We start from the raw sequence: 67,352 nt of genomic DNA on the forward strand, positions 1-67,352 counted from the left end.
AAGTCATGGACATGGGGATGTCAAACTAATAATGTGGGCTCATGTGAGACATGAGACTGAATTGACCCAACACGAGATGATGACTTCTCATTACACAATATGTACGCTGTGTCCTAAGACCTGAGATCGTCGTATGTACTCAAGATGTGAACCGACTTACTTAGGAGCCATCAAACGCTGCACCGTAACAGGGTAGTCATAAAGGTGGTTGTCGGGTCTGTCAAGAAGCATGCTGTGAGACATAGTCGGTCAAGATGGGATTTACCCCTCTCTACAAGAGAGAGATATCTCTGGGCCCCTCGAGTGATTCGGATCAGGAAATGCATGGCCAAGCAGGGGTTAAGAGTTAACCAAGGATTTCGAATCACAGGATCGAGAAAGAGTGGTCGGCTTTAAGCTAGACCAAATATCGTGAGGCAAAGGAAACAGCATGCATATGATATTGTGGCGGCTCGTCTGATATGATCTTTGTGTGCGTATAGGAGTTGACATGTCTTGCTAGAGGTCACAGTCTACTATTGGGCCGAGTAAGAGTATTCGGGCCATGTCTATTCGCATGTGAGCCCATAGGGTCACACACTTAAGGAAAGAAGCCTGATAAGGATGAGATCCGAATTAGACTGGGCTTAGGTGCACTAATGGGCCATTTAGGCCCAAAAGGGGGCACCCAAGGTGGGGCCCAAGGCAGCCCACCTAAGGGGCTATATAAATAGAGGAGGAGACGCCTAAAAACCCTAACCCTGACTACTATTCACATGGATGAACAGTATCATGAACAATTATGGCGCGCTACAGTAACACCCCCCTCCCTGTTCCTCTTCCTCGTGCATCTAGCCCTAGTTCGTTCTCGCGGATCTAGTAATCTGGAGTGCGAAGCTTCTTCCCGTACGTGTGGACTTCGTGGAGGTGCTGCGTTTGCTGCACAAGGACGAGACATTTGTGAGGTGGTTCACGCAACTGCACTGCCAGCTTCCATCTACACTACACCGACGCGCTACAGAAGTTCCGCAACCGCGCGTCTAGTGGTAACCCCGTGATCTATAACTGCAGTAATCCTGGTTTATGTGGTAGAAAATTTTTATTTTTGCTACCCCCATATTCCTACAGGCGCTTCGTTTGTGCAAATCACCCTCCGAGAACACAAAAGGAGGGGTTGGCGCTTCGAAAATGAAAAAGCATCCTCGAAGGGACAATCGAGCCACGTTTGGCTTCGCACATAACAAAAAATCACCTCAATAAGGGTTTTCGCGCAGCCGGAGACCCACATACACAAATCGGAAAGTATCACCCTCCGATCACAACGAGGGGGGGGGTGACGCTTCGCTTACAAATTCAATATTGTCCTCGAAGGGACTCACTTTCCAATCGAACAACAAAATTAGACATTTACAGACATTTACAAAAAGGGACTTCGCCCACAAATAAATTACATAGTCACACTCGACATCTCTTCTTCGAAAATAGTGTGTTCCACATCTTCGATGACCATGCGGACCGCACGATCAATTATTTCTTCGGCCGCCCTCCGCAAATATGCTTCGAATTCAGGGCCTGAAAATGATCGGAGCCCGTTGTAAGTCTCATTCGGACATAATGTCCCCTCCAAGACGATATGCAAAACACCCAACGTCAGAGGCTTCATCGACGGGCTCCAGCTTAGGCTCAAGGAGACCGCTCACGGGCGTATAAGGACGCTCTGTATCTAAAATACGCTTCGTCTTGCGATGAAGTGACCTATCAGCAAGAATCTTCGATTGTTTTTCCAGATCACGCAAAAATTCAGCCCAAAATTGTTTGGACTCCGCGTTATCCCTATCATATCTTCGTTCCAACCGCTCCAACCATTCCGCAAAAGAACCCCAGGGATGCTCATAATGATACTTAGCCCAGGCCTGACTGGCAATATGAAAAGAACCAAATCGCATCCACAAAGGCAGGGTACCTTCGGTGATCCACGCAGGTTCCAGCACAGGGTCCTGCGCAGACACCGAAGGCATTAGTTTCTTACAAAAATATTTGTTCTCCAAAACAAAATTACATCCACAAATCACTCTTCAACGGCATTTACTTCATCTGCGGGGTGATCATCATGTCCACCTTCGCCTTCGCCAGTCGCTGCAGCGCCACTAGCCGAAGCACCACGAAGATTCCCAGCATTGGCAGGTCCTAGGAAGGCGTGTGCGAAGGCTTCTGTGTTGTCTTGAAGCTGAGGTAGAAACCAAAATGAACGACAAATCGAAACAAAACGACACTTCGCAAAAAAGCTGCAAACTAACTTGTTTCCGAAGTCATTCTGCTTCACCCCAGACAAGGTCCCTCCCGCGTGTCTTGAAAAAGCTTGAAGTAAAGTTCTTCGCAATATTCTTGGGAAGAGGAGGCAGAGCTTCGGGTCGAACTTCATCTGGCGAAGGCCACACAAAGGTTGGATCGCGCATTGTGCACATCTGGGTCTTCATCACAGAAGCTTCGGTGCCGCTGCCTTCGGGGAGCAATTTGCAAATGGCAGCGCAAAGTGATCGCACTGCCACCGCGGCGCTCAAGTCGCCCATCGCGCGATTGCCACACGTAGCCATGGAAACACAGGCTTGAAGCCACCGGAACAGCTCAGATATCGAAATAGAATTGGCTGTCGGAGAGAGATCAGGGGGTGACAGGCCCATAGTCTCAAGGAAGGCGACAATGTTGCGTTGCAGGGGCTCGGCACCAGCACGAACAGCTTCGCGATAGGCGTTAACCGCCTGTGTAGCAGCCTACTCACAACACTCCGCGTCCTTTAGCTCATTGGCCTTCACCTCCAGCGAAAGGCGAAGCTCTGCTGCCTCAGCTTTGGCGGTCTCAACTTCGAGGCGAGCGGCCTGCAGCTCCGTCTCTGCGCTGGAGCGGGCACTTGTAAGTTTAGCTTCAAGCGAAGTCTTCTCCTCCTCCAGGCCACGAGTTTTCTGCTCCAGACTAGCAATGCGGAGAGGCTAATCACGCTCTGCATCCAACAGACGGCTGGCGCACCTTGCTGCAACATACGACTTTAGAGCGAGGTCCTCGGCACACTGCAAAGCATTCCTGGCACCGGTCAGTATAAGCCTTCGCTCCATGAGCGGGAAGCAAAACGAGCCACTAGCTTCGGCAAGGTAGTCCCGCTCGTGCTGCCCGCTCTCGAAGCGAATTTTTCCAACAACTTGGCCTCCAATCAACTTCGCATGTCTCATCCCAAGGGCCTCCGCAATCTCATAGGGGATAGACTGACTGATCAAATAGGCGCTACTGTCCGAGGAGTCAGAGTCCTCTGAGTTACCCTCGGTGGCAACCCGCTTCCCCTTCGCAGCCACGTCAGATTCCACAACATTAACAGCCTCCTCCTCCTCTTCTCCGCCCGAAGAGGACGACGCCGTCTTCTTGGCATGTTTCTCAACTTCTGAAACCAAGCCGGTAGCATCATGAGTCTTTGGGAAAACATCATCATCGCTCTCCGGCTCTGGCTCGCTGAATTGAAGGGAAAAGGCGGGCATTGCCCGCTCCAGAGCAACATTAGCCGGAGCGACGGAACTTCGCATCGCCGGCGCGCTGCCACCACTCGACTCCACCTTGCCCACCTAATCCCCCTTGCTACGAAAAGGGGACGGCGCGAGGATAGCATCGATGAGGCGGGAACGCTTCTTCAGAAGCGCCCCCTCGCCAGCAGTCTTGCGTTTTTTCTTCTCCAGGGCCCCGGTGTTGCCGTCGCTCTTGGACATCTTCTTGCTCTTTCCTCCAGCAACACGCGAAGGCTCCGCTTTCACCTTTTTTTCTCCTCGGCCGCAGCCAATCGAACGTCAGCGGCGCGCAGAGGGGTCTCGATCCCAAAAAATGCAAACACACGGTTGTTCCGAGTGCCCCCAAGCCAGGACTCAATGAGAGACCGCTCCTTCGCGGCTTCCACCCCAATGGCTTCGTCCGCAAGAATCTCTATGGCAGCGGGATCAACACCTGTGCAAAATATGCGAAGGATAAGTTAAAAAAGGCAAGGGGCTTACCGTCCTTCGTGATCCCAAAAGACGTGGGGAAGTTGGACATCGGAAGACCGCCCACATGTTTCTCCCTTCCCGCCCAAGAAGTTATAGACCACCCTTCGCGAGCAGGAAAACACTTGCAAGCAACATATTCTTCCACAATATCTCGTGTCGAAAACAACTTCGATACCTCACGGAGCATTGCAACATGAGTCTTCGCTTCCTCCGTCCCTTCGTCCACCTCCACGGACGGAGGCTGCTCCGGGAGTGGTCCAATCTCTTTCACCACCAAAGGATGGGTCCGCGAGGATCCATCTAGAGGAACCTTGTGGTAAAACCACATCGTTGTCCACGCGCCCCGCTTGTTGCGATAAGCAACGACCGGGCTTGGAACATGGGTGTGGAAAGCGAAGGTGTACACACCGAATTGAGGGTCCACCTCCGAAGCTTCAGCGTCTTTGCTCGTCTTCACAAACACCGTCTTCGGCTGAAAGTGGACCTTGAAGAGGTGGGCAAAGCCAGTAGCGGTAGGCTTCAGTTTATAGGTCTTCGACAGCCACATGTACAGGTTCAGCTGAACGAAGCTTGTCGGCGTCATCTGATGAATGTAGATGTCGAAGAGTTTGAAAATCTTGACCACCACCGGATCCAGTGGGAAGCGAAGGCCCGCAATAAAGAAGTCATGAAAGACAACGACTTCGTTAGGTTGAGGCTTCGCTTCAATCTCTCTATCTGGAGGAGGCCGTGCCATACCAACTCCAAGGACACCTCGCTTCTCCATGTCTTCGATCATGTCTTGAGTCATATAGCTTTTGCCGAGAATCTTTGTTGGAGGAAAACGAGCTCTGTCGCGGGACGCCATGTCCTCAGAAGAATCTGTCGCGCCCGAAGATCAGGAAGCTGAAGCAAATCAGTCAAGCAGTACCTCACGAAGGTCTCGGAGAGCAGAAGCAAGAGAGAAGCCAGGGGCTGGGGGCTAAAAACAGTGGGAGGTGAGCTCTCGCCCCCCGGGGGGTCAGGTTATATAGTGCCGGCCCCCCAGCAGTGGCGCATAGGAAAACGCGCCGCCAGCGTGAAAAGTCGATTTTGCCCACAAACTAAGCAGAGAGAATCCGAAGAGCCGCGGGGCAGTGGCATCCTTTGTCGAAAAATTTATCCACATCTTTTTTCTAGTTTAATTAATCTAATCGATTTGTGCAAAGGACCTAACCGGTACCTGACTGCGCCACCACACTTTTCTTTTTACCATGTCTATTGACTCCACAGGTTCAGGACGTCCTCGCACGCTCGCTCGCCCGAAGGGTGGCGCTTGAGGCTGCGTTTCACGTGCCGGGTGATCGAGCCTTCGGGTGCCCCGAGGAACAGCTGAAGCCTCGAGGGGCTGCTGTTGGGGAAGCCACCTTCGGCGCAGTGCGAAGATGCTGGTTCGCGACAAGGCACCGGCGATCGAGAGGAAGACTTCGAAGCGAAGGCTTTAGAGTGAAGTATCCTCGACGAAGGTCCCGCCCATCGTCGAGACTGTCAACCTCCGTCCTGCTCGATCGCGAAGGGTCCGAAGCGAAGGTTCAAGGACGGGTGGAAACCAGGCGGAAGAAGAGTGGCGGACTCTCTCGGCAAAGGTCCAGAGCCAAAGCCAAGGTCGAGGGCATCTGGTGGCGAAGGATCGGGAACAAGACTAGGACCCACATGTCGGGCCAGCTGTAATCCACTGAGAGTTTGTAGATTCGATATTACCTAAGAGCCCACAGAATATTCTGTATTTGGGGCAGTTAGGGGGCATCAAGGGAATTTTACCAAGTGGGTAGGTGAGCCGTAGGGCTATAAATACCACCCTTGTAACTGTACAAATTATTTTATGGAATACAGAGCAAACTTGCTGTTGCTTTGATTTTCGTGTCATTATTGCATTTGCTGCCATTTCGCATACGGCTTCGCCTTCTGCCATCCGAGCTGTTGTGACCTCTTTGCTCCGGAGAGTGTCCTACACCAATAAGGACCTGTGAAAATTATCCCGTACCTAGCGGTGGCCAGAATAAAGAATAAAATCACACTTATTTGAGACAATTGACTTTCCCATCACAATGGTCTTTGAATAATCATGTCTTAGCATTATAAAGTTGCTCTTAAACTAACTTAGTAATTATATACAATGAAATGCAAATAACCGCATGATAATAACCCTACGTTGGTCTGATTATAATCACGCAATCAGTAACAACTTGCATCACCGGTGCGGAAAATAAGCGAAACTTAGCTGAAACTCATAATTAAAATAACGGTGGTCAGATTTAATTACAAGTTTACTCTAAATAAATTTTCCTATTAGTTCCATTTATTTAGAGGCATCTCATAGCACATTGGTGTATAAGCACAAGCTAGTATTTTATACTTAAAACTTTATACTTAATTTTGCCCATGAGCTTATGAACAATGAAATATTACGGAGAGATTTATAATAAATATATCTTACAAGAGCAATTGTTTACTAGCTTTATTAATTGGAGCATATTACGAATTGATGAGACATTCCACTCTCCCTTTCGAATTTGTGGTCCAAACGTTAGTGTGCCACATATTCGACAAGGTCTCATCACTTAACTTATCTTATTTAATTCTTACGTGTTAAAATATTCATGATAAAATTATGAAAAATTCTCTTGTAGAGAAACAATAATAATAACTTAAAACTCGATGATATAAAAGATAATCACTTAACTTAGAGAAATATACTCATTAATGCAGAAACAAAAGTTTCATCAATAAGTACATTGATATCATCAAACTAAATGTTGAATCTACTAACTAATTCTAAATGAAGCTCTCTACTGTATGAACTTCAACTTATTTCTATTAACTAATTCTAAGAAAAACTCCCCTGACCTCATGGATCTCTTATAGATTGATTAATATAATGCTCCACACATGAGTCGGAGAGATCAATTCCAAAAACCTTAATCTCATAAGCTATGTTCAACATATAATGTATGTGCTTTGTCAATCCATCATGCCCATTATAACGTGAGGTGGTTAATCTTTTGATGAGGTGACTTACGCAGACTTGCCTATGACTCATCTCAATTAAATAGAGGAAACCACAAGCAGTCTTGTCCTCATCATCATCAAAAACTCCCCTTATGCCATCAGGGATTGAACGCTTAATGATTCTTTTGGCAAGCTTATTGTCCTTCTCCCATTGCTCTAATTTGAAGTGATACTCATACATCTTCTTATCATAGTCCTCAATGCCAAAAGTAGGAGGAAATGGCTTGACTATATAGAGCACATAATCAAGCTCCAGAAACTCGAGAATGCCTTCTATCATCTTCTTTCATAAAGGAAAGTCAATGCCATTAAATTGCTTAATAGCCTTCATGTAACTTGCATCTGAAATGATAAAGCCAAATAATAATATTTAGTCAATATCATAATCTTATGACTTAGAATCAGCACGAGTGGAAAAAATTCCAAATGTCTTAATGTGCTAATAGTGCAAGTACTTATGGGAACAATAATGCAAGTGATGCATTATTTAATCTTAGAGCACAAAAATAATTAATGCATTTCTTATTAATCTAAGACATAGCTTATTGTGATGGAAAATCACTTAAGCTTGAAACTGGAATTTTAAAACTCAAACTTAAACTGTGAATTAACACATAAATCATGAAGAGATCAAATTTCACTATAAATATAAGCCTCATAAAACCTTAAACCTTTACCATATATAATCAGTGCATAAAATATTATTAAACTTAATTGCACCGAAATTTAAACTTTATTTGCACTAAATGATAAGGCTTATTAGTCTTTAGAGTCTTTCTCATTTAAGAAGCACATCTGACATTATGAATTAATTGTGCTGAAATAACAAGACTTATTTATAGCACAAAATAAACTCATTATTAATGATAATTCTCCATGATTATTCTCATTATCAGTGATAATTTCCCATAGTTACTCTTTAAATTAATCTTATAACATCAAAATTATGGAAAATATCACTATTCAAAATTGAGAAATATCTACCATAAATAAAACGAGCAATAAACTTATTTGCGAATTATAAACAGTAGATAACTCAAAATATGAAATAGATATTAAATGAATTAGTGCTTAATTAAAATGAGGGCAAAACACTTATGGAAACTTAAGTAAAATCTTTAGCATAAGAGTGAGGAAATAGAGCTTAAATCATGAAATCAATAACGGAAAGGATTTAAATTTAACACAGCAGTTAAACTTCAAATTTGTCCCGAAAACAAGCACCAGCCGCCCAGCCCAACAGCGTGCACGGCCTGTTAGAAACGGCTCGGCCCGTTAAGGGCGCTATCAGCCCAGTTCGGTCCATCTGGTCGAAACCCTAATGCGGAGCTATCCTGACCGTTCGTTTCGATCGGAGGGCCATTAACTGATTTGGCTTTGTATATAAGGGAATCAACTGTCGGAGGGGTGCCCTAGATCCACTCACTCTCCCTTTCCTGCTTTTCTCATGCGCAGCCGCTGCAGCACCTCACGGCTGAAGCACCGCCGCTCCCCACGCGCCGCACGGCAGCCGGAGCGCCAGCATGGGACCGCGTGAGTCGCGCGCCGCCCGGCCGCTCCACGCGCTGCACAGGAACCCGGCAGTCGCCGCCTCCTCATGGCACTCGGCTGCCAGCCCATCGCGTCGGGAGCAGGGCGAGCCGAGCGCGCCTGCATTGGGCTGGGCGCTCTGCCCCCCAACTGCCTCACGCGCGCAGGCCCGCGGGCAGCGCCGCCTGGCCTGGGTGCTGCGGCCGCCGACCGACCGGCCTGTAATGGCGTGAGCCCGCGCCCGACGTGCGGGCCCCGAGCCCCGCGGGACGCGCACGTCCTCATGCGCCGCCACAGGTGCTCGTCCTGCCCTTGGCGCCTGTGCAGCTGGCCTCTGGCCGCCCTTAGCTTGCCTGCCCACCGCCGCTTACGCGCCTCCGTGGGACCTCCCGCCGGCACCGCGTGCGAGTGAGTCGCGCGCGGTTCCTTCGGGGGGGCTCCACCGGGATGCTGCTCATGGCGGCCGGGTGCAGCTGCCTCGCATCCGGGCCATCCTCATGCCCATTGCGTCGCCTAAGGTGAGAAGCCCTTCAATGTTAGGGTTAGGGTTCATCACGACATTTGGGGATTGCTTAAAGCGATCTATAAATTTGCATTCCCCTTCTTCTCAAATGCTTACTGATGCAGTCTATTTCATGGATTTGGATCTAATTTGTGAAAATTTAACTTAAACAGAGGCATAATTTGGGGATTGCTTAAAGCGATCTATAAATTTGCATTCCCCTTCTTCTCAAATGCTTACTGATGCGGTCTATTTCATGGATTTGGATCTAATTTGTGAAAATTTAACTTAAACAGAGGCATAATTTGGGGAAAACAGTGAGCAACCGTAAACTCTAACCTTAATTACTTGACTTAATCATGAACAAATTGATTTGATCTTGCATAACCATATCTGCAGAGATCTAATGGCACATGTCATGCACACGTTACACATAAACATAAAAGTTTTGATCTGTTTCATCACTAATTGTAGCACCACAGATCCAATATGGAACTGGGGTCACGTGAAAACCAATCTGGTACAAAACAGATCTAATATGCACACTCAAGCAGAGGCTTAAAAGTTGATTGCTCTAGATTAGGATCATGATAGAACTAAGATGGCTCTGATACCAATTGTTAGAACTAATTAACCATAAATAGGATCTTAGCTTAGTCTAATCATGATCACTAATTAATCTTAATGCGAAATTAATTACTTAATGACTAACCAGAACTGATAGCCATCACGGATGCCTCTGTTGTTGAAGATCTTGATGTAGATGACGAGCAGCAACTCCCATCGGTGCCGTAGAGGTAGTAGAACAGGGTGGATGTCGATGCAGATCGAGGGACACCGTGCTTCCAAGCCTTCCAGCACCTTAGAGATCGGTTAGGTTAAGGATACGCTAACCTTGACGGCTTAACTCGTGAGTAATCACAATTAGAGAAAACCAGGGGTTTTTCCTTGGCTATATATTGCTGTAGGCTTGGGGCCGGGCCCTTAAATGGGCTGAGTTTGACTCCCAATCAAAGGCAACTAACAGGGATTAATAATTAGATTAGGATTGGGCCTTTCGGCCCAATTAGATCTTGACCGAGGTCAATAATTCCAATAGCAACTACTTCGCCCTCAACCAAAGATCAAGAACAATATGACCTCTGGTTCTCTTACAACGTCAACCATGAGCGGGTACTGCTGTATTTGTGAAATCACCAAGCGGACGACGAGTTCCTATTAGGAATGCGTTCTACTAATGACAACATAGAAACAAAAAGAGATCAAAGTGCAACGTAAGGATCTACTTCATAAGGAGATCAAACAATAGCTAGGTTGTATATCTGATAGAAGGGATTCAGTAGCTAGGTTATTTTCGGTAGAATGTATCTCTAATTTACATGCAACGTAAAATTAGAAGTAAACAAGAGATAAAAAATGAACCTTGATGCGCTCTAACCACACCAGTCCAAAAGCGCCGGCAACACCGCGTGCAAGCAACGATGGTGATGGCGATGACAAATCGTAGGCCGGCGGAGTAGCAATGACGATGGCGATGCCAATGGTGACGTTGATGGTGATGGCGATGGGTAGATCGGCAGAGCGGCACTCCAGACAGAAAAGATGGAGATCTAAGCACCAATGGCGATCCAAAATGACGTACATGGAAAGTGCACCAATAAAACTTTTAAAAATTATGTACATAGAAAGTGTACCATAGTACCTTTAAAAAATGATAATGAAAAGTGCATTATAGTAAAAAAATATACATGGAAAGTGCATAATAGGCAATTACCATCAATTCCCTACTCTCCTTTAAATTCTTTTCAAAATGATAGGCAATTTTGTCACCTTCTTTAATTTATTCCGAAAATAATAGGCAAGTCTCTTACTTCCTTAATTTCTTTCCAAAATGATAGGGAATTCACTCATCCTATTTAATTTCTTTCCAAAATAATAGGTAATTAGCATCAGTTAGCCCTAAGATTAAGGGGGTGGAGAGGGGAGGCTTGGTGCGGATGGAGGGGTTTTGGTGGGACCGACAGGATGAGTTTATAGGTGAAAAAAATTTGGCTTTTTGGGCATATTTATTTTCTAAAGTGAAGTTATGAGGTTTACTCCAAACTTTAGTACCACTTAGCCCTAACAAGTGGATTCTCTGTGAGGAGAGATGTGGATCTAATCTTGGTGAGAAAGATTTTCAATTCTTTCATCCTTTATGCTATAGATTTGGTATCATGAATAAAATTAATTTTAATATGTATTTGGTCAAAGTTTGAAACAGATTGACTTGGTAGAAAGCTAATCTCTTTGTCCTAAATTATTAGTTATTTTGGATTTTTATTAGGTGCATAATTTTTGTTATGCATCTAGGTATATATTAGATCTAGGTGCATAGTAAAATCTATGTAGCTAGAAAAATAAAAACGAGTGATAATTTGGAACGGAGGGAGTAGAATTGTACTTTTTTATTGGGGAGATTATACGGCTGTCATCTGTTTTCAACATTCTGTATTTTTTCCTCCGTATCTTTGTATTAAGTAGAAATAAGTTGGTTACAACGCGCTTCAAGCGCCCACAGGCCACCACATGTTACAGACGAGCACAACGTAGCAAGGCCAAAGGCCAAAGCACCAAGTGGACGACTTGCAAAACAAGCAACCTAATGCCAAAGGCCAAAGGCCACAGCTGTCAATGTTCTGCATTGACGACTTCACCCTGATGCTCATAGTTATGAGAGCGGCGATATTAGAAATTCGAACGGCTAACTTAGTGGAAGTGGTGTGGAAGGGTAGAATCATGCATATATATGCCATTGATGTGGAAATGATGTGCTGGAGCTTGATTGGGAAATGGCCGGCCGTGGACCCGTTGACCAGCAGGGAAAGCGCTATAGGCGAGGAGATTGGGCCACACAGATAATTTCACATTGATTTTTTTTCAAGAAAACAATATTTTTTTAATTAAGCAGCATACTAGGCGTGTTAGTGACACGTATGTTTTTTCACTGGAGGGCGACATATATAATTATTATTCATAAATTTAAATTTTTTTCATCACATGCTACTTGCTTCAGTAATCAAGAGTGTATCTCTGCTGCTAGTGCAGTATTGTCTTCTTTTGCCAACATCTTTCTTTGTCAGTAATGTGGTCGCATGACAAGTGTACAACTCTAATTTTGTCACGACTGCCTATCTTCTCGATCTTAGCTACTATCATTCACTGTAGTAGTAGTAACATGTTTCTTATCTGCCAGCCCTTGCAGTAATGTTGCCCACCGCTCAGTTCAACTGAATGAGTTGCTTTTTTTGCTAGATTCCCTACTTTATGATCCTCTTAGTCGTCTTTTGCTCTACTATGTTTAATTTTGTCGTCTGTTGCATAGCGTCATGCCTCCATGACCAGTTTCTGTTGGGGAACAATAGATCTAAGTTTCTTGCTTTTTGAAAGCCAACAAATCTCCATAGTGCAGAGCAAAATATTCCGTTTAGAATTTTAGCAACCTATGTTCATGTTCAAGCCTGATGAGTTTATTATATCAATCATGACCTGATCGATATTGTCCTGGTTCCTGATCTGCTTGTGGTGTTAATTTTTTAAGCTCGTGGTGTCAATTGTGAGGTGCAGTAGTGTCTTGTAGTAATGTCGGCAAAAAAAACTTTGAAGGATGGTAGTCTAATATAGTGCAAAGCCTAGAATTATCTTGTTTATTTTAACTAATAATAATATAATCGTGAATGTGCATTTGAGATTTTGGTAATATAATAAGATATACGTGTGGTAAAAAATGTTAATTGTTTGTGTGGTTAGTATCCTATAGGTATCCACGATATATAGCTTGATATGCAAAATGATGGACATATTTATATTTATAAATAGAAATATATTTATATGTCATTGATGGGTAATTTATAAATATGTATATGGGTATTTTAGGCCAATTTTTTCGTTATAGCAATGGTGTGTAATTTTAATTTTTCATTTTTCTCCGATTAACGTGGGAATTTCTAGACTTTGAGAGTTAATGTGGATGCTCCGTTTGTTGGTCAAATAATAAGATAATAAATGAGCTGAGATGCCAGCTCAAGCTCGCTCATCAATATATCGAGCCGAGCTAAGCTAATCTCGAGTCGACCGAGGTAACGAGCCACGAGTTTTTTTATCCTGCTTGGGATGAGGACGCCCATCAGATTTGCGTAAAGCTTGACTTGCTGAGCGAGCCACCCCATCTACGTAGACCTGGCTAGGCAGCTAGACGTTCTCTCGTCACGGCCATCTAGGACATGTACAGCAGTTTAGACAACTATATCTATTTGACATTTACAGACAAATAAATAGACAGCTTTACAACAATTTAGACACATATTGTCTGTTTAGCTATATATATATGTGATGTTTAATATGTACTCCAGTTGACATTGTTTTGCATAGGAGCACACGCCAGAGTAGTAGACGAGAGCCTTGTTTGGTTCCTTCTTCCAACTCTAGAACACGATCCCGAGAAAAAAATCTCATATGCATGGAGTATTAAATAAAGTATATTTGCAAAAAAAATTCAGGGATGGGTGTAACTTTTCGCGACAAAACTAATGACGGTAATCAATCGATGATTGGCTACATTGATGCTACAGTAACCATCATCTAATTACGCGGTCAAAAGGCATCATTAGATTCTTCAGGGTTTCAGCGCAGGGGTTCTGGAGTTGGTTTTGTAAACTAACTTAATTTGACACCGTAATTAACGGTCAAAGTGTTGATTTTATAGAATTCTAGAAAACCAAACGAGACCTGTAGACAGCATTATATTTTTTCCTCATTTAATGATAATTATATCAGATCATTTTGCTTACTAGATTTATATAGACGGCTGTTGTCTAACTGTTATACATACCCTAATTAAAAGCTATATGTGTCATGCGTCGGCTACCGCAGCAGGGCCTGCAAGCCCACAACTTAAACCCGTACGCTTATATATATCACAGCAGGCGAGGTCTCGCCACCAGGGGGCCTTAGCCGCCATTAACACTTAACAGGATGGGCTTTCATGCTGTTAAGCTTCCACAGGTCCCAGCAGTACCATATTGGTGCAGCATCCTAGTCCTACTCCTCATATGCTCGCTTCTCTCCTGCTCGCTGCACGCAAAATCAGCATGCAAATGCCCCAGCTCCGACCAGGATCCCAGCAGCGTGTACACCTTGAGCAATACCTTCGACAACCTTCATGGCTACCTGCTTCCTGCAAACTCAAGGTCTGCGACGTTTCTATCAGCTGGTCTCGGGTCTTACAAGAAACATCATCATCCGAAGCTGAACTTATATGATCCGGGGCTCCTCATCCTTGATGATCAATTGATCGAGTTGTGGGAACCAAGCGGCGATGGGACGACGATCCACGAGGCATCCTTCAGCGTCGTATTCACCATGAGCATCTACCAACCAAAAATACAGAAGACGCCAGGTGGTGGTAATCTGACCTTCGCCATATTCCCTCGCGACTTTCTGTATGGCAACGAGTCCTTTGCTATTGCTACACAACTCTATTGCTACTGGAACACATCTAATCCTATAGTGGGTAGCACCACACTCGCGGGCAACCAATTCACCATCATGGCCGGTATATGTGACCAGATGGTATTTGGTGCAGACACTGTTCAGATGACACTTAATGACACTGTTATCTGTGTGGAAATTGCCATAGGGCCGTCGGGGACAGAGGCCGATTCAAGGACAAACTACAGTTTTTCGATTGACTACAACTCTCTCGGCCATAACATGACGGTCCAGGTCAGCGTCGTCGACGGAGAAGACAAAGGAAAACAAAGTGAAAGTGATCGGGTGCTCTAGCCTAAGAGGGGGAGGGGGTGAATTAGGCATTAATAAAAACTTAGACCTAAGGCTCCAACTAGTTTGCACAAAACTTAAACTAAAACATGCTATCTAGATGTGCAACTAGGTTGTTCTAGTGTGAAACCCCTATCCCAAAAGAGTTTAGCAATCTATAGTCTTTCCTATCAAGAAACTACTCTATGAAAGTAAAGGCATACAAATTGCTAGTATGAAATGCGGAAGCTTAAAGAGCGGGATAGGATATAGCAAACTCTTGACGCGGGTGTTTATCCCGTGGTTCGGTTAGCCACAAAGGCACACCTACATCCACGTTGTTGTAGCACTCACTAAGAGTATTGCTACTCGGCCACCAAGTCTCTTCCGTGAACACAATCACGGTCATCTTGGCCCCGGGTTCCACTAAGGAGCTTCTCCACAAAGTATGGGGTCTCCACGTCCCCCGCACAAAGATGTCGTCGCCGCTCCACACCAAGTCGGAGGGTCGATGACGTTGCCGGTGAGCTTCATGCTTCATGCGTCGGTTCTTCCGGTGCTTCAGACCGAAGAGCTTTCAGGGCGCTGCCCCTGAGACCCGCGAGGGGCGGCTCCCCCTCGACCCCCGTCCGCTAACCGGGTAGCGGAACCCCCGTAGGGGCGGCCCTTCGGGCCTTGCTACGCCTATCTTCTCTTTCTCTTTGTTATCACTTGAACCTAAAAACCTGAGAATGGTCATCTTAACAATCATATTAGTCCAAGTGTTGTGTTGTCATTCTATCACCAAAATCACTCGAAATGGCATAAATGGTGCCATGTTCGTTTCACAAAGCAGAGGCGACAAGCAACACATAAGCTTCAGCAACATCTCTTCGCAGTTTGGCTTCTTCAGCTTCTACTCCTCCATGGGGCAGCTCTTTCAACTCGACACCTTCAACTCGACGGTTGAGCGGCTCTCCGGCAATTTGAAAATAATCCCTCACAAGAAGAAATGGACAACTACCATTATATTGTCATCGGTTCTTGGATCAGCAGCTGCCACCGTGCTAACGGCAGCTGTTGCGTACTGCTACTTTAACTCCAAGTACAGGGGGTGGAAGAAGGAGCTGGATCAGCTGGCCAAGTCCATGCAGCTCCTTCCAGGGGTGCCAATTCAATTCAAATTCAATGATATTCGAAGAGCAACCAAAAACTTTCACGAGACGACGAAGCTGGGGCGAGGGGGGTTTGGCGCTGTGTATAGATGCAGGCTCCATGGCCCCAAAAGGGGTGAGGCGCTGGAGGTCGCTGTTAAGAAGTTCACTCGGGATGACAACCGACGTTATGAGGACTTCCTAGCAGAGGTCAGCGTCATCAATCGTCTCCGCCACAAGAATATCGTCCCTCTCGTCGGTAATAACGCCAATCCTGTACTTTGTTTGTTTATGTAAGAAAATAGTTTTCCCTTATCAACTTTATTTCAGATTCTATTTCTGGCTACTATACTTCTAGACATTTAAGAGCATCTCTAGTTCCCCAATAAACAATATCTTTCAATAAGATAGTATTGAGATGTCCCAGCACCATTTTTACAGATTATTGGGAGAGATATTTTTACAGTATATATGTCCAATGGGCTTGCCCGGCACGACCTGGCATGATGTCGGGCCGGCACGGCCTGTTAGTGGTCGGGCCGTCACGGGCTGTCGTGCCTCACGTCCCGGGCCGTTGCGTGCTTCGTGCCTGGGATACGGCCCAGGCACACCACTATGGGCCATTTTTCGGGCCGTGTCGGCCCGTGAAGCTGGCTCCCCTCCCCACCTTCCCGGTCTCAAGCACAAAGATCCCAAGCCCCGGGCCATGGCGGTCGGCGGCCACCGCCTCATCCCCGGACCGCAGCGCCTCATCGGCGCCGACGTGCGCGGAGGACGAGCGCGGCCACCTGGATCTGCGGGCTCAGGCTGCTTGAAGCCGCAAGGGATTGGGGAACAACATCTGCGGCGGCTCCTTCGCACCACTCCCGCCTCCGCCACTGTCGCCGGAGACGCCTCCTCCGCGGCCAGCGGCGACAGTGTTGGCACGGACTGCGCGGCGGCGGAAGGGGAGGACCAAAGGAGGGAGCGGAAGGGGGCGGTCGGGCGTGGGAGGAGGAGGCAGTGGAAGCGGAGGACATGGAGAGCGAGACGAGGTGAATCGGCAGACATGGGGGAGATTGGGAGAAGCGAGGCAAATCGAGGTGAGATGGTGGGCTGGGCCGGCAGGGGAAGGGGGAGGGGAGAGCCATTGGGATCGGGCCGTGCTCGTGCCAGCCCACATGCCTAGGGTGCGGCCCAGGGCTGTGCCAGCCCGAGCCCGTAGGTCACCGGGTCGGGCCGTGCTTGGGCCGGGCCAAAACACGGGCCTCGGGCCAGGCTAACGGGCTCTAGCTGTATGGCCATATATATTTTACAGTTCCCCAATAACCTTCCCCCAATACAACTAACATATTGGGAGAGACAAAATTCTCCCTTTATTTGAGAGGAGTTGGGGTGAAATATTGGGACAACCCAATAATTATTAGGACAAGGGAGAGGTTTTAGTAAACTGCTGGTCTATATCTTATTCCTAATATTATCAGTTTATTAGGGAGAGGGAGACTGCTGGAGATGCTCTAAAGAAAGATTTCATTCAGCTCATAAAAATTATATGTGGGCTAAAAGTTTTGTGTGAATCGTCATCTTTTAAATGCCCCAAGGGAATAGATTTCTATGATGTCCCGTGTATTTTCTGTAAATGCACGCTGACTGTTTTTCATCTTTTTTATAACTTTGTCAAATAGTCATGGTTTTCTTTAGCTTAAATGAGTTTTGTCTATCGAGTGGCCCATGGTTTTTTGTTTAGAACATATTGGTGGAAGATTACCAATTGCTATTTTGCTTTTATAAATCCGATAAGAACACATTTACATACTTGATAGAAATTGTGAGGAAGAGCAATAACCCTGAGGCATTTGAAAAAAAAAGACTTGCTGAGGATGGATATTTTCCTGAATCTAAAAAAGGCATCTAAAACGAATCCTCAAAAAAATCTTGATATCATCTCGGTAAGTACATGATAGTCGATGCCATATGCATCCCGTGCATGTGTAATATCTCTAAACAATAATCTTTTGCGAGTGTTGGAAAAGGTATGCAATAGTTTTTCTTCTGTAATATAGATTAAAGAATCTGAATAGTGGTTATATGTTATAAATAGCTTGCCTATTTGGATCCTTGGATTATAAGGTTGTTGGAGGGTTGGTTGTGTCTTTAATATCAAAATAGTAGAGTGGAATGAAATTGTGATATACAATAATCTGGGTGATTGGACATTTATAATAACCCAATGCAATATCTAGGGCGTGTTTGGGTCTCATAGTGATTTTTAGCCATTTTCTTAATATATAGATGGCATTTGCATTAATGATGCACAGGAACTGTGGCGGGCCTGCTACTAGGGCCACCCGGGCCATGGCCCTAGTCGTGGCTCATTAACATCCACTACCACAGTTAGTTTAGATCCACAATCATATAGCCTAATCCGTAGATAGAGGAAGCATACAACCCAATCCATAGTTTTGGCTCTAGTCTTCATCGATTGCTGGGTCCGCCCTTGCACCGAAATGCTTGTTTATCTTACCGGATGCACACAAACTTGACGCTAGTGATGTTTTATGTTTATTTACATCAAATGTGATACTATTAGAGAGGTCAAAAGTATAAAAAAAAAAGAACGCATGTTTTATGTTTATCTTATTAATATTAGTGTGGGCTAATCAATTGTTTTATCATAATAATGGGGGTAGAATTTTTTTTGTTCTTAAACTTTGTTATGTTAGTTCCTGCTTTTGAAAGAACGTCAGTAAGTGTTTGTGCATAAATTTTCAGGGTGGTCTTATAATCAAGGAGGGCCCTTACTTATCTACGAGTACATGCCTAATAGTAGTTTGGACCAACATCTCTTCGGCAGGAGCGGTGGTAAACAGCAGCAACCAAGTCAGATTAACAGGTGGGACACTCGTTATAACATGGTGAAGGATATTGCTACAGGACTGCACTATGTCCATCACGAGTATGAGCCTATGGTGCTACACCGTGACATCAAGGCAAACAACATCATGATCGATTCCGCCTTCCAAGGGCGCCTAGGGGATTTTGGACTTGCCTGTGTTGTGGCCGAGGGAAAGAAATCCTACACTGACATAGGCGCCCCTGGAACCCTTGGCTTCAGGTCACCTGAGTATATTCAGAGCGGAAAGGCCACAACCAAGTCGGACATCTTTGCATTTGGGGTCCTCATCCTGGAGATTATAACAGGCGAGGTGGCTGTTGATGCGGTCCGTCCTCATCTTACAGATTGGGTCTGGCATCTACACATGGAGGGTAGGCTACTCGATGCTATTGACCCTCTGCTGACAACCGAGTTTCAAGCCAGTGATGCCAAGCGTCTTCTACTTCTCGGTTTGGCATGCAGCAACCCGAACCCATCGGACCGGCCAACTATGGTGGAGGCAGTGCAGATCATAACCAAATCGGCACCGCCACCACACGTGCCTCTTGAGAAGCCAAGGTTTGTATGGCCACCAGAAGGGCTTTCCTTGAACTCTGACTACAGCACAGAGCTGAGTGGTTTGGGCAGCAGTCTGACAGTTGGGATCGAGATGACTGCAGGACATGGCTCTTCTGAGAACGGAGGCAATAGTTTGCAGCACCGTCCCATCACTCCCATGGCAGGGCCTTCACAGGAGCTCTTCTCCATTTATCACACTGCTGAGTAGTGACTGGAAGGTAGTAGTTGAAAATTCTAGCTACATATGCAGGTTGGTTGTGGCATCGATTTGATTTGCTTCACCGATGAAGCCATTCGTTGTCTAACCTTTCCAGATACTGTGTCTTTCGTTTGTAAGGTATATAGTAGATGGTAAATTCTTGTATGCATGTATCATGTATGAACTAGCAATATATATAGTTCGATGTCATAACAATCTTTCATAGTTGAACGTATTGATATCTATTTATTATCTTAATATAACAATGTTAAAAGAAGTTGTCATGTTCACCAAGAGGATCTAAGAATTCTCACATTAACTAAAAAAAGAAGATACACCATTGGATTTTATGATGGTCTAACAGCCTACATAACTCAAATAGTCCGCATCGAATACAACAAATAAATAGCTAAGTTTTAGAATTAAAGAGAAGAAAAATTATCACTTGACCAAAGAGTCCATGTCAAATATGATTAGTATATATCTAAATCTAGAATTAAAAAAATGAAGAAATTAGTACTTAACCAAAGAGTTTCATGTCAAATATGATTAGAAAATATTTAAATTAAAAAATTAAAAAATTAAAAAATAAGAAAATTAGTACTTGATCAAAGAGTCCATGACAAATTAGATTAGTAAATAGCTAAATTTGAGATTAAAAATAAAGAAATTAGCACTTGATAAAAGATTCCATATCCAATATGATTAGTAAATAGCTAATTCAAAATATAAAAAATAAAAATAACAATATTAGCACTTGACCAATGAGTCCATATCGGATAGGATTAGTAAATATCTTAATTCAAATTTTGAAAAATAAGAAAATATGGTGTCTCGAGAACATATCCCTTACTCTTTTTTCCAAATAATTTCATAATTAAAAGATTTTCTGAAGATATAGAAATAGTATATGAATTAAGTAAAAATTAACCATAGGCTCACGAGCAAACAATAGAATTAAAATTAGCAATTTGGTTTTCATATGACTTCGAAATTACAATAACCAAACAAGTGTATATGCCAAATAGATATAAGTAAATATCTAAGTTTTTAATAACAAAAAGGGCTAACCAAATGAGTATTATAAAAAAAATCCTAAGAAAATGACTCATATAAAATCTAATACATAATAACAAATTTTACCAAATGATGATCCATGTAATGGTCCAAGGATCCATTTGTAAATATTGTACCTAATAGGACTTTGGAGCTTTTTGCTATCCACTCGCTACTTTCATATAATTGACCCTAGAGGTCATGAGAAAAGACTCACTCTAAGTTCTTCTACTTCTCTCTCATTTTTTTCCGCTTTTCATTTTCTCCCATCGTTCTCTCTCTTTTTTTGTTCGGAGAAGTAAAGTCCCATATCGGACACTAGCAATAGAGTGAGATATTTGCAGGAGTACACATTGAATTAAGACATAGCCTTCACTTTCAATATTTTGCTTTTATTTTCAGCACTGAATTAAGACATAGCCTTCACTTTCAATATTTTGCTTTTATTTTCAGCGCCTTTTCAAACTGAGAGACACTGACAACAATCGTTCAGCAAGAGGACATGGAAGCATGGTCTTCAACAAATATATGAAACTATGATCGTTAATTTGTGAAGGAAATGTAAAAATTATGTATCAATTATTTGTAAATTTATAAAGTTGTGGATAAAAAATTTCTAAAATAATAAAATCATAAATCTCTTGCTAGTATATGATTGTCCTTTGTCATCTCTACATGCATGGATGTTGAAAGTTTGAGTGCATGCCTCCAGATCTTGGATGGCTCACCTCTCTTCAAGCAACTAAATATTTTGTAGTGGCTAGTAGCTCCAATTATAGCAACCTTGATGGGCTAAGGATTTGAACTAGTCCACTTTGCCTTCGTTATGTGCAGCTTGAAAGTTGAAACTACATTGCCTTATTCTATTCTGATTTTATGAAATCGTCCGTAACAGTGGAAATGTGACGCCCGGCCAACGTTAGCACAGGCAAAATCGTTCACTGAAGGTATGGCAGCAAATGTTTTACAACACCATGGCTTGGCGCACCCTGTTCTTCTTCATCAAGCGAGACAGCACATTCTAAAACGTCTGAATGCTATGTACAGGCTTGGGCATGGCTTCATCGCGCAGGAAGTGCTCGAAGAGCTTCAGACTTTGCTGCGGGCGGTGGAGGGGAACCTCGTGCCCCGCACCTCGGATAGTCACCAGTGTCAAACCCTTGTACACTTGGCACCATCCACCAACCTATGCAAGATTCACATGGTATTACAACATAATAAAAGTTGCTTTGAAAACAAAATCTATCACTGTTGCTGCAGTAGCGACACATTGACACTAACCTCTTTGCCGTCATACCAAGGGTACCAGTTTGTCACTGTTGGTAGAGAGAGTGCATCGATGGAGTATCTCGTCCCAGTGAGGGGGACAACAGAATCAGCATCACCACTGCCAAATAACATGTCCAATGTGAGAGATTAAAATCCACACTGATTATATTTACCAAGTCAAAATTACTGTACTACACACATTGTATGATTGCCAATTTATCATGATGAAGTGTTATGCCAAAAATCAGTAATGTTGCCAGTTTTAAATATTTTGTATTCAGAGCAAACCATGTTTACCAAAAAATATCAGTGTACCTGAACACCCATATCCGTTTGCCTGCTGCAATAAGTTCACGGTAAATAGGAAGCATGGACCTCGGTGAATCTTTCCAATATTCATAAATTGGGTCGCTGCAAACAAACAGTGGTGTTTACTGTTTAGAGCAAAATATTAAGAACGTAGTTTAGCAGCCTTAATAGCGATCAACTGATATAGTTGACCAAAACAAGACGAAACCAGCAGAACATACCTACAGCCTACCCAGGCATATGGTATTCCAGTGACATTGGCATGTAAAGCTTTCTGCACCTCAGGTAAGTTGTAGTACTTTGTGGAGTACTTCTCGGTGCAGGGATCATATCCTCTTGGAAGCCAGTGCTACATTTGAACAAATGTGTTGTCAGGAGATACAAGAACGAATATGCTTCGTAAGTATATATAACACTTTCAGAACCTAGCAATTAACAATTCAATTATGCAGTACTAATATCAGTTATCAGCAGCAAAATATCATGTTTTAGTAGCAAAGCAAACATACCGTTCTTCCTCTTATTAGCCGGCGCTTATGCAATGAAGTCTTCTTACAAGTTGGAGTATAGATGCTGTATGCATCAATTTTCCCTTGCTCCGCCGCAGCAACTTCTAAAATCTTCTTACACTCCTCCGACGGGTGCTCAGATACATCGAACTCACAGGCCAGCTGCAACTTCTCATAGGTTTCATCTGAGATAAGCCCATGCGTCCACCAGTACTCAAATGTTCCAATGTAGTCATGGTAGTCGTCAATTACCGCATTTCCGACCTAGAGCATTGACAGAGCACTTGATCATTTCTGACCAGAAATGAGTGAACTAATCAAGAGAGAATTAGAGAAAAAAAATTCTGCTTAAGAAGATCGGACCATGAAGCCTCTGAAGTTTAGGATTGGCTTTTCAACTCCTTTGTTATTCCGGTATACTAGCTGAGACAACTGAGGCACATAGTGACCTGAAAAGCAGTCAATGCAACATATTAGGCCCGAGGAATGTAAATGTGGTCACTGCGCAACTTTAGTTGCTGATTCTCTCTCTTTGCTAAAGTTGGCCAATTTTGACAGCAATTCACCTCCATAGCTCTCTCCTGTGATGTAGAAATCTCGATACTTGTATTGTGGAAACCGCTCCAACCAATTCACCAAGAAAGTGTACGAGTCATGGGCTGCAAAACCGCATAAGCAGGAAACAGAGCTAGAATAAACAAGAGAATAATGAATCAATATAATAGCAGAACTAGACAAGTAGCTACATTCCCAATTCACCTGTCTTGTTGTCACCGGCAGTGTACAGATCGGAGGTGGTGTTGGAGTAGGAGTAGCCGACGCCGGCCGGCGAGTCCAAGAACAGCATGTTCGCCACTGCAACCCAACCAACCAATCACCCCCATGGCAAACGAAGCCACAAATCAAAGCAGGCCACTGCGCTGCGCATAGGAAGCAAAAATGCATCGGAATCGGACCTTTGTTCCAGGGGTAGGCGTTCAAGGAGAGCGTCCTGCCGTCGGCGTTGATCCGGAAGGCGCCGAGCTCCTCCGACGCGCCGTAGCCGACGGAGGAGCACCCGGGACCGCCGTTGAGCCAGAGCACGAGCGGCGCGGACTCCGAGGGCACGCCGGCCGCCTCGCTGAGCCAGTAGAAGAGCGCCCGCCCCGCGGCCGCGTCGACGGTGACGTAGCCGGAGTACATGGAGAAGTTGACCGGCGGCTGGCCCGGCAGGCTTCCGATGCGGTCCGCCTCCGCCGCTGCCGTCACGGCCGTGGCGGACGCGGCGCCGCAGCAGGACAGCGCCAGGACGGCGGCCAGAGCCGCGGCGGCTGCCATTGGCGCTCGTGGCGGGTCAGCTGGGGGCGCTGATTGGAGAAGAGCAGCAGAGCGCGCTGGATGAGTTGACGAGGAGTGGAGGGCCAATTGGAAACGAACGGAATGCTGGTAGAAGGCAAGAAGCTGGTGATTCGGGGAACGCATTGATTGGTTGTTTACTGTTCCACACATTGGTCCACTTGTTTTCTCCACGTGTAGCTTGAAACTACATTTCCATCTTTTCTTTTCTTTGTTTTTATTTTGAACAAACTATTGCCATCTTTGGGTACACAAGAAATCCGAAAAAGCAAAGAACTGCCCCGTCCACTTCAACAAGCATTATTCTATCCTGATTATTGAAATTTTTTTGAGACAAATTAGTAATTTTTTTTCACAGGTTCGCATCCTGTTCTTCGACAAGCGAGATAACACATTCTAAAACGTCTGAATGCTATCTACAGGATTGGGCATGGGCTCGTCGCGCAGGAAGTGCTCAAAGAGCTTAAGGCCTTGCCGCGGACGGTGCAGGGGAACCTCGTGCCCCGCACCGCGGATCGTCACCAGCGTCAAACCCTTGTAAACTTGGCACCATCCAGCAACCTATGTAGTAAGAAATATTACATTACAATACAACATGATACAAATAGTTATTTGAAAAAAAATAAAGAAGCTTGCTAGTCAGTCTGTCATTGTTGATTGTTGTAGGCCTCTAGTAATGGCAGTGACTAACCTCTTCATGGTCATACCAAGGGTACCAGTTTGTGACGGTTGGTAGAGAGAGCGCATCGATGGAGTATCTTGTCGCGGTGAGGGGGACAACAGAATCAGCATCACCACTGCCAAATTGTCCAATGTTAAGATATTAAAATCCACACACATTTACCAAGTAAAAACAACAAACCACCCACATTGTATGATCATCAATTTATCATGATTTCTTATGTCTAACATCAGCAATGTTGCCAGTTTCAAATATTCGGAATTCAGCGGGCACCATGTTCACAGCAGAGATTCAACATACCTGAAGACCCATATCCTTATGCCTGCAGCAATAAGTTCACGATAAATAGGAAGCATGGACTTCGGTGAATCTTTCCAGTAGTCAAAAATTGGATCACTGCAAATAACCAGTGATGTTTAGTGCAAAATATTAAGAACAGGCAGCTTTACTGGTGGCCAAACGGAACGGAATAGTTAACCAAAACTTGCTGAAACAAGCAGAAAACAGACCTGCAGGCTACCCAGGCATATGGTATTCCAGTGACATTGGCATGCAAAGCTTCCTGCACCTCAGGTAAGTTGTAGTACTTTGTTGCGTAGTTCTCGGTGCAGGGATCATATCCTCTCGGCAACCACGGCTAAATTTGAAAAAAAAAATATGTTGTTAGGAGATAGGTCATTGCACTTATACGCCTCATAAGTTATCATACTTTAAGAAGCCTGCGAATAATACAGTAAATAATCGCATGATGGTCAAAGGAACCTCGGAAAATCCAACGTACAGTACTACCATCAGCTATCAGGAAAAAAAACAAGTTTCTGTACCGAAGCAAACATACCATTCTTCCCCTTATCAGCCTGCGCTTGTGAAGAGAAGCCTTCTTACAAGTAGGGGTGTAGATGCTGTAAGCATCAATATTCCCTTGCTCAGCCTCTGCGATACCGTAGATCTTGTCGCATTTCTTAGAGGGGTGCTCAGCTGAATCAAACTCACAGGCTAATCGCAAGTTCTCATAGGTTTCATCAGAGATAAGCCCATGCGTCCACCAGTACTCAAATGTGCCCATGTAGTCATGGTAGTCGTCAATTACCGCATTTCCGACCTAGAGTATTGCAAGAACACCAGATCATTTCTGGCCTGAAATGAGCAAACTAGTTAAGTGAGCATAGAAACATGAGCTCAAGAAGTTTTGAGTTCTGACCATGAAGCCTTTGAAGTTCAGGATTGGCTTTCTAATTCCTTTGTTGTTCCGGTATACTAGCTGAGACAGCTGAGGCACGTAGTGACCTGAAAGGGTAGTCATTTCATCAGATTGAGCTCGGGGAATGTAAATGAGATCACTGGGTAAAGCTAACTGCATAATCTCCAACCTATAGTCGACCAATTTTCACGGCAATTCAGAATTCACCTGCGTAGCTCTCTCCCGTGATGTAGAAATCACGATGCTTGTACTGCGGAAACCGCTCCAACCAATTCACCAAGAAATTGTACGAATCATGAGCTACACAGCAACATCAGTGGGAGCTAGCCGTAAGATCCAAATCACGGCGACGGTAAATAAGAATGGAAGTAGTACTGGCGCCAGACATGTTGCCGCCGCTAAGTAAATTACTCCGGCAGCTCACCTGTCTTGTTGTCACCGGCGGTGTACAGATCGGCGGTGGTGTTGGAGTAGGAGTAGCCGACGCCGGCCGGCGAGTCCAGGAACAGCATGTTCGCCACTGCAACCAAACAAAACCAACCAGTCCATCCCGATTCCAATCCCGTGAGCAAAACAAGCTACACGTTTCCCGATCAGGGGAGGCGCGTGACGAACGAAAAGGAATCGGATCCAGACCTTTGTTCCAGGGGTAGCGGTTCCTGGAGAGCGACCTGCCGTCGGCGTTGATCCGGAAGGCGCCGAGCTCCTCGGACGCGCCGTAGCCGACGGAGGAGCACCCGGGCCCGCCGTTGAGCCAGAGCACGAGCGGTGCGGACTCCGCGGGCGCGCCGGCCGCCTCGATGAGCCAGTAGAAGAGCGCCCGCCCCGCGGCCGCGTCCACGGTGACGTACCCGGAGTACATGGAGAAGTTGACCGGCGGCTGCCCCGGCAGGCTCGCGATGCGGTCCGCCTCCGCCTCCGCCGTCGCAGCCGCGCCGGCCGCGGACACCGCCAAGCACGACAGCGCCAGCACGGCGGCCAGAGCCGCGCCGGCCGTCATTGGCTGGACCCGGCGCTGATTGGAGCAGGCAGAGCACGCAGAGTGATGAGGAGTGGGGGAGAAACTGGACTGAGCGAAGGGAGCCAAATAGCCAATGGATGGAACGGAATGGCAGCCGAGTAGCCCGCCCGACTGGCTGAGAATCGGGGGGAGCGTGGGAGGCATGGAGTGGTTGGTTGCTTTTCTCCCGGTGCTTGGTTGGATCGTGGGCGGCCTCCGCTGCTTTTTCGTCAGCTCCGGCTCGGCTGAGCTGAGCTCAATGATTGCCGAGGATTTTTTTTTCCATTTCCTGGCAGGCGACAGCAGAACATTGTCCCTGACGGGCCTGACCGGCGGACCCCACTCCCAGTGACCACGCCGTATCATGTCGGCGCGAATATCGAGGAGGATCAGACGGCTCACAGCGCGTCGTCAGAATCCCAAACCCCAGCCTCGTCCTTTCAGTCTTCACCCCTTCCTTTGCTTCCCTTCCGGCTCCAATGGCGTCCCTCCTCTTCGCCCCGCGCCCCGCGCCGGGCTCCCGGCCGGCGCCGGGACCCACGGCGCGTCCCAGGCGGGGTGCGAGTACAATCACCTGCGGCCCGCGCGACAACCGGGGCCCGCTGCAGCGCGGGCGGTCGCTCTCCACGGAGGCCATCCTCGCCATCCAGTCGCTGAAGCGCCTCACCGCCGCGGACCGCTCCCCGGCGGCGGCCTCCGCGGCGGCCGCGTCCGCGCTCGGCCGCCTGCTCAAGGCCGACCTCGTGGCCGCCATGGCCGAGCTCCAGCGCCAGGGCCTCTGGTCCCTCGCCCTCGCCGCGCTCCACGTCGCGCGCGCCGAGCCCTGGTACCGCCCGGACCCGGCGCTCTACGCCACCTTCGTCTCCTCCGCGCCGGAGGACTCCGGCGACGCCGTGGACGCGCTCGTGGAGGCGTTCCTGGAGGAGAAGGCGCGCGGCGGCGGGTTCGTCGACGGGGAGGAGGACGTGTACAAGCTCACCAGGCTGCTGCGCGCGCTGGTGGCCAAGGGGAGGGGCCGCGCGGCGTGGGGGGTGTACGAGGCGGCGGTGAGGAGGGGAGGCCTCGACGTCGACGAGTACGTGTACAGGGTGATGGCGAGGGGGATGAGGCGGCTGGGGCTCGACGAGGAGGCCGCGGAGGTGGAGGCCGACCTCGCCCAGTGGGAGGCCACCATCTCGCCGCCCGCCAGGGACGTGCTCGACGAAATGCGCGCGAGGGAGAAGAGCAAGACGAAAGCCTCAGCCTCGTAGCTTTTCATTGCCTTTCGTTGTTTCAGCTTTAGGCTCAAGATGACCGGTGATTTTTTTGGCTAGAAGGATGAGTGTTCTCTGCTACTGTAACTATGGTGAATTGGTGATACATACGTCTTAACGTTTCTCAGAAATCAAACTGCCACTTACAACAAATGAAGCATATATACACTTGAAAAAAAAAGGCATTGCAACAGTTTGGTCATATTTCAAGTTTACTTGGGCAAATGGCCGCAAAACAAGGGAAATAGCAGGTCCACATTTATTTCAGCACTTCTATTTCACTATCGTACAACATGCCCAAGCATATCGACAGTTTACTTGCACTATCCATAGTTCACAACGCTTCACACACACACATTTTCCAACTACAGCCTCCGATGCATTATCAAGGGCTGAAGTACACGGCCATCATTCTAATTCTTCGCACATCCTTCCATTCAGGGGTCGCGAAATTGCATTTCACAATTCACATTTTTAATGTATGGATTTGGCTTCAAGTGTACTCCGATGCATGGATGGAACCAGGAACTCAATCAAGGCCATAGTCTTCGCCAAAGTATTTGTCGACCAACCCGTTGGCCATATTCCTCATCAGCTCATTCTCATGGAACTGAAATCTCTCCATAGCCTCAATGCCGTCCTCCCTCTCCACGAGCTTTGGACCTTGCCCATTGGGGTATCCCCTCATCACCTACAATATTATCCAGTTTAAGTATAATCTGTGCACGACTTGATGAAAGACAACACCAAGAGTTTTAAAGTTCCAGATTCTCTCACCAGTTCCTGGAACTGAAGCCCAAGCCTCGCGCTCTCTATGTCAGCAGATCTCACCAAATTTATAAACCCAGGAAGGGCCCCACCATTTACGATAGCGACCAAATGATCCACAATTATGTTTGGGGGCCCATCATTTGCTGCTGGGACAACACACAGATTACCCAGGGTGTATGCTGCTTCCCTGCGGATGTCGAATTGTGCAGTCATGAGGAGGTGCATCAGCAAAGGCATCGCCTCACTGGCAAAAATCAATTTCTTGTGCTCGAAACTGCCTGCTGCAATATTTGACATGGCCCATGATGCCTCCTACATAAGCAGTCCACGAAATTGATTAAGAATCGTATATGTTTTCTTAAGTCAAAACTATGGAAAATTTAACCAGCGGAGAAAAGCATACCTTTTTGAGAACCCTATTGTCACTCTTCAAACACTTTATAAGACTTGATAGGGCTTGATCTGAGAACATATAGTCAGTACTTGGAAAACTATGACATACTCTCGGAAGACAAAATGTGGATCATTTCAGGCTAACCTGTAATACTGTTTCCAACAATTAGGACTGAATCAACCATGTATCCATCACCGGCTACAAGATTTCCTAAACTGCGAAGTACCTAATTTGAAATAGAAGAGTCAATCTAAATTTCCTAAACTGCGAAGTACCTAAATTGAAATAGAAGAGTCAATCTGTCTGTGCTGTATCACAAGCATTTGTTAGGTATTCATTAGCTGCATAATTCTACTGGTAGTTGGATGAAACATGATCCTTAACTATACAATATAGATTAAGTGCAACTCTGTTAGTCTGCAAGTCATTATCAGCATCTTTATGATAACATTGTGACAAAAATATCTCATTCTATAAACCACAGATTATTTTGCTGGGCAACAGTGTGTAAATGGCATTTTTTATTTCAGGATAAGTGCCAAAACTGTGAATACGCAAAGGACCGATATGTAATGGAGAAAGCAGATTATACCGGAATGAGTAACTGCAAGTTCTCAGATGATAGGAGGCGTCCAATCAGCAATTGAGGCACCAAACTTCTTACTATTAGGCTGGTAGCTTTTTCTGAAAGTGCTGAAAGATAGACCACTACCCACGCCACCTCAGTTGCTAGCTCTTCATCTCTGAAGGACCCAAAACCACCCATCAGTAGCAGTGATGAGCAAAGCAATATTTCGATAAGTTATGTCATTTCTTCAGAAAGCTCAACACAATACGAGTACCAGGATTAGAGTGCACAGAGAACATTGTGCCTAGTGGCAAAAAAAAATGGCATTACAAATGAAAAGATCAAAAGAGAGAAAGCAAATATAGTCGCTATAATATGCCCAAGTGGAAGGAAGATAAGCTAGTGAATCAATACGAATAGCACCCTAAGTAGCTATAATGTTCCGTACATAAGCATAAGCTCAGGGAGCAAATAACTGGACCCTTTTATAATTTATAGTGATTAAGGAACTAACATGAGAACATACATATCCCAACTTTTAGAAGCTCATTTAATTGAAAGAGCAGGATAATAAATAGAGCACAAAATAAAAAGATGTCCATATGGTAAAACATACGCCTTCTCCAAGTTCCGTATGATTGCATTCAGCACACCGTCAATGCTAATAAGCTCATTTGCAGCCTTGGGATCAGGCCCCTGGGTTATAGAGAAACAAATGTTTTAGTAAAATGATGCTAGGCCGGAAGCTACATTCATATATGCCAAGCTGATCTATTTGGCAGTGCTTCATTTTTAATATTATAACACATCCTGGAACCCATAGAGGATTCCAAGCTCAGCTGGCAACACAATGTTTTCCATAAGCTTTTTTTTTTACTTTCCTGTTTCTCTACATTTTCTCAACTTGTGATGATCACCTAATATTCAAACAGCACTAGTTCTTGAAAAATTTGGAAATAGCATCTAAAATCAACAAAACCAACAAGTATTACTAACCCATGGGAATTTTTTATTGCGGTGTGGTTACTGCCAAGATTTGAAACTTATAGTGTGGAGCAATTTAACTTGATGACCACATAACATAAGCTAGACAAATGTTTTGGAAACAGACCTTGTACGAACCACAAAACATAAGCTAGATAGATGTTTTCGAAAGAGGCCTAAGCTTCTCAGTACAAATATAGATTAACTTTCGGTTGGGGGAAATACAGCTCAAACTTTACAAGCTAGTAGCACTCTTCTTGAATGGGCTCAAGCTCATTTTAAGTTTGAGCTTATGCTCAAGTCCTGTTCATTCCTAAATGGTTAAATATAACCCTGGTAAACTGATTCTGCGACACAACAAGAGTTAAGACGCACAATAAAAGCAAGGGAGTTCATCAACGCAACCTTGATAAGATTTGACAATGCCCAAGCAGCAGTCCTTGCTGTAGAACCCTTGTTTGACAGCATTAAACGAGCAAGGGGCCACAAAGCACCTTGAGCGAGTAATTTGCTTCTCAGGTCTGCTCCTTCACCAGCAACATTACCAACGGCCCATGCACATTGCTCGGCGACATGTGTGGAGCTCTTCTCTAACCAATATACGAAGATTACAATTTTAAATAAGTATATAACAAACCGAGAAAACCAACCTAGTCATTCTTTAGAAAAACACTATGTTATAAACGACTAAAGGCAACTATCACATCCTAATACAACAACAACAACAACATAGCCTTTTTTCCCAAGCAAGTTGGGGTAGGCTAGAGATGAAACCCGAAAGAAATAAGTTCAAGGTTCAGGCACATTGATAGCTAGTCTCCAAGCGCTCCTATCCAAAGCTATCTCTTTAGAGATGTTCCAATCCTTAAGGTCTCTCTTAACCGACTCATCCCACGTCAGTTTAGGTCTACCTCTACCCCTCTTTACATTATCGACTAGCTCAAGGATCCCATTACGCACCGGCGCCTCAGGAGGCCTTCGTTGGACATGTCCAAACCATCTCAGCCGATGCTGAGTAAGTTTCTCCTCAATTGGTGCCACCCCGACCCTATCCCGAATAACTTCGTTCCGGACTCTATCCCTCCGTGTGTGCCCGCAAAACCACCGCAACATCTGCATCTCTGCTATCACATCCTAATGGGAATGGAAAAATAAACATTATTTACATTTAACCAAGAATAGAGAGAAAACTGACCACCAAGGTGAGCAATGAGCAACGGTAGAGCAGGCAGTAAGGACTTAGTTTCTTCGGGTTCCCCCGCTGCTATGTTTGTAAGGCACCAAGCAGCCTCTAGCAACTGCAGGGAAAACACACACGATTTAGATAAGAGAAAAATATCAAATGGGTATTTTCATTAACTTATCAAGTACCATGTGAATGATCAACATCCGACATTGTAACAGGAAACTGATAATAATTAATAAGTAAGGATTTTGGCAGGTAAAATTGAAAGGTTTACTCAGTTTTGTAGTACCATTACAAGTTTACAACTATAGAACAATAAGTGGAACAGGCCCAACCTGTTCATCTGATGATCCAAATGATAGATACTGCACTAGAAGAGGTATCGCTCCAGCTTTAATTGCTGCTTCAACAGGAGGTACTTCAGACTGTGACAACAAATGTCTTAAAGCACGAAGCACCTCTATTTTCTTCTTCTGAGCCACTTTGGCCCTAAGAGCAACCAAAAGCAAATAGTGACTACTTCTGATATGTGTTTTTATATTTGCCAGAGAGAGAAAGTTACAAGCACTCAGAGAAAGCCTTTTTCTGCTTACAAGATATCAATGTCAATATTTCAAGTGGAGAATCTAAGCTAAGTTCTTTTGTTTTATAAAAGAAAAGGGATGTCTGACAAATGAAGTGAAATTCGGTTGGTCAATATCTATGAACCATAACAATGGCAGCCTAAGGTTATGGAACCTAAGAGTGAGATGATTAAGAACATGCACAAATAATTGTTCCCATGCACCATAAACAAAAACTGTATGATGAATCTTGATCACCTGTGATGGAATACAAGTATAGAACTCAAACATAGAGTAACAGGACAAGTATACTATCAAATAATGCACCTTGAACAAGGTTGATCTTAACACAAAGGAAATTTCAATAGTGGAAACATACTGTGGTTGATAAAGCAGATTTCAACTCTACAATATTCAGATTATCAAATAATATACCCAGAACAAGGTTATATTAACACACTAGGATATTTCAATAGTGGAGACATACTGGGTTGATAAAGCAGATTTCAATTCTTCAACAGCTTGAGCCGTCCGTGCTTCAAGATCTGCTTTCTTCTCATCAATAACCATATCACCCTCTTCCATTACAGTCTCGTCACTGCCAGAAAGAGGAGCTCGACATACACGCTTTGCACGCATCAAGGCTTCCCTTCTTTCCTTCCCTACTGCAATAGCATGTTCCCTCCTCCGGCTAGATGCTGAATTGTGCACTGCAACCAAACACCGAACCGATACATTATTTTTCTGCATATGTTGTGACATAATCCTTTTTGCTCACAGATGACTCGTTTATGATAGCACAGAATTAACCTAGCATAGAAACCTACTATATCACACATTTGCTAGTCAACAAATAAACTGTTATGGTAGTTTGAATGATCATGTACGGATTTCAGCTTTAGAATATAAACTTGAAAACATGGCGCTAAAATGGAACTGACGTAACAGCTTGCCCTGATGACCAGAAATATAGGTTTGTACTCTAAGCCAAGGTAGTAAGCAAAAGTGAATTTCATTTTATACTATCAACCAGCTACTCTCTAATTTTCAGGCACACATGTCGAATTGCTGTTCCTCATGCCAATTCACCAGGTTTCAGCTCCTCTAGAAAAATCACTCAAGTGCTTGTGCTTCTCACTTGACTGCCTACTAAAGTCGCTACGCAAGCACGCATAATAAGGGGCACTCCGCCACTCCCATCTACTATTCAACCTTCTAATCATCAACTCAACCTAACACTTCGCGAACATTGGTCGGGATATGGTTCCTCTTGTAGAAGCCCAAGCCAGGAAATTTAGCGCTCGTCGGACTTCATAACCTGAGCAAAGGAACCGCCACATGCGCTTAAGGGGGCGCGGCTAGGGCTCGTGCCACGGCCGTGCGCGGCAACTGCCCGACGAACGATAGAGCCACGCAAGCGAGAGGATACAAGAGGGGAGCGAGCCGCGAGGTCGAACCTGAAGACTTGATGGCATCTCGGTGGTTCTGGTGAGGAGAAGCGGAGGACGGCGAGGCAGAGGCGCTTCCGTCGGCCATCTCTGAGTTCCGGCGGCGGAGCTTGTCGGCTGCGTCTTCGAGTTTTTCTTCCCCGGTCTCCCCTCCCCTCTCTGCCCCCGGTTTTGGAGGCTCGGCCGCTCGGGCCGGGAGTAAAGCGGAAGTATGTGATCCAATTAGAACATGGGCCCATAGAAAATTGAAGGCATCGTTGGCATTTTGCCTGGCCCATATCTGCTCGCAGCTGTTACCACGGTGGCCCAGTTGCTCGTCGGCACTCGGCTGGCAACCTATTCTAAAAAAAATATATATCGGCGGGGTTTTTTTATTTTTATATTTTTTATTTCCGTTTTTTACAAAAATATATTTTTGATTTGGAAATTTACAGAAATATACCCCGGCCGCCCGGCAGCCGGGCGGCCGGGACCTGGCCGCCCGGCAGCTAGGCGGCAGGGGCTAATCTGCAAAAAAAATACAACAAAAAATTGCAGATAGGTCCTTGGGGACCGGTCGCCCGGCTGCGGGGCGGCCGGCCTTATTTTTTGCAATTTAGCCCTATCCGCGAAATAATTTCACATATGTTCACATTTTTATAACTTTTTGCAGAAATAGACCCTGGGGGTCGGCGCTGTAATATGTGGCGCCGAGATAACACGTCTTGGCGCCACAGATCACGGCGCCGAGGTGCCACGCACGCACAAGCAATATAGTGAATACTGCGGAGAAGGCTCAACGCAGTTTGCTACGTGGGGGTACGGCTACTAGGACTACCTAGTGCTAGTCACATGCTACATCGTTGTGTTTGTTGTGTTTTTCTAAATTACCTAAGGCATGCTAGTTTAGTTTAGAATCTGTTTACCATAGTTGCAACGGGTTCTGCCATGCCACTGCATGTCTGATGTGTGTTTCATTAACGTTGCATTATGATGTAATTCCTATGGTTTATATTGTGTAATGTAATTTTTAGTTCTTAATTCTTACCGTTATATTTGATGTGTGGTTCACAGTATTCTAGTCTCCTGAAAATGTCCGAAAATATTAAAGGCAAGTTCGAAGATTCACTATATTGCTTGTGCGTGCGTGGCACCTCAGCGCCGTGATATGTGGCGCCAAGACATGTTATCTCGACGCCACATATTACAGCGCCGACCCCCAGGGTCTATTTCTGCAAAAAGTTACAAAAAGGTGAACATATGTGAAATTATTTCGCGAAAAGGACTAAATTGCAAAAAATAAGGCCGGCCGCCCCGCAGCGGGGCGGCCTGCGGGGCCGGCCGCCCCGCAGCCAGGCAACCGGTCCCCAGGGACCTATCTGCAATTTTTTGTTGTATTTTTTTTTGCAGATTAGCCCCTACCGCCCAGCTGCCGGGCGGCCAGGTCCCGGCTGCCGGGGTATATTTCTGTAAATTTCCAAATCGAAAATATATTTTTGTAAAAAACGGAAATAAAAAATATAAAAATAAAAAAACCGCTATATCGGCTGGCATCCAAGGTGGCCCATATCTGCCCGACCGAGTTCCTGACAAAGTCGGTAGCAATCAACAACAGCATCCCCCTGTTTGTAACCCAATACGTCCAGTTAGGATTCACTTCACATCAACCTTAATATTCCAACTGAATGCTGATCACAAGCAAGTTGAATCTTAGACGTCATTCAGTCATGTGATGGTGGTCTCCCATATAAAAAAATAAACATACCAAGGATAAACTTTAGTCTGATAATTTGAATTTCTCAAGTCGATGGAGGACCCCGAACCACAAAAACAGGTGATACAATGCAATTCAGAATCCATACAGCAGTCCACACACGGAGCACAACATGATCACATACCACAAACTTGTATTTACGGGCGAACAGACAAGACGGCGAAGCCATCACAGGTAGCACAGATCCAACTAGAGCAGGGCAAGGGCAGGAGCTTGCTCACATGCCACGCCCCATTGTCTGCTCCATGGGTGGCATCATGACGAAGACGGAGCGCCCGTTGTTGAAACCAGGATGGGGGACCCTGCGGCGCAGCTCCCGCGCCTCCTGGCAGAGGGCGCAGGGGTGGCAGAGGTAGTGGGTTGCAAAGTCACAGGCAACCTCTAGGTGCTCGCGCCTCTCCTCGTCCTCCATCAGACCACCGCAGCACCCACATTGCCTTGTGAAAGCCTCAAAGCTACCCTGCACAGAGAAGTATATTCAAAGAATCATGTCAGCATATTATTTGAGACAGAGCTAGAATAAGTCCTAAATACAAATAGAGATAGAGAAATGACAATCTATAGAGTCAAGAGTCAAGACCAACTCAAGCCACTGTAAAACTGCTACTCTCAGTTAAGAGTACAGCTATATACAAATTTCAGTTACAGATGATGAGTGGAGAATCGTACAAAAGCTGGGAAGCCAGCCCAAAAACACTTGCCTCAAGATTGTAGCGCTGGCGAATAGCTGTACGAGTGGGATGAGAGAACCATGGGGCTAGGCAGTTCCACCCAAAGAGGGAGCTTCCAAGCATATAGAGACCAGTGTAAGTGAAACAGCTGTTTGCAAAAGTGCTTTGTCCAGCCGCAAGCCTTTCAACATTACTACCATACAGCACACATGGTGCTACGCTTCCAAGAAGACCTGATAACATCCAAATAATATGTAATTAGTTCTTGGTTAAATTTCCATTTTTTTAAAAAAGAGAGGAGCTTGGCAAGGTCCTCTGAAATTGCAAGGTACAAGAAAAACACATAATCAAGAATTTCATAGGCTGTCATTTTGTGAAGTGCATGTACTACGGGAACAAAGGCTCAACTGCTAATTTCATTGGACAAGTTCAGAAATCATCAATTCATGCGACTGTTAGCAATAATCCTATGGCTAACAAAGTCACCTGCTCCTCCCTATTCCCATGGCATAAGCTCACGTTCTTTTGGGCAGTATTTTATCTGCACTAAGAGCTGTTGCACAATGTAAAAGTATTATTGTGAATCAATACAGTATGTGCTGAACCTCAACTCATTCATGGTGGTATCGGCATACACTTCAATAAGACACTTAAGACATTATAACTAAATCTGATAATGGAAAGATTTATAGTGGACAGCCTTCAGGAAATACTCTACATACAAACACGATTATTTTTCACAAAACACACAGCAAGAATCTGGCCATAAGAGTATCAAACAAAACTAGCAAAGTAACAAGTTAAATGGTATTTAGTTGAAGGGGGTAAACCATCACAACTTAGACATGGATCAAACGAAAGAGGTCACAATCAATAAACCATTATAGGAGGAAATCAGCTGTTGGTTGGTTAGAACAGCACTTTCAGGAGACAAATATAGCTCATCCCTTAATTGCAGTATTGCACAAGCCACTTAGGACAGCTTTGTCAACAGAAAATTTAGCCCATCACCCAGTACATGTCAAATGCGACAGCTCTGTAGAAAATTCGGCTCGCCATCTACAAGTCAATAATTAGGGTTAATATGTGAAATTTACCTAGCACCTTTTAGAACTGTTAATATATGAATATCAGGTTAGAAGTATCATACAATTGTTTGCATGTTCCTAACAAATTGTACAAGGCACATCCTTGTCAAGGAAAAAATGGGTTAACCCCAAAATGGCTTATATAGAGTCTACTACTCATACCAGCTTTACAGGATTCACCAGCTAGAAAGGACCATTCAGACAGGAAAGGGGGTCACATTTCGAAGATCTGTTCAATATCATGTAATAGATATGTATGCAAATTCATGTTATCAGGCTTTTTTTTTGCCATGATTTCATACTTGCCATTAATAAGTGAACACTTTGAATTCACAGAAGTTCAATTCAATTAAATATTCATGCAGCACCCTAATTTATGTTTAGCTACAAAATTACTCCAAAAAGTCAGACATGTTGAATAGAAGTTGTAATCATCGTCAGTTGCATAGCGAATCTAACAGAAACTAGGCCTCTCATTGTGGAAATTACAGAAGATTTCCCAAACAATCTACTAATTTCAACTAAAATCGAGCACGACAGAGGTAATACAACCACCTGCTCCTCCCCGAGATCCCCAAACGTGAAACCACGCACCTCTCAAAAATTAAGCACCGCTGGAACAAAGAGGATCTGATTCTATTAGGTCAAGGGGCACGTACACACTTCGAGGTCGCTGCTGCAGAACTCGTCGTTGCGGCCGAGGCAGGAGAGGATCCCGGAGCTCCAGCTCTCCCGCGGGATGGCGTGCGCCGCGACCGGCTCGCCGATCACGACGGGAACCCCATCGGCGTAGAGCTTGGTGGCCTCCGGAGCCGGAGCCGGCGCCAGCGGGGGCTTCTCGTCCGCGGGGATGGCGGCGCCGACCGCAGCTGGGAGGAGGGGGCTCGACTCCTCCACGTGGTTGTCGGCGGCGGCGCCCATGGCGTCTGGCGAGAAGTGGATGGAGATGTGGGATTCGAAGCAAAGCTACCTAACGCGAGGTTGAGGCTGGGGGAGGGGGGGAGGAGGACTTGGCGAGGAACCTAAAATAAGTCGGACAGGCAGAGGAAGCGCGTGGCGTGGAGACTGGAGATGATGGCGTCTACTTTCTTCGCTGTTAAGGGAGAGCGGCGAGAGGACGACGAGACGGGGAACGCGTGTGCCGTCGGGCTCAACCCGTCTTCTTCCTTGGAAAGCGGATTTTACATGCTGGACCTGCACGCGCGCGCTTTGATGCGTGCAGCTGACAACTGGGCCCTTTCCTCTTTCCTTTTTGAGGGCTACTGGGACCTTGCCATTTGCTCTCTTTTCTTACTCGTACGTTAGGGGCCGGATTTGGAAGAAGGCCCAAGCCCAACTAGGGTTCTCTCCCATTCCAGGTCCTTCCCCAGCATTCCAACTTTCTCCCCAGACGCGGCGCCGTCAGGCCGTCACGCCGACTTCCGCGCGGACGCGGTGATCACCGGAACCCTAGCTGCGGCGCCTCTACCGCCTGTCTCTATTCCATCGCTGTGCGTGGCCTCTCGAACTTCCTCGCCAGATTGATCGCTGGTTGCGATGGTAAGCTCTACGCCTACACGCGCCTTATTTTACTCGCGTCCCTCTTTTTCCTCGTTGACTACTTTGAGTTCCTTCGTCCTCGCCTCATCTGCCGACCACCCTGCCCGCATCTTTCTCCCCCTGTCTCCTGGGGTGCCGCCCAGCAGCAGCCGCGCCATTGCTGGCATCCTGGCTCCTGGCGCTGTGTCGCCGGAAGTAACTCGCATCTGTATGGCTTCCCATCCTCTTGCAAACTCAAGCGAAATAAGGCCTTGGTTCAAGTGACTTGTTCAGAGGCTGCCGTATCCTAGTAGCTGCAGGCCAGCAATCGTACCTGTAATGCCCCGCTGATGGAATCAGGCTAGTAATACTCCTAGAATTGCATCCCCTTAGGCTAAAGCAAGCTTTTGCCTGCTTTTCGTTCTGGTGATTTGTTTTTTGGATGATATATGATGCTTCAGTACATTGTCTGTGTAATTATAGCTATAGCCAGACTAATGCTAGAATGAGTCCAAATTGAAGTGAATGCATCATTTCTTTGCTATATCTTAAACATTGCCTAAGAACTCTATAATATTCATCTAATACATGTGATGTTTGGTTACTGTGAAACCTACAAGCTAATTCTTTTTGCCATTTCATGCTTTGGTTTTTGGATGATATATGATACTTACATTGTCTGTGTAATTATAGCTAGACTAATGTTAGAATGAGTCCAAATTGAAACAAATGCATCATTTCTTTGCTATATCTTAAACATTACCTAAGAACTCTATAATAGTCATCTAATAGATGTGATTTTTGGTTACTGTGAAAGCTATAAGCTAATTCTTATTGTCATTTCATGCATGTTATAAATATATGCTTATCTGTATGTTAATTAACTTCTCGTCATTTGATGATCTGATTCGATGGTTCTGCTTCACTTTGATGCATGAGTATAGTGAGTACCCCAGAAAAGAAAGAGCTCAAAAGCTGGATACGCAAGAAGACAAAGTTGTTGATATTTACTTTTATCCAATTTTTGCAGGCAACGCCACTTATAGCAGGACTTGCAGTTGCAGCAACTGCTCTAGCCGGTAGATATGGCATCCAAGCTTGGCAAGCTTATAAGGCAAGGCCTATAGTTCCAAGGATGCGCAAATTCTATGAAGGTGGCTTTCAACCTACAATGAACCGAAGGGAAGCTGCATTAATCCTTGGTGTCAGGTGCACATTACATAAAGCTTTTATCATATCTGAACCACAGTCGGTTGTTTATGTTTTCTTGGTTATGAATATTGAATTATTTAGTGCTTTTTAAATTATGTTCAGCTAGCGGCAGCTAATCGTTTGGTTTTAGAAATGGCAAGAAATTAGTGGAAAAACATACAAACACTAGAAACTTTCCAGGTCTAGTCTTTCTCCTTGCTATCTTTTATCTCTCGTGCAGAAATTTTGTCCATGTAATAGTAATAGTTCATTTGACATAAGTATTGCTGTAAGGTGGCATATAGTAATGAAAATCAGATAGTCCATGGTACACTCTAAACGACAGTACATGCAAAGGATTAGTAACTGCAAGTTACCATGTAAACATATAATATTTTTATGTTTGTGTTTTAGGGTCCTACATTAGTTTCCAATTGGACGAATTGCAAATAAAGCTAATGGAAACTTTACTCCTTCCAATTAAGTAGGGTCCTACATTAGTAGGCTTTATTAGAATGACGCAACAGCTACATTTGGACAACATGAATTGAGATGGAAGATTCATCCATTTAGAATATGTACTGGAGTAGAGTTTTTTATCACTCACTGTTGTGGTGCTGTGTTAGCAACTAGTGTATGAAGAGAGGAGCAAGAGTAGAGGTCAAAGTGGCTGGTGGAGCTAAGCCTGCAGAGCGAGATAAGATAAGCAGCAACTCAATAGCATCTGGGATAAGAATATATCTAGGCTTAAGGTTGTATTCTAAAATTGTAATGGCATACATGTAAAAAGACGCTGCCCCACATTTTGGAGACCAAATCACATAATATTTATGCTTATGAATATCTTGTGACCCTGCGGGTACCCTGGGATGGATTATGCATAGCATCCCAATATCACCTATGCTACCACCAGTAAATGTGTTTTAGTTTGTCACTAGTGGCTGTGGCCCTTTAGATATTTTCCCTATCGGATAATTATCCGAGTATCGAATTGTAGAGCTTCCCCTTTTGTCAGCTGTAAGTAAACAATTATGTGGTGTTGGGAACACAGTTTCAGAGTTCATAGTAGCTATACTGGTGTCTTTTTATAAGTTCTCAGTATCAGATTAATTAAATGTAGTTCTGAGTTAAAACATTCCCTGGCAAATTCAGTATTTCTTGCAACACATGTTTTGCTAGTTTTCCACTTTATCCAAAATAAATACTGTGCTTTTTTTGTCTAGTGTGTGAGAGGTTTCAAGTGTTCAACTAGCTGTACTTCCTCATGCCAACATACTGGATCAAATCTTTTATTAGCTCTTTAAAATTGAACAGAATTTTAATCTGTTTATTTGTTTGACTAGTCATTTTTAAATTTGAATTTTAAAAGTGTTTACAGTTTTGTGAAAAATATTCTTACCTGTAATTTAGGACCTAATGATGTTCTTTGCTGTCTGCTTTCGCTGATGTTTCTAGGGAATCTGCCAATGCAGAGAAGGTCAAAGAGGCGCACAAGAGGGTAATGGTCGCCAACCATCCGGATGCGGGTGGAAGTCATTACCTTGCTTCAAAGATTAACGAGGCGAAGGATGTGTTGACGGGGAAAACCAGAGGAGGCGGGTCGGCCTTTTGATTGGAGAATGAACATTGTGTTCGTCCTCTGGAAGGATAATTTTGTACCTCCGGACTTAGCATTAGAAGATAGACACAAGTCTTGGTGCTATGAAAATTTTTGGACAAAGAATATTGGATCGTTTTGTAGTAGGTTATTAACTTCTTAATAAAACTCAAGGCTCAGTTGTGCCCACATCTGTGAAGTAACTGATGTACGTGATGAAGGTGTTGTTTGCCAATTCTATTTTGATAATTACATCGCAGCATGCTTCTTCCACGACTAACAGTCTCATGTCGTGGGTTTATCTTCATCTCTCCCCAGTCACCACTATACTCTGCTGCTGCTGAGTCTCCTGTTCTTCAGGTATTAGAGTAAACCTTGGCATGTCTAGGTGCCACAACATTATCTGAGACTCAGAGCAGTCAGAAGTGACGCCCTTAAGCTTGTTTTCACCTTCCAAAGCCATTTGATGTACAATCTGGATGAAATCCTGACGTCACCAAAAAATATTGTCAGGGAATTATCATGGAGAATCATAACCGTTGTAATTCAAACAGTATTGTGGGGCTCAAATGACAAACCTGAGTACTAGCGCCTGCTGATGAGTTTCTCCCGACGAATGATCTTCCTGAATCCCATAGGATTGAGCTCCTGAATCCAATTCCAGAGATGTTTATTTTCAGAGGTTCAGAGCTTGAGTTCCTGTTGCTTGCGCTGGTATCTACCGCGTCCGGGGAGGTGGAGGTTCTTTCTGTTCCATTAGTGCTTGAATCCTTTGAGTACCATCCTGTGATTTGTGATGAGTTGCAGGTTGGTCCCTTTTCTGTTATCTTCTGCTCTGCTGGTGAGATTGTTGCTACTGGCCATGCTGCAAAACCTCTGAAACAAGAATTAGACCAACAGTCGGCGGATGCTATTGTTTATGCTGCATTATGCTAATTTAAATGCTTAGTATTTTGTGCAAAATAACGGAGTAATGTAGACTTGACCGAGTACTATTCCTCATATTTGGAAAGAACTAGCAAAAATTTCACAAAAGAAAGTTGCAGCAAAACTGCACGAGGAGGGAGACGTAAGATATACCTGGTTTGCCTGAGCTCTTGAAAGAAGCGGAGGTCATAGATGCTGGAAGCGCCGGCAAAGTGGACGACTCCGTTCAGCCGGTGCCGCTCGATGTGGCTCATTGCCACGTCCCTCTGGTGGTCCACCTCGTCGCCGGCGCCAGCGTCGGTGGAGTTCCTTGCGTCGTAGGTGAGGTGCCGGAACATGACACCGGTGCCACGCAGCACCCGGACCGCCCTCGCCGTCGCCGTCCTGTTCTCGGCGCCCACCACGATCCAGAGCAGCGGCGGCGCGACGTGCCGCAGCGTGTGCGCGAGCCGGACCAGCGAGGCGTCCTGCTCCATCCCGCCGTCGGCCCGCGTGACCGTGACGATCAGCAGGAGGCCGAGGTCGGGGGCAGGCGGTGGAGCCGCCGCCGCCGCCACTGCTCTCTGAGCATTGTTGAACGGGCCGATAAACGAGGCGCGGATGTTGGCCGCCGACGGGGCGCCGGTGGCGACCAACGGCACGAGGGCGGCCAAAGCGCCGACGGCGAAGCAGAGGGAGAGGTGCACGGCGGCTTCGATCCATGGTTGCACCCTCTTTTTGGACATCTCGGCCGGCTCCATCTCCAGCTGCTAGCTAGTCTATCTGCCTGTCGGTGTAGCGTTTGGAGGCTATTTGCTTCTTAAGAACTTTGGAATTCAGGTTGAATGTAGATGATGAGTTTGTGGTTTAGTTTATATAGAGTCAAGGACGGGGAGTGGAGAGATTCAGTACTCAAACGGGTGACTACCGACTTGTTCGTGGCTGACACGATTGCATTTGACAAGTTGTAGAATGTCAACCCTCAATAGTCAACCCTGTGGGGGTCTGGGGGTGCCGAGTGACTAGACCTGCTGACCTAGCACCCTTTGGCTTGTGTCAGTATATGACCAATGCGCAACATATTGCATTTTGGAAGAAGAGAACAACTACTTTCAATTGCTTGGGTATTAGAACAAAGGATCATCTGAGCATCCCCAAACATACAGTTGCTGACACGCAGCTGATGAACAAATCTCTATCCTATAGGAAGCTGATCTGATTGGAAAAGAATGCGAGCCTACTTTGTCAAGCAAAATTTTATTCATGAATCATAGTCTGGACAAGATGATTGGAGTAAAAATACATGTTACCGATAGGCAACAAAAATTATCAAAAGAGTTATCAGAAAATGCAGAGCATAGATGAGAAACATCAGGCAATGTATTGGAACCCCAGATGGGTTCTTATCATAGTACTGTCAGCTTGCAGAAACACCTCATCTCAAACAGCTTATACTGACAAATGTTGATCACTCCTTTTTTTTGCGATAAACAATTGGCAGGCAACTTGACCCCCCGCGTCGCTCCCGCAGGCGACTCGGGGGCCCTTTGCGCCGCCGCCGCTGGACCCTCGCCCTTCCCCCTCCCTTCCTCGCCGTCGCCTGAGCGGGGGCCGGAAGTCCGGCGCCCTCAAGGAGTCGCTCCCGCAGGCGACTCGGGCGGGCAGCTGGCGCGCGCCGTGTGGGCAAAGGCGTGCTTCGGCCCGACGCCGGTGGAGCTCCTCCGGTGGTTTGGCGGCCGGATCCACCGCCCCCATGGCCGGATCTGTCACCCCCACGGGTGGATCTGCGGCCATGGGTGGCGGCTGCGCGCGGACAGTGTTTGGTTGGCGGCGGCTCCCGTCTGCGGCGCGTGGCGGCCGGTGCGCGGGGCTAGCGCGGAGGGCGCGTCGCGGCCCGAGGCAGGCAGAGGCACGGCCTGGCCGCGGGAGGAGGCCGCGTGGAGGAGCTGCGGCGCGGGGCGGCGTGGTGGAAGCGTCGGGCGGCCGCGCGGATGGCGCGAGGGAGGTGCGGCCGGCGCGGCGACGGGGGATGTGGCCGGCGCGCGGGGCCATTTGTGCGCGCGGCAGCGGCTGTGGGGCAGCGGCGCGAGGAGGAGATGCGGCGCGGGCCGCACCATGGCTGATCAATGAATCGCATGTTCATATTCATACACAAGAATCGCATCTGAAATTCTCCAGCACCAACTGCACAAAGCAGGAAGCCATCAGAGGCAGCCTGCAGTTACGCGCGTCTCAGAATCATCCAGGTCTCGAAGAACTCACACAGCACGGCGTCGCGCATGAGCCTCACCGCGTCCTTGGGCTCGCCGAGGCTGCGTCTGGCGTCCTGCACGAGCTGCCTCGCCGCCGATCGCCACCCTTCCCAGCGCGGGGACTCGTTGGAGCACCACCGGAGGATGTCCTCGGGCGAGGTGGCCGCCGACGCGGCGGAGCTCAACCGGAGCAGCGCGTCGTGGGCGTGGCGGACGGCGGCCTCCCGGAGGTCCATCCACCGCTTCCACGGCGCGTCGTGGTCGGGTTGGAAGCCGATAGGCGCGTCTTCTTCGTCGTCGACGTGTTGGAGGCCGAGGCGCGCGGCGCAGACGACGAAGACGTGTCCGGCCTCGGCGTGAAGCGCGACGAGGCGCGTGATCTCGCGGTAGGCGACGGGGAGACCACCCTCGGGGGCCAGCGCGCTGGCCAGGATGTCGGCGGCGCCGGCCCAATTGTCGAAGCCGTGGGACGTGCCATCCCGGATGCCCACGGCGCCTTCCCCGCCACCGTTGTTCACGGGGATCCCGCAACGGAGGCTGGCCGGGCTGCCGCAAGTGGTCTTCAAGGGTACGCCGAGGAAGCTGGGATCTCCGCCTCCGGTCGTCTCCTCGTGGACGCCGAGGCTGTGATCGCCACCTCCGGTGGTCTCCACGGGGTCGCTGGTGCCTCGGTCTCCGCCTCGGGCGGGATTCGAAGGCGGAGACGCGGGGTCGTCGGAGTCGTCGAATCCCCACTTGTCCCCGGCGAGCAGCTCCCGGGCGCCCTTGATGCTCGTGATGACCTTTTCCGAGGTGCCGACGAGCAGGAGGGTCGCCGGCACCATCCGCGCCAGATCCATTAACACCCGCTCCTCCGTCGCCATGGAGTTGCATGCTCTATTTGTCTCCCCCTCTGGCCTCTTCGCTGTGGCAACGGCGTTGGACGAGCGGGATGGACAGAAAGGGAGGCGGCGGCGGCGGCGGTTACACTGGGCTCCTTGCGCCGGAAGCCTATGAAAATTACCTTCAAGCGCAGACGGGTCTCCCTCCGGCGAGGCTCGCACGCTTCAACCAAAATTTTGACCGTCCGGCCAGGTGGATACGGGGTCCCCAGCTTTGGCCCCACTTGCCATAGAGGTGGCCATTAAGATCTCCTCGCATTGTCAGGTGGACCGCGATGGAGCGGTGGACTTGCCAGGCTGGCCATTGCCGGCGTGAGGCGGTGCGGGCTGCGGCTATTTAAACCTCTCCCCAGGGCTTTCCGAATCGAGCACCGACACCGAGGGAGGAAGAGACGGCGAGCAGAGAGATCAGAGATGGAGGTGGAGGTGGAGTTCACTTGGAAGGGCCTGTTCCAGCGGCGGCTGGTCCTGGCGGCCAGACACTGCGACAGGGTCCACGGGCTGCTCTTCGGGGCGATCGAGGTCGTGGACGCCGACTTGCGGACCTGGCGCCGCCACGAGGGGCCCTGCGCGGAGGAGGCGCAGCGCGCGCTCGAGGGCGCCTCGGCGGAGCTCGGCCTCGCCCTCGCCAGCATGGGCGCGGCCCGCCACCTCGCGCTCCGGGGCGGCGCGCCCTGCCCGAGCGCGCCGCTCGACTCCGTGGACGACCTCGCAGGGGACCCCGGCGTGTGGTGCGCGCTGGAGAGGCTCGAGAAGGCCGCCGGGATCGCCACCCGCGTGCACGACGGGCTGGAGGGCGCCCGCGGCCACCTTCGCGCGGCCGCGCTCCTGGCGGCCCTGGACGGGGTCGGCGGCGGCGGTGGGGGCGGCGACAGCACCACACCGTGGGAGCAGAGCCCCTGCTTCGCCGAGCAGCTCAACGGCGCCATGGAGCTCGGCGAAGCGATGCTGAAGGCGGGGGAGCTCGTCGCGGAGACCGCGGTGGCGCGCGAGGCGGCGTTCGGCTTCATCGGCGGCGCCAAGTGAATTATCCGGCCTACCGGATTCGCAACATTGATCATTAGATTCGTCACCTGGACGCCTGCTTGCGTTTGTTCTACTCTCTCGTGTCGCGGAGAAATCGAAGGTGATCGTTTCGGTGTGATCTCATTGAGTCAGTGGCTCGGGCGCCCCGGCATGATGTCATTCCGAAAGCTTCTGATCTTACGTTTCAAAGTTCAAACTTATGTTGTACTCCATTGATGGCTTGTTCCTTGCTTATGTGGATGCATTGTTGGCCTGCTTAGAGTTCAGTTCAACAGTGTCAATTGAGATGCGTAATGACTAGTAACAATTTTCTGTTAATCTTTTTTTGAAAAAAACAATTTTCTGTTAATCTAGGTGGATATTATCTGCCTACTGCCATGGTGGCTGGGTATGCACAGAGAGCACCACTGATTGCAGTTACGGACAATCTCCAGTTTATTTACTGATGCAGTTTTGCATGCACTGATCAAGGCACAGGCATTTTCCTTTATGTTAAGCTAACATGACAGTAAGCAGTAGGACTTCAAGCAGTCTGTCTGCATTTATTAACTGCATCTTTTTCAGAACAGAGAATTCGTGCAACTCGGCAATAACATTTCAGTTGAGTAGCAAGCGATGCTCTTAGCACGAAAAGTTGTATCGCACTTTGATGCCCTGGACTTGCCAAAAGGATCCGCAATTGCTATGGACATGCCTATGACTATGAACGTGAATTCTGTTGGGATCCGCAACTGCTATCGACATTTCTACGAAATCATGCTGTGCTGATTGCCGAACTGCTTACAAGTTCAGTCACTGGATGCAATCGCAGCGGCAACTGAACTGATCAAGCTCATTCGTTTTTTCGCAGCTACTGAACAATAACATGCAACGAATTCTACTACAACTGAGTCTGACGAATTCATTCGCACGCATGTAACGAATCAATCAACAGGTACTCGGTTGATTTCAGAAGAGTTTCACGAAACAACCATGCATCAAGTAACAACAGGGAGTTCAAAAAGATCCATATGGAAATTGGAGTTGTTCAGAACACCCATCAAGCGATCAAGCACCGCGTGCGCGCACAATTCACAGCGCAAAATACGTCTCCGTTGACGCTGCGAGAGCCGCGCGCGCGGTCGCCGGCGGCACCAATCGGTGCGCGCGTCAACCTCCCTCGCCTCCCAGTCCCAGAGCACCCAGCGCGGCCTCAACCGCGCGCACGACGGCGACGCGCTCAGCCTCGATGCAGCCGTCCGCTCCAGGACCGTCCGGATGGCCCAGCAGCAGCTTGGCGGCGCCCAGGTGACCGCGGCACCTGTCGATGGCGCGTAGCGCTTCCTCGACGCGCGCTCGGGCTCCGGGGACCTCGTTCATGGAGGCCGACAGCGCCGCCTCGCTAGCCGGTGGATGGCGCGTGGCGGGTCCTCTGCGGCGATCGAGGAGCTCGGCCGCCTCCATGCTGGACGCGCACCTGGCCAGCTCGCTGGACGCGTCCTCGAGCTTGCCCTCCGCGAGCGTGATCAGTCTGACCCCGCCGTGCTTGGCGTCGCTCGTGCACCACGCCGATGGCGACTCCAGGTGCGGCAGCGCGGAGGCCAGCAGAGAGCAGGCACTGTCGCTGAGGTCGACTGCCTCCTCTAGTAGCTTCAGGATCTAGGCCCCGTTTGGTTGCAGTCCGTAAAAATTTTGAAAAAACATCTTTCTACATTTAAAGTACTAAATATTGACTAATCACAAAAATAATTACAGAACTGGTCTGTAAATCGCGAGACGAATCTAATGAGACTAATTAATCTGTCATTAGAGGTTATTTACTGTAGCATTACTGTAGCAATTTAGCATCTAATTACAGCCTAATTAGGTTCGTTAGATTCGTCTCGGCATTTACAGATAGCAGTCGCAATGCGTTTTTTATTTCGTCTAGATTTAAGTCTCCATGCAGGTGCCGGAAAAAAATTTGGAATTTGGAATTACGCAACCAAACACGGGCCTACTCCCTCCATGGGTAGCCCTGCTTTTCCATCGCTCTCCTCCTCTCCCCCCGTTCCCCTTCCCCCGCTAGGTGTTCGACGGTTTGTTTCCGATGCATCCCATTGGCGGAGTGCTTTGAAATAGCCACCCTGGTGAGGGCACGACGCACGAGGGCCAATGTCGGTTACGGCGGGACAGAATGACATGTGGGGCCGGAAAATGCTAACCTTTCCCCGCTGACCATGTTGGCTTGCCTGGTTGCCCGCGATCGAGCGAGACGGTGAGTTCTGGGCTTCTGGCGGCTTCCCGTGCAAGCTACCCACCCACAACCTACAAATTTCCCACCTGTCTTCTTCCACGCATCATTCCATCACCCTACAAACTCCGCGCGCGTGCAGCCATGGCCAGGGTATTCGCCTACAACCCGAGGAAGCGAGGGCGGGGGGAGAGCTCGGAGCCGTGGAGGCAGCTGGCGCGGACGGCGCCCGGCACCCTCCTGCGCGTAGCCACCTCGGAGTGGGAAGGAGTCAGCAAGTGCCTCAAATCCACGCACCGGAGGCTCCGCGGCTACATAGTCGCCGACATGCTCCGGGCGACAGACGCCGGGAACCGGCCCCCAACCCCACGCGGCCGGACCGTCGACGCCTCCCACCGCAAGGTCAAGCGCCTCGTCGCGCTCCACGACGCGGCCGGCCACGTCCTCGCGCTCTGCGCCACGCGCCTCGGCCTGCGGCAGCTGCGGGGGGGGGGGGGGGGGGGGGGGGGGGCAACGCCGACGCCGGGGCGCGATGGTGTGCGTGGGAGGAGCGCCGCGCCGTGGCGACCGGCCACGCCGCCGAGGCGCTGCGGGGGCTGCGGTCCGCGCTGACGGACCTCACGGCGACCGTGCGTATCCTCCACGTGTTCTCTGAGAAGCCGCCGGGGTTTCGGGCGAGGGCGGCGTGGGCGTCGGAGGCGGACCGGCTCGTGCGCCGCGCCACGGACGAGGTCGTCGCGGCGCGGCACGCGTTGCAGCGGATGCGTCGTGCCGTCGTGCTGGAGTTCTTCGACGCCTGGGCCGTCCTAGGCGCAAGCGGCTAGGCGCGCGGCCGCTCGACGGAGGGCGCAACTGCGCCGTGCGCGTGCGCAGCCTATCACGAATTCACGATGTCGATAACTCAGTTCATCCCTAGACATCATGCATTTTTTTGCAGAGCTGCTTTGCTCGCCTACTTGAGACTCCCCTGTCTGAAAATGATCAGTCATGTCCCCTCATCTAAAAAATATTCAGTAATGTCGGATCGGTGAAATAGTTGGAGCCAAGTTAACTCCAGTTATTTGTTCAGTAATGTTGACTTTTTTCTGTCCTTTGTTGCAATTTGCAGCATCAAAGACTATCTGATTCTTTAGCTTCTCTACTGAAATTTTTCATGTCAGTCCTGTTCTTCTGTGACACGTCCGTTCCTGTATGCAAGACACTTCCTGAATATATGACTTTGCAGGATCATGACTTACTGTGACGCTGAATGATTCCATAAGTCTGAGTTTTTCTGAATTACGATCACCATCTGTGAACGCTTTGTGACCCCTCCCTCTAGTCAGTGTCACACCTGCTGTAAACTTTCCAGCCATTTTGTCGGTGGCCTGACCCGGGGGTCCGGATCCCAACTAGTAAATGCTGCGTGTTTTCTCGTCCTAGATGTTGATGCAAGAGGCAACACAGTAACGCACGGGTTTATCCTGGTTCCGGCCACGGGGCCGTACGTCCAGCAAAGGGGTGTGCGAGGGCACTGTATTATCTTGCACCCGGAGTGCTTGTAGTAGGGGGTACAAGCGAGGTAAGAGAGGGAGGGAGACTCCCGAGTCTCTGCTAGAAAAGGAGTTGTGCGTAGCGAGTAGCGATGTTGGAGCTAGAAGCGAGTGCGTGTGCTCTGTGTGCGGTGTAATGCCTAGAGAGCCGTCCGATCGACCCCCCTTATGGGAAGCCCGCCTCCTCCTTTTATAGACACAAGGAGGGACGGGTACATGTACAGAGGATCGCGGAGGTTGTCGTTTCTCCCAAAGTTGTGGGGATACAATAGTCGAGTACTGTGGGAAGTACACTGTGGGGTATGGCGTCGGGCGTGGTGGTCGTCCTGGGCATCGTCCTTGACCTCGCGGAGATCGCGCCGTCGTCCTGCCAACCCCAGCAGGCGGCGTGGTCGTCGCTGTAGGATATTCAATCCTCCAGATGTGGTGTTCCGTGGGCCCTGCAGGTCAGGATCCTGCGTGCTCCAGTGGTGGCGGGGCACGCGGCGGTCCCGGACCCCACTGGATAAAGTGACGGCGTGCGCACTAAGGAGGTCTGAGGGTTGCGTGGAGGTCCCGGACCCCTCGAGGGGGGAGGTCCGGGACTCCGGCTGCGTGTGCTGAGCGTCCCTCCTAGAGGGGCACGTGGCGTCGTCGGACCCCCTTCCCAAGCAGGAGGCGGGCCCGGGGCCATACGTGTGATGAGGTGGAGTCCGGACGGCCGGAGTTGGCAGAATAGTACGGGAGCAGTGCCGAGCACGTCTCGTCCCGCGTCGCAGGTCTCACAGTGTTGCCACAGCGTCCGGGATGGCGGAGCAGTGACCGGAGTTGGCGGATGGGACTCCGGTCACAGCCACTGTGGGGAATGGCGGCCTGACGCCGTCTGTCCTGAGCACTGTGGAGGAGTGGTTGGCATTCAATGCCTTCGTACGACGGGCGGTTGAGCGGCAGGGCCGTTTGTCCCTTACGCCGAGGGGTGGCCTCGAGCGAGGCGGAGATGATTTGCCCGCTCGAGGGTAGGTCCGCTACCCTCGAGAAGGCGGAGGCGGTTTGCCCGCTCGAGGGTAGATTCGCTACCCTCGAGTGAGGCGGAGGTGCGGGGCGAGGTCGAGGGGTCTCGATGGGAGCCCTCGAGCGAGGCGGAGATTGCCCGGAGGGTTCGAGGGAGATGCGAATGGGCCGCATGCTAGTCTTCTTTGAGTCCTTTACTTTCTTCCAGGTTGGAAGGAGACCGTGGGCCTTCGCGGGCCCAGCTGCCTAACATGTGCTCGCGTTTGTCAGGGTGATCTTAGTACCCCGATTAGGGTGCCCCTAATCGTGGTACCCGACACATTTTGATTTCTAGGACTTTGATTCCACATGAACACATGAATTCTGGCGCAAGCTACTCTGAAATTTTTTTATTAGATGATTTTCAGATGTGTTGTCTGCCATACATGCACTGACGGCCATACAACAAGTCCTCAAATCCACTCACCGGGTCAGTTTATACACGTTGAGCAAATTTTGTCAGTAACAGTACACAGTGAGCTACTGAGCATGTGACCATATGAGGGGGTTAATTTGCTAAGTAGGATCTTGATTCTGTGCTGGCTGCCACATGCTTCATGTGTGGAGAACTCCGCTCTGAACTTTTGATCGATCAATTTTCCGTGTGTTCGGAACAGACAAGACGACGGTGATAGGCGCATCACTAGCTGGGTTGCTAACAGTCTTGGCAGCTCTGAACCATCTGCCTCACCAAAAGACTGAATCGGTAATAGGCGCATGCGCATCAAACTGACGTTCAACTAACTTAATGACACCGTGTATACTGCATTGTTATTAGCTCAGATTTGCTGCATTATTAACCACGCAAGTGTGGGGCTGTGGGCTCGTAATGGTCGTGCTGATAATTCTAGCCAGCACTTGCGCAATTGATCTTGGCTAAGTACCTGCGCCTTGTTGACCTTACAAGCTCCGTGCTGCACCCCCTGCTGAACTTATTGTTTATAGAGCTTGCATAAAGCTTATGAGTTAATGAAGTTGGTGCAGATCTGAAGATACAAGCACTAGCAGTAGGTAGCTAGTGCAGTGGCAGATCAAGAGGCAGCTCGGATCAACCAAAAAGTATGCATCAACCAAAATTCATATCATGGCACCAGCCCAGTACCAGCAGGAGGAGCTGATCATCAAGACGTTCAGCAGCAGGAGGTACGGCAGACGCACGCGACCAGTTACCAATTAAGCACTCGGATTATCCTTGCAGAACTACAACTACCTACCAACACACGTCGTCTCAGACTCTCACCGTGTGTTTGGTTGCGGGATCAGTGGTTTGGGTTGGCTCCAACCCTCATTTTGAGAACGGAGCCAACCCATCTATTGTTTGGTTTGTAGATCTGATTTTGGGATGGAGTCAACCCATCACATGTTTGGTTGAGGGAATTGGAATACGGGTTGGATGGCAACACTAACGGAGTTAGTGGGCCCCACATGTCAGACTCCTCTCTCCATCTCCTCTCTCTCCACCGCCGCGGGCGAGCTCGGCCGCCGCCGGCCTCGGCCGCCACGGACGCGCTCCGCCCGCGGGCGAGCTCCGCAGCAGCGGGCACGGGCAGCCGCGGGCACGTGGCCACGCCGCTGAGGCGCCGACCGCGTCCTCGGTGCGCACTCTGGCGTCCTGGGAGCTTGGCGACAGAGAGGGCCAGGGCAAGGCCGTCTTCGTCGTTGTCGCGGGGGCCCAAGTCGATGGACCGTGGCGGCGCCACCGGGCTGGGCCCGCCTCTGCGGAGGGCAACGAGCTCGAGGCATGGCGAGTTGGCGACGAGCCGACGATCGAGCGAGGAAGAAGGGGTCCACTTGTGTAATTTCCATTCCTAATATCGACCGTACGATCTCGATCCGACAGTTGTTAGTGACCCCGGGTGGACGGTATTTCATTTACCGTCCACCCCTCGGGTCGTTGTCTCGCCGGACACCGTCGCGTTCCGGCCGTTCTCGGCACGCTCGCCTCTCCTTCCGCGTGGTGGCAGTCTCCGAAGGTCCGGTATCGCTACCGGTGAAAGGAACCGGCGCGGCGAAGGGCGTCCGCGTCCGCGACCGCTGCTCGCCAGCCCGAGACGACAGCTGTGCGTCGCTGCAAGCTCCGATGCCGTCCGCCACGGGGACGAGGCCGGCGACGCGGAGGCTGCTCTCCGCCACGACGGACCTCGCGGCGGCGGTGTTGTAAGTCCTCTTGGTGTCCCTAGCCACAGAAGGCCGCCCTAGTCCCCTTCATGTTGTAGTGGTCGTCGCCTCGTCGGAGGCCGTGAGCCCGTGAAGGTCGCGCGCCATGCCGCTCGACGCGGTGCACCGGATGCGCCACGGCGCCACGCCGTGCTCGTTCTGGAGTTCTTCGACGCCTGGGCGGTTCTGATCAGTTGCGAGGCCCGCGCGCTAACTGAAGGAAGCAACCAACCAAATCGATACTCGATAGGCTTCAAATCCTGGGAGTCTCCGAACCCTTATCGACCAAATGCCACAGAGCTCGCCACACGCGAGAGTTTCCTGCGTCTGCAGACGATCGAACGCGCGGTAACCCTATCCCTGTTGATCCGTCACGAGGCATCTCTCCTGAAATGTTGCTAGTCAGTTCTCTGAAATGCCTGATCCTGAAAGCAAGTCATCTCCTGAATATAATCCGGTTTGCAGGTGCACTTATTAATTCGAATTGTTACTGTCAATTTGCTCGAAACCTGACTTCTCTTCTGAAATGTTGCTCGCCGGTTGTATGAAAGTCTCTGTTCCTGAGTGCAATGCAACACAAAACTTGTTCGATACCTGAATGCAACTGAAAGTCTAGTCACTTCCTGAACGAAACCGCTTCGCGAGATTCCAGTCTTAATCTGGTAACCGAAAGTAGAGTCTAAATAGCGCGGTCACGACAAATTCATAGCAAACGCCAAACTAATAATATTTCAACGAATACCACAGAGCTCCCCGCTTGCTTAGGCGGGATCCCTTCCCTGCTTTGTCAATTGTTTTTTGGTCATGAAACGTGCTACTCAGTTGTCTGAAGTCTGAACTTTCTGTTCCTCAACGCATGTCACTTTCTGAATAAAATCACGTTGCAGGATTACAGCTTATTTTGATGCGTTGCTGCCAGCATGCGCATACCATACTTTCTTCTGAAGTGGTAGCTACTAGCGAGTGGTGCAAATTTTCTGTTAATACACTTGCAGGGCTTTTTCTGAAAAATACTGACATTTGTTGTTTATAACTCAATGAGAGTCAGACTGATGACATGGCAAGTCTAATTTACCAACTGAACTACTTCTTGTTAAGTTACAAGCACAACAATGGCACATGTACTTAGGTTGATCATCTTGCAACCGGCGCAAATCTAGATTCTACAGTCAAGAACATAATGCCTTGTTGCAGTAAAAAATTAACAATAATTGGTTATTCTCTTGACACCAAAAATTTGGTTATCCTCCACTAAAGTATGCCATAAAGTTCTCAGATGACATTAGAATTTCATAGAACTAAAAATGATAATGGCACCATGACCATGCAAGTACAGTTCAAAAAATCTGCATAAACAGGGGGGCAAGAGAAGATGATTCTAGGTTTAATATTTTGAGTCATTGCACCTGATAATCTGATATAACTCGTTGCAACACCAGAACAGCTCAAATTGGTTAGTCAGAACAGCTATTATCACCTCAGAACGTTCTAGAAGAACTCAAGAATCTACTACCCTGTTGCTGTAAAGATTTTTTCTCTCTCATTTGGCTGTCCCCTGAACTTAAAAGCTCTGATTGTCTGCTATAATAATCACTGCATTACAGTTTTCTGAACGCACTGAAACTTCTGAATGAAAGTGAGCAGAACAATTCTCATCAAGATCGTGCAAGTGTATGTAGTTACGAAATTGAAACAGCAAAATGAGAGAGAAAAAGGGAGAAACTAATCAATGTGCGTAATATTGTTTTTTTTTTAAAGCTAACGTGCTTAATATTGTGAATCTGCTCTGGAACTTAAAATGGCCAGATCAACAGCTACCCAAGCAACAACAATTGGGAAAATCAGTATGGAAGTAATCCGTTCAGAACATTTACATCAGAAGTTTCATGAAGAGAAAAGGAGTATATGCATCAACGAAGTGCAATCGTAGGATCCAGAAAGAACAGCAGGAATCATCTTTGCGATGACAGTTTCAGAAGATTCCCAAGAACACTAAAGAACGGATCGGAGGTCATGTAATCTACGCCAAATGCAAGCGACCGATCAACTAGGGATCAAGCAAACAGAGCCTTACAGGACCAATGGACCCCTCAGTTGACGCCGACAAACACCTCCACCAGCCAGTCGGCGGTGTTGGCGAGCGCGGCGCTCACGCCCGCGAGTTGCCGCGCGGCCTGGAGGTTGATGTGGGCGTCGAGGCGCTCGGTGCCGACGAAGGTGTCGACGGAGGGCAGATCCGGGTGCTCCAGCAGGATGCTGACCGTGCACAGGCGCTCGCAGCACCGCACCAGGGCGTCGCACGCGTCCCCGGCGCAAACCCTGGCGGTCTGGAGCAGGCGCAGGGCGTGCGCCACGTAGCGGTAGCCGTGGGGGATGTCGTCGACGGAGGGCAGAGGGGCCGTCGGATTGATCGCGGCGCCGCGGCGCGCGAGGAGCTCGGCCGCCTCCATGGCCGACGCGGCGAAGGCGAGCTCGGCGGACGCGACGGCTACCGCTCCGCGCACGAGCAGGGACCGGGTGCGCCCGACCTCGGCGTCGGCGATGTGCATCGGCGAAACGAGGCCCGCCGCCGCCGCAGCGAGCAGCTCGGCGGCGCGGACGCAGCGGTCTCTCGCCTCGACCGCCTGCTCCCGGACCCGCGCCACCCATGGCGCCGCTGCCGCCATGGTGCCAACTGCCAAGCCGCTAACTAGTCTCTCGCTCTCGGTTGGATGCTGTGCTCAACTGGTGTGGTTTTGTTTCCGGAAGGCCTCGCGTCGCAGCCCGGGCGCGGCGTGCTCTGTACGTAATAGCCACCCTGGCGGGGTGGACCCCACAGCTGTAACGAACTCCTCGTGGTAGAAAGCCAACCGATTCGCCAGAAGTAAATTTGAAAATTTCCTTCCCCTCTTCTTCTCCACCCACGCGGGCGCACGCTCGAAACACGAGACGGCGAGAGAGAGGGGGAGAGATTAGAAGAGGGAGAGCTCGCCCCGCGGCAATGGAGGAGTGGAGGGAGCTGGCGCGGTCGGTGCCGGGAACCCTCTTGCTCGTCGTCGACGGCACCACGACCCGACGGCTGCTCGCGTCCTTCGACCGCACCCACGGCAGGCTCCAGAGGGTCGTCAACCTGGCGGTCTGCCTCCGGAGCGGCGACACGGACCTCGGCAGACCCAGCGCCGAGCCCTGCCCCAGCGTGAACGTCGAGGAGACCTGCTGCGAGCTCGACCGCCTCACCGCGCTCCATGGCGCGGCCGGGCGCGTCTTCATCATCTGCGCCATGTTCCTCGGCCACCGGGCCGACCCGCTGTGGGAGAGCTGGGAAGTCCACCGCTGTTAGCAATAATCTTGACGGTGTGCGTGAGTTGAGTTAGTTGTTGCATGCATGTGTGTGTCACGTGCAGGTATAGGGAGATCGTGTGTGTGTGCAGGGAGCTGTAGAACGCACGGTCTTGGTTAATTAGAGGAGTTGTGTGCGTGGCGTGATTCTGGGAGGAGTCCGTGTCGTCCAGTTGCGAGCACGTCCTACGGATCACGCGCGAAGGGCCGGACGTGGGAGGATGGCTCCACGGATCCCTGGCCTATTTGTAGCCCCAAAACTCCTCGGTGATTCTTGCTGGTTCCGTTTTGAATAGATGTAGGTGAAGATACAGGAGCAGTGGCTCCGCGGCGTTCGTCGCTGTAAATTCCTATGTGCTCCGGCTACTGTTCTTCTTCTACCTCGCGTTCGTGTCATCAGCAAGAGAGATAGGAAGCTATGAGGGTCCTGGATTCCAACAACCGCGCCGCCGCGCTCGACCACGCCGCCGAGGCGCAGCACTTGCTGCGCTCCGCCGCCACGCATGCCCGGGCGGCGAGGGCCGCCGACCGCATGGCCGACTCGTTTGACCGCCCGTCCCCGGCGTGGGACGCGTGGGTCGCCGCGTCCCTGAGCCACGCGCGCCGCACCATCTGGGTGGAGATGAGGGCGCTGGCCGCGGTGTGCCGGATGTGCGACGCTGTTGCTCTCGAGTTCTTCGACGCGTGGATGATTCTGAATCGCTGATGAGAGCGCGGCATCTCCAAGCCTGCAACTGTCGCGCGCTTGCGTCTCTGTTAGTCCCTGCAGGTCATGGGTTTTTGCAAATCCGTCGATCAGATAATGTTGCTGAGCAGCTGAGCTCGCTGCCAGTTCCTAGTGCTATATCGCGCTGATCATATCTTCTTCAAGAACTTTTGGCTACAGTGATCTGATTCCTGATCTTCTCTCTTGGAAGAGTTTGCTACTCAGTTGTATGCTTGTGCAACGTTGTACATTCCTAAATCAAATGCATGTCGATCCTTTTCTGAATACGTACTAGTTAGTTGTTCATTTGATGGCATCGCTTACAGCATGATTCTTCCCAGAAATGTTACTGTCAACCTGTGTGGAATACTTAATGCCTGAAATGTCTCTTTCTAAATGAAATCCATCTTCTAAATGGTACTGAAAATTGTTGTCTCTGAACTCCTGGGAATGTTCCAGAACTGCAACATCTCCTGCGAATTGGTGTGGTTACTAATTTCAAAAAATTGGTGTGGTTACTTTGTGGTGTTTCAAATGCTCCCTCCAGCATAACCTTGTGTTGACTGATAATCAGTGGCACAGTCACAAACTGAATTAAAAAAAAACGCGACGGGGGGTGGTGAACGGACCCCACCAGGCCAAGCCTTGCGGCGAGCACAACGAGGGGGATTTTTTTGCCCATGAGAAAGTTCGTCCCGGCTAGGAATCGAACCAGCGACCTCAAGTGGGAGTGCCATCGGGCTGGGCTAGCCAGTTGGCTGCCCAACCTTAGGCCACAAACTGAATAAATAATAGCGATCTTCAACAGTTGCTCTGCACATCCTTATGACTTCCATTTCTATCTCATAATTACATAGTCCCCTGTTCATGTAACTAATGATAGTCTGGTTATTTGATCATCGTACTTGATCACCAAACTTTATCTGATCTTTTATATTCTCTGCTGAAATGCTCCCATTCAGTCTTGTATAGTGTAAATAAAATGCTCGCTCCTGAGTGCAGGCTGCTTGAAATGATCAGAAAGTCACCTAATCTAACTAGTTGTCACATCAGAAAAACTAACGTCGATATAACGGAAAAAAGGTATGCACCAAACATTATCTTATTTGTCAGCCAACAATGCGTGCAAGCCCTAGTATATCCAGCGGTCTTCTAGATTCTGCTTTGAAATGTTACAACCATTTGTGTGACATTTCCTGTTCCTAACAAGCCTGAGTATAACAATGGTCTGGTTGAATGATGGAATCCGTTTCCTGAACAATACTGACGTTTTTTGTTTAATACTCCCTGGTAATCATACTGAACTCGCCAAAGGGATTCTGAAGAAATAGATATTCTGAAGACTCCATGTCTGAATTTTCTGAATGCTGAGAGGCACTTAAGATGGTCATGGCCATCAATGCAAGCACTGGAAATATCACGAGACTGAAATAACGAAGACTGAATATAGAATAGCATGCTTGAGACAAATTAAGCACAACAAGCACCATGCTAACACCAGTCAATCCACAAATGTACAGACATTGGGTACTGCAATAGTAAGACTAAACTCTCATCCAGCTATTGCAGTAACACCTGTTCAGACTGCAAGCTTCAATTCTAGAAGAAATCAAGAACCTAGTGCCATCATGTTTTTATGACTATCTTGGAATTTCTGAATGATAGTGAACAGCAGGACAATTCCACCATAATGGTAAAAGGATATCTCATTCACAGGATTCAGGCAACAGCAGAAATCACTTGTACGATCACCAGTTTCTCAGCGTTCCTCGTGAACAAAGATCACAAGAAAACGTAAGAACGCAGGACAAGCGCTGTATGGCAATCGATCAGAGCAAATCGCGAGTCCTACAGAATTCATAGACCTCTTCTCGTTGACACCGCCTAACTCACCAACCAGTGGCGCGGTGATGGCAAGCGCGGCGCTCACCCTGGCGAGATCCAGCGCGGCCTTGACGCCGGCGTGGAGGGCGATGAAGCGCTCAACGTCGAGTAAGCCGTCCATGCCAGGGAGAGCCGGGACGGCGAGCAGGTCGTCGGCCATCCGCAGGTGGACGCAGCACGTCTCCACGCAGCCGCACGCTTCCTCGGTGTAAGCCCTGGCGCTCTGGAACAGGCTCAGCGCGAGCCGCACGGGGTGGTTGCCGTCGGTGACGTGCTGGACGGAGAGCAGCGGGAGCATCGGGTTGGCCGAGGCGCCGTAGAGCGCGAAGAGCTCGGCCGCCTTCATCGAGGACGCGGCGAGGGCTAGGTCGTCGGACGCGCCCGTGAGCAAGCTGCGCACGAGCTCGTGCCGGGCGCGCACGTCCTGCGCGTTGGCGCCGTGCATCCGCAACGCGAGGAGCTCCGCCGCGTCGGCGAGCACCCCGCAGGCGCGGACGCAGCGGAACGCCACCTCGACGGCTCGCAGCCGGAACAGCACCGTCCAACGCGCCGCCATCTCTCTCTCTCTCTCTCTCTCTCTCTCTCTCTCTCTCTCTCTCTCTCTCTCTCTCTCTCTCTCTCTCTCTCTCTCTCTCTCTCTCTCTCTCTCTCTCTCTTTTCTCTCTGTTGCTCGGTGGTTGTTCGACGGTTTGGTTGTGGAAGGCCTAGCCAGCCCGGCGCACCCCACCCTATAAATCTCCCCCTCTTACACGCCACACCACCACACGCCTCCAAGGCTGCAACCAGAGACAGCGAGCGAAGGGGCGAGAAATGGAGGAGGACTGGAGGGACCTGGCGGGGACGGTGCCGGGCACCCTCATGCTCGTCGCCCACCGGAAGCTCGCCGCGGGCGCCCGCGTGCTGCGCATCCTTGAGATGGGCGGCGCGATCAACGCCGACGACCTCCAAGAGGCTCCTTCCGCCAGGGCGTCCCTCGACGACGCCCGCCGCGAGCTCCACGGCAGGGCCAGCCACGCCTTCGACCTCTACGACGTGCTCCTGGGCCTCGAGGACGAGCCGCGGTGGCAGGGCTGGGAACGCCACAGCGGCGAGACCTCCCGGCACGCCTGCCACGCGCTGCAGGGTCTGCCGTCTGCGCTCCGCCACCTCGCATCTCCTGGCGGGCAGGAACGCCCTCCTCGTGGCCCGGTCGTTTCCTCACCTATCCGCCGACTGGACGGCGTGGGTGTCGGCGGCCCTCAACCTGCTGCGCCTCGCCATGTGGGCGTCGGCCATGGCGATGTTTGCGACGCGTCAGATGCTCGACGCTGTTAAGGTGGAGTTGGAAGACGCCTGGATGGTTTTTTTCCTTCTGGATCGCTATCCCTAGGCGCGCGGCGTCTCTCGAAATCTGCAACTACGCGCTCGCGACGAACTCGATAAGTCTCTGTGTCATCCCTGTAGATCATGCGTTTCGCAGTTCATGTCGCCGAGAGCTCGCCGCAAGAGTTCATGTCATGTCTGTAGACGAACAGGTGTGAACGTTTTGATCAGTAGATCATGCCTGATTACCGAGATAATTGGATCCAAATTAATCTTGATCCGTTAGACACAGCATCTCTCTGCTTCTTACGTGGTGCCATTTGTTATTAGGTTCTCTTCTCGGATGTTAATTGCATGCTACTCTTTTTTAAGTCTGTTGCAACACGCATGCCCTTCCTCTTCTTCAATACAAGTAGCTTTCTGAATGATTGTCACTTGGTAATTTGATGGCGCCGCAGAATTGCATGATTCTCTGCGGAAATGTTACTAGTACCGACTTGTGCCTTGTCACTTGTCAGAGGTACTGAAATGTTTGTTTCTGATGGAATTCTTTCCTGAACGATACTGCAATTTGCTGTTTCCAACCCCTTGGAAAAAGTCTGGATTCTTTCCTGAATGATACTGCTGTTTGCTGTTCCGTTGTGCCATTGCATCTGTTGATTCTTAGAAAAGAAAATACTAGTGTCCTCTTAATCAGAAACGTTGTTTCTTTTTTGAAACGAAATCAGAAGCATTTTGTTCCTAGTCCAAAACGAACCTCGAATAAGTGTGACTTGATCCCTACTCCCTAGCGGTTTTGAGGCCGGGCTTTGAATCTTGTTTTGACTGCCAAATACAACTACGGATACTTCGTTCGGAGGTATAGTACTAGATTCAGTTCAGCGTCCAACATCACAAGCTTGACGTGGCCCTGTATCTATTTATCAGATTCTTTGACCACTGTAACTAGCACGTCTCATTATGAAAAGTCAGTTCCTGAATGCATATCACATCTGAAAAAAAAAATCATCGCATGGCAGGATTACAGCTGAATTTGACGCCCTGAACTTTTCTGTTCATCATGTTATTGTTTGTTTATAACCCCTGGAAGACTGGAAATCATACTGAAGACTGAACTAGCAAGTAGTAACATGCACAACAAAGAGAGCCAAAAGGACGATGTTTGCACTATGATCAGGTAAAGAGAAACTGCTGGTATAGTTCAAAATATCTGCATCAAGGAAAGAAAAAACAAATAGAAAGTTTTCACTACGTTCAGTATTCTGAATCTGCATCGACATATGATCACACCAACAGCTACTGGAGTAATATATATTATGGCAATACCAAGAGGGGGGAAACCAAATAACTAGGAGTAGTACTCAAAAGACAAGACCAAGAGTACTAATCCGGTAAGACCATGTCACCTGGTATACTACGAGTAGTTAACCTGTCAGAATGAAGAACTTAAATCAACTCAAAGGGCAAGCATGCATCCACGAAATATCAATCATCTGAGCGAGCAGAGCTTCTCGTCGTTCAACGTGAACAGACAAGAACATAGGACAGGCGTTCGATGGCAAATGCAAGCGAGCTCTTCGCCGACGACACAGCCTAACCCACCAACCAGTGGGCGGTGATGGCCAGCGCGGTGCTCACCTTCCCGAGATTCAGCGCGGCCTCGACGCCGTCGTGCAGGGCGGTGAAGTGCTCACCGTCGAGCAAGCTATCCACGCCAGGGAGGGCCGGGACGGCGGCAAGCAGGCTGTCGGCCGTCCGGAGGTGGCCGCAGCACCACTCCACGCCGTCGCACGCGTCCTCGGCGCAACCCCTGGCGCTCTGGAGCAGGCTCAGGGCGAGCCGCAACGGGTGGTGGTCGCCGCCCGGGACGTGCTGGACGGAGGCAAGCGGGGCCACCGGGTTGGCCGCAGCGCTGCGGACCGCGAAAAGCTCGACCGCCTCCATCGAGCACGCAGCGAGGGCGAGGTCGTCGGACGCGCGCACGAGCTCCAGCCGGGCGCGCACGCCCGGCGCGTCGGCGACGACGTGCACCGGCAACGCGAGGCGCTCCGCCGCGTCCGCGAGCGCCCCGCAGGCGCGGACGCAGCGGCGTTCCACCTCGGCCGCCCGCCGCTGGACCGGCACCGTCCATTGCACCGCCATCTCTCTCCCACGCGCGCGCGCGGGGTGGCTGTACGGCTGTTTGTTTCTTGACCGAAGGCCTTGGCGTCGCAACGCGTTGTGGTATGAAATAGGCCTGGTTTGGTTGGTGCTAGATTTCTAGCGCTAGTGAATAGTGACTGTTAATTACGGTGTCAAACAAAGTCAGTTTACAAAACAAATTTCAGAACCCGGTGCTAGTGACTATAAAGAATCTAACGAGGCCTTTGACCACATGATTAGAGAATGGTTACTGTAGTATCACTGTAGCAAATCATTGATTAATTACCGCCATTAGATTCGTCGCGAAAAGTTACACTCATCCCTAAAAAAATTTTGTAAATAGAGTTCATTTAGTGCTTCATGCATACGAGATTCTTTTTTCGGGATGTGTGCGTGCTAGTTTCCTAGCACAGCCAAACAAGGCCATAGCCAGCCTGGCAGCCTGGCCAGTGGCCAGGTGGACCCCACAGCCGTTAGGAACTTTTTCCTCGCGACGAAGTGACAACGGATTGACCCGCGGGAGAAGAGCAGGGTCCACGGTGTCAGCGAGGGAGACAAGGCGGTGGCGCCTTGAAGCTTCTCGCACAAGACAAGCTGCATTTATCTCACCTGCAGCCGCTCGCTCGCTTGCCTCGAGCGAAGGAAGAGAGAGGGAGGAGAGCTCGGTGGGAATGGGGGAGTGGAGGGAGCTGGCGCGGACGGTGCCGGGCACCCTCCTGCGCGTCGCCGAAGGCACGATCGGGTTGCTGGGGACCTTGGACTCCGCGCACCAGAAGCTCGCCGCGTTCATCCGCGTGGTGCGCAGCCTTCGGAGAGGCGGCGGCGATGCGATCAACTGGGACGACGTCCGGGAGCAGCCGAACGCCGGCGCGGTGCTCGACGGCGCCCGCCGCGAGCTCGTCCGCCTCCGCAAGCTTCACAGCATGGGCCTTGTTCGGCTGGCAGCTTCAGCCAGCCAGCAACAGTGTTTTCCTCTCATGCCAAATCAGTCCGACCACCAGCCAGGCAGTTAGCAACAGTGTTTTCCTCCCACGCTAGATTAGCCCAGCCACCCGGCAGCCGAACGAGGCGCATGGCCAGCGTGGTTTTCGTCCTCTGCGGCGCGCGCGCCCGCTGTTGTTAGGAAATCACTCCCTCACTTGGCAAGTGTTTATCACAAACACTAATCTACTTGGCTCTGGTGGACACAAAACACAGGAGTTGCACTGGCTCTCATCGTTTTCATTCATATAAATAAACTAAAGTACATACAAATGAATGTATCTGGTGCAAACCAAGGATCTTGTGCAAACCCGTGCAAACCTACTAAAAAAAGTTTCAAAAAATTCTGAAAAAAATCATGAATGTGCTTCTCAGCTTACCTCATCTATATACAAAATTTTTTATTCAAATTCATCTTACTCTAAAAGTTAAAAAAAGACAAATTTTCTGACAACAATAATGGTTCAAATGCATCTCAAATTTGTCTTTTTTTTAACTTCTAGAGTAAGACGAATTTGACCATGAAATTTTATATATAGATGATGTAATCTGAGAAGCACATTCATGATTTTTTTCAGAATTTTTTGAAATTTTGTTTAGTAGGTTTGCACAAGTTTGCACAAAGTCTTTGGTTTGCACTAGATACGTTGCCTAATGGATAACAACCGGCCAATTCACTTGGCCGAGACTCACGCCACATCTCGGTGCATGCAGAACATGCAAATAGTAGCCATGCGAAAACTCAGTTACCGGGTTCTATTCTCTTGCCAAAAAATCTCTTCGTGGCTTTGACCCGGACTGGAGATCTTCATGGACTTCCACACGTTCGCATGCACAATGAGCTCCTAATCTCACGTATATCGTATACAATTCACCACAGGCATGCACTTACCGTATCAGCATGGCCTCACGCCTAACTAGCATGTATGTCTACTGCCTATATTGATTCAAGACACCAACTAGCACATATCACACGCCTAGCTGAGTGCTTGATCTATCAAGTACCTGCAGTGCTACCATGTACATAACACACGCACATGTTTATTTCTATATGTAAACTAACAATGTAAACATGCAATGCTCTAATGACAAGATTAAACTCTAACAGCTGTGGCAGACCTGGGCAGGCCACCGCGGCGAGACCTCCGGCCACGGCTCCCGGGCGCTGCAGAGCCTGCGCGCCGCCGCCTCGCATGTCCGGGCGAGCAGGGACGCGCTCCTCATGGCCCGGTCGCTTCCTCGCCGGTCCCCGGACCGGGCGGCGTGGGTGTCGTTCGGCCCTGAACCTCTGGCACCGCGCCATCTGGGCGACGACCGAGGCGATGCTCGCGGCGCGGCGGATGCGCGACGCGGTCACGGTGGAGTTGGAAGACGCCTGGACGGTCCTGAATCGCTAGGCCCGCGGCGGCTCGCAGCCTGCAACACCGCGCCGTCAGCAAAGTACCTATTCGTCCGCTGCGGGACGTGTGTTTTCGCAGTTCGTTCGATCAAATATTGTTGCTCGTCGCGAGAGTTCCTGTCAGTCTGTAGATAGACATGTTTGATCGCTTTGATCTTTGAGATAGTTGGAGTCGATGCGCATTAACTCTTGATCCGTCAGACAAAGCATATCTTCTTCTGCAACTTTGCCCAAGGCGATGTTAATGATTAGCACTAAATTGTGTTCTCGTTGCATCAAATGGTTTTCTGAGCACAAAGCTTTCTGAATGGTTGGTTGTTAATTTGATGGCACCTCAGCATTGCCTGATTGTTCACTCAAATGTTACTTCGAGTTGTCTAGCACTGAAACGTATGTTTCTAAATGGTCAATCAGGATAAAGCAGAAAGCCAGAAACATGCGCTGAAGAGACTGTAAAAGCAGTTAAATTGGTTGTAAACTTTTAATTGTAAGCCTCCAATTGTGTTTCCGGTAGTTGTGAACAACAATTGGTCGGAGTAGTAACATTCTACCTTTCTATGGGAGGAACTGCAATGCGCACTTCTACAGTTCGATGGGGCTTCAATAAATTGTGATCATGGAATGCCATCTATTCAGAAAAGCGGCATGCATTCAGGAAGGGACATTTCTCGTTAAATACACAAATGAATGGTAGTTTTTCATCAGAGAATCTAAAGAATCAGAGTTTGGGGTAAAATTCGGTGGTAAAAGACAGCCCACAGTGAACAAAGCAAAAGGTCACGTGACCAAATGTTTTGAATCACTCTGATGGTCGGTATGGATCTCTGATGTGATTTGAATCAATGCTTTTTTCTGATGATCAATGCACAGCATTGGAATGTCGATTAAGTTCCACAGTGCTCAAGTTTCAACCGAAACTTAATTGATCGAACGTGAATGCAAACCACACAGCAGCATCAAACAATTAGGAAGCAGTTTGCACCGGAATGCAGATGCCAAAATTCAGTAGGCAAATCAGGTAACCGCAGGACAGACATGCATCACCAAATTGATCAAGATTCAAACGGGCTCATTTATTTGATGCCATTATTTCCACCTAAATGACAGACCAAGTAATCTTCACATGTTCATCTACAAGCACAAGCTTTCTCACTTTGCAGTTGCTTATGGAAAGCATCGATCTGATCGGTAAAATCTGGGGACACTAACAACCTGGCTTGCAGGGAGCCCGCCAGCTAGGGATGAATAGAGGTGCTTGCCCACACGACTCTGTTGCAGAAAAGAAAACCACGTATCTGACCCTCAAGGCCTCAACATATGTAATATTACACATCAGCCTAATTGGTATAGAATAAAGACACTGTCACTCACTTAAAAAAAACAAAGACACTGTTATTTCTGCACCAACACACCAGTATTTATTAGGCATACCATCGATTCTACGAATCCAAGATAGCATAGGACCTTATCTGAACAATTGATGAGGACGATTCAACTAACACGTAACAGATCATATATCTAAGATTTACCCAAAAACTCCTACTCCTCGACATGTTCTTTGACGCGATTCTGACCGTGTGCAATGACTTATCCCGATCGGCAGATCTTTTAGTCCTCGTCCTCGTCCTCGATGAGCTTGAGATACTCGTCCATCTTGG

The 67,352-nt window shown here is 48.7% G+C and overlaps 11 protein-coding genes across 12 annotated transcripts; 5 read left to right on the plus strand and 6 right to left on the minus strand.

Annotated features, from left to right (window-relative positions):
- Nucleotides 1–14,070: 14,070 nt before the first annotated feature.
- LOC120674475 lies at nucleotides 14,071–14,880 on the plus strand. Its single transcript, XM_039955651.1, has one exon. The coding sequence runs from the start codon at nucleotides 14,071–14,073 to the stop codon at nucleotides 14,878–14,880; it is 810 nt and encodes a 269-aa protein (XP_039811585.1).
- Nucleotides 14,881–15,688: 808 nt separating this feature from the next.
- Nucleotides 15,689–19,856, plus strand: LOC120676884 (probable L-type lectin-domain containing receptor kinase S.5). The gene is made up of 2 exons (XM_039958219.1): nucleotides 15,689–16,248; nucleotides 18,741–19,856. Exons 1-2 carry the CDS (start codon nucleotides 15,762–15,764, stop codon nucleotides 19,628–19,630), a joined length of 1,377 nt encoding a protein of 458 aa, XP_039814153.1. The 5' UTR covers nucleotides 15,689–15,761; the 3' UTR covers nucleotides 19,631–19,856.
- Nucleotides 19,857–21,506: 1,650 nt separating this feature from the next.
- LOC120675579 (serine carboxypeptidase II-1-like) lies at nucleotides 21,507–24,284 on the minus strand. The gene is made up of 9 exons (XM_039956779.1): nucleotides 23,721–24,284; nucleotides 23,524–23,619; nucleotides 23,331–23,423; nucleotides 23,128–23,213; nucleotides 22,765–23,028; nucleotides 22,477–22,604; nucleotides 22,262–22,357; nucleotides 21,959–22,064; nucleotides 21,507–21,863 (listed from the first exon to the last, which is right to left on the minus strand). The coding sequence occupies exons 1-9, from the start codon at nucleotides 24,250–24,252 to the stop codon at nucleotides 21,699–21,701; spliced, it is 1,566 nt and encodes a 521-aa protein (XP_039812713.1). The 5' UTR covers nucleotides 24,253–24,284; the 3' UTR covers nucleotides 21,507–21,698.
- A 5-nt stretch (nucleotides 24,285–24,289) lies between these two features.
- LOC120675580 (serine carboxypeptidase II-1-like) lies at nucleotides 24,290–27,158 on the minus strand. The gene is made up of 9 exons (XM_039956780.1): nucleotides 26,619–27,158; nucleotides 26,407–26,502; nucleotides 26,190–26,282; nucleotides 25,983–26,068; nucleotides 25,620–25,883; nucleotides 25,291–25,418; nucleotides 25,082–25,177; nucleotides 24,791–24,896; nucleotides 24,290–24,660 (listed from the first exon to the last, which is right to left on the minus strand). Exons 1-9 carry the CDS (start codon nucleotides 27,145–27,147, stop codon nucleotides 24,496–24,498), a joined length of 1,563 nt encoding a protein of 520 aa, XP_039812714.1. The 5' UTR covers nucleotides 27,148–27,158; the 3' UTR covers nucleotides 24,290–24,495.
- A 112-nt stretch (nucleotides 27,159–27,270) lies between these two features.
- Nucleotides 27,271–28,366, plus strand: LOC120675581 (protein THYLAKOID ASSEMBLY 8, chloroplastic-like). Its single transcript, XM_039956781.1, has one exon. The coding sequence runs from the start codon at nucleotides 27,462–27,464 to the stop codon at nucleotides 28,230–28,232; it is 771 nt and encodes a 256-aa protein (XP_039812715.1). The 5' UTR covers nucleotides 27,271–27,461; the 3' UTR covers nucleotides 28,233–28,366.
- A 49-nt stretch (nucleotides 28,367–28,415) lies between these two features.
- LOC120675578 (importin subunit alpha-2-like) lies at nucleotides 28,416–34,324 on the minus strand. 2 transcript variants are annotated; one of them, XM_039956777.1, is made up of 11 exons: nucleotides 34,159–34,324; nucleotides 33,189–33,411; nucleotides 32,474–32,627; nucleotides 32,148–32,250; nucleotides 31,358–31,542; nucleotides 30,585–30,664; nucleotides 29,993–30,143; nucleotides 29,545–29,626; nucleotides 29,410–29,468; nucleotides 29,013–29,318; nucleotides 28,416–28,926 (listed from the first exon to the last, which is right to left on the minus strand). In XM_039956777.1, the coding sequence occupies exons 1-11, from the start codon at nucleotides 34,235–34,237 to the stop codon at nucleotides 28,765–28,767; spliced, it is 1,584 nt and encodes a 527-aa protein (XP_039812711.1). In that variant the 5' UTR covers nucleotides 34,238–34,324; the 3' UTR covers nucleotides 28,416–28,764. The 2 variants fall into 2 exon arrangements, with proteins under 2 accessions (XP_039812711.1, XP_039812712.1); XM_039956778.1 differs by having other exon boundaries at nucleotides 28,421–28,926; nucleotides 29,410–29,462; nucleotides 34,159–34,316.
- A 1,552-nt stretch (nucleotides 34,325–35,876) lies between these two features.
- Nucleotides 35,877–38,795, minus strand: LOC120672677 (cell number regulator 8-like). The gene is made up of 3 exons (XM_039953202.1): nucleotides 38,321–38,795; nucleotides 36,604–36,806; nucleotides 35,877–36,362 (listed from the first exon to the last, which is right to left on the minus strand). Exons 1-3 carry the CDS (start codon nucleotides 38,580–38,582, stop codon nucleotides 36,120–36,122), a joined length of 708 nt encoding a protein of 235 aa, XP_039809136.1. The 5' UTR covers nucleotides 38,583–38,795; the 3' UTR covers nucleotides 35,877–36,119.
- A 193-nt stretch (nucleotides 38,796–38,988) lies between these two features.
- Nucleotides 38,989–42,156, plus strand: LOC120672678 (mitochondrial import inner membrane translocase subunit TIM14-1-like). The gene is made up of 3 exons (XM_039953203.1): nucleotides 38,989–39,200; nucleotides 40,210–40,388; nucleotides 41,826–42,156. The coding sequence occupies exons 1-3, from the start codon at nucleotides 39,198–39,200 to the stop codon at nucleotides 41,980–41,982; spliced, it is 339 nt and encodes a 112-aa protein (XP_039809137.1). The 5' UTR covers nucleotides 38,989–39,197; the 3' UTR covers nucleotides 41,983–42,156.
- Nucleotides 42,157–42,197: 41 nt separating this feature from the next.
- Nucleotides 42,198–43,634, minus strand: LOC120672676 (probable glucuronosyltransferase Os01g0157700). Its single transcript, XM_039953201.1, has 3 exons — nucleotides 43,048–43,634; nucleotides 42,546–42,843; nucleotides 42,198–42,454 (listed from the first exon to the last, which is right to left on the minus strand). The coding sequence occupies exons 1-3, from the start codon at nucleotides 43,632–43,634 to the stop codon at nucleotides 42,272–42,274; spliced, it is 1,068 nt and encodes a 355-aa protein (XP_039809135.1). The 3' UTR covers nucleotides 42,198–42,271.
- Nucleotides 43,635–44,996: 1,362 nt separating this feature from the next.
- Nucleotides 44,997–46,255, minus strand: LOC120671937. The gene has a single exon (XM_039952204.1). The coding sequence runs from the start codon at nucleotides 45,986–45,988 to the stop codon at nucleotides 45,095–45,097; it is 894 nt and encodes a 297-aa protein (XP_039808138.1). The 5' UTR covers nucleotides 45,989–46,255; the 3' UTR covers nucleotides 44,997–45,094.
- Nucleotides 46,256–46,392: 137 nt separating this feature from the next.
- On the plus strand, nucleotides 46,393–47,298 carry LOC120671938. The gene has a single exon (XM_039952205.1). It carries the CDS (start codon nucleotides 46,421–46,423, stop codon nucleotides 47,030–47,032), a length of 612 nt encoding a protein of 203 aa, XP_039808139.1. The 5' UTR covers nucleotides 46,393–46,420; the 3' UTR covers nucleotides 47,033–47,298.
- The last annotated feature ends 20,054 nt before the right edge of the window (nucleotides 47,299–67,352 follow it).

This window comes from Panicum virgatum, chromosome 5N (genome assembly GCF_016808335.1).
Source record: "Panicum virgatum strain AP13 chromosome 5N, P.virgatum_v5, whole genome shotgun sequence".
NCBI classification, from domain to species: Eukaryota; Viridiplantae; Streptophyta; class Magnoliopsida; order Poales; family Poaceae; genus Panicum; species Panicum virgatum.

Bases quoted from the DNA above. Each gene is read 5' to 3' on its own strand.
- LOC120675581 (XM_039956781.1), top strand. From the start codon at position 27,462: ATGGCGTCCCTCCTCTTCGCCCCGCGCCCCGCGCCGGGCTCCCGGCCG.
- LOC120675580 (XM_039956780.1), bottom strand. From the start codon at position 27,147: ATGCCTCCCACGCTCCCCCCGATTCTCAGCCAGTCGGGCGGGCTACTC. The intron at 26,503-26,618 runs GTCTGGATCCGA...GTTTGGTTGCAG, and splicing joins CCGCTACCCCTGGAACAAAG to TGGCGAACATGCTGTTCCTG. The intron at 26,283-26,406 runs GTGAGCTGCCGG...GTTGCTGTGTAG, and splicing joins CGCCGGTGACAACAAGACAG to CTCATGATTCGTACAATTTC.
- LOC120674475 (XM_039955651.1), top strand. From the start codon at position 14,071: ATGGGCTTTCATGCTGTTAAGCTTCCACAGGTCCCAGCAGTACCATAT.
- LOC120676884 (XM_039958219.1), top strand. From the start codon at position 15,762: ATGGGGCAGCTCTTTCAACTCGACACCTTCAACTCGACGGTTGAGCGG. The intron at 16,249-18,740 runs GTAATAACGCCA...ATAAATTTTCAG, and splicing joins GAATATCGTCCCTCTCGTCG to GGTGGTCTTATAATCAAGGA.
- LOC120671937 (XM_039952204.1), bottom strand. From the start codon at position 45,988: ATGGCGACGGAGGAGCGGGTGTTAATGGATCTGGCGCGGATGGTGCCG.
- LOC120675579 (XM_039956779.1), bottom strand. From the start codon at position 24,252: ATGTGTGGAACAGTAAACAACCAATCAATGCGTTCCCCGAATCACCAG. The intron at 22,605-22,764 runs GTATGTTTGCTT...GTTCAAATGTAG, and splicing joins GGCTAATAAGAGGAAGAACG to CACTGGCTTCCAAGAGGATA. The intron at 22,065-22,261 runs GTACACTGATAT...GTTATTTGGCAG, and splicing joins AAACGGATATGGGTGTTCAG to TGGTGATGCTGATTCTGTTG.
- LOC120671938 (XM_039952205.1), top strand. From the start codon at position 46,421: ATGGAGGTGGAGGTGGAGTTCACTTGGAAGGGCCTGTTCCAGCGGCGG.
- LOC120672678 (XM_039953203.1), top strand. The intron at 40,389-41,825 runs GTGCACATTACA...TGATGTTTCTAG, and splicing joins GCATTAATCCTTGGTGTCAG to GGAATCTGCCAATGCAGAGA.
- LOC120675578 (XM_039956777.1), bottom strand. From the start codon at position 34,237: ATGGCCGACGGAAGCGCCTCTGCCTCGCCGTCCTCCGCTTCTCCTCAC. The intron at 33,412-34,158 runs GTTCGACCTCGC...GTTTGGTTGCAG, and splicing joins AGATGCCATCAAGTCTTCAG to TGCACAATTCAGCATCTAGC. The intron at 32,628-33,188 runs GTATGTCTCCAC...GGTTGCTCTTAG, and splicing joins AAATCTGCTTTATCAACCCA to GGCCAAAGTGGCTCAGAAGA.
- LOC120672677 (XM_039953202.1), bottom strand. From the start codon at position 38,582: ATGGGCGCCGCCGCCGACAACCACGTGGAGGAGTCGAGCCCCCTCCTC. The intron at 36,807-38,320 runs GTACGTGCCCCT...GGATGTTATCAG, and splicing joins CAGCAGCGACCTCGAAGTGT to GTCTTCTTGGAAGCGTAGCA. The intron at 36,363-36,603 runs GCAAGTGTTTTT...TTCTCTGTGCAG, and splicing joins GCCAGCGCTACAATCTTGAG to GGTAGCTTTGAGGCTTTCAC.
- LOC120672676 (XM_039953201.1), bottom strand. From the start codon at position 43,634: ATGGAGCCGGCCGAGATGTCCAAAAAGAGGGTGCAACCATGGATCGAA. The intron at 42,844-43,047 runs GTATATCTTACG...TTCTTGTTTCAG, and splicing joins CAAGAGCTCAGGCAAACCAG to AGGTTTTGCAGCATGGCCAG. The intron at 42,455-42,545 runs GTTTGTCATTTG...TGGTGACGTCAG, and splicing joins CAGCAGGCGCTAGTACTCAG to GATTTCATCCAGATTGTACA.